General features: G+C 33.8%; 8 protein-coding genes across 10 annotated transcripts; 4 read left to right on the forward strand and 4 right to left on the reverse strand.

The window, feature by feature from the left end:
- Positions 1–6157: 6157 nt before the first annotated feature.
- Positions 6158–12661, forward strand: LOC132293234 (transcription factor E2FA-like). The gene is made up of 15 exons (XM_059790613.1): positions 6158–6644; positions 8931–9120; positions 9378–9431; positions 9556–9641; positions 9714–9802; positions 9928–9982; positions 10221–10273; positions 10360–10410; positions 10509–10557; positions 10703–10768; positions 10851–10927; positions 11046–11274; positions 11819–11888; positions 11981–12217; positions 12415–12661. The coding sequence occupies exons 1-14, from the start codon at positions 6432–6434 to the stop codon at positions 12118–12120; spliced, it is 1422 nt and encodes a 473-aa protein (XP_059646596.1). The 5' UTR covers positions 6158–6431; the 3' UTR covers positions 12121–12217; positions 12415–12661.
- Positions 12662–16439: 3778 nt separating this feature from the next.
- On the forward strand, positions 16440–16970 carry LOC132289551 (uncharacterized). Its single transcript, XM_059789991.1, has one exon. It carries the CDS (start codon positions 16440–16442, stop codon positions 16968–16970), a length of 531 nt encoding a protein of 176 aa, XP_059645974.1.
- Positions 16971–17166: 196 nt separating this feature from the next.
- On the reverse strand, positions 17167–17481 carry LOC132289567 (uncharacterized). Its single transcript, XM_059789992.1, has one exon. It carries the CDS (start codon positions 17479–17481, stop codon positions 17167–17169), a length of 315 nt encoding a protein of 104 aa, XP_059645975.1.
- Positions 17482–17928: 447 nt separating this feature from the next.
- On the reverse strand, positions 17929–25028 carry LOC132293235 (HVA22-like protein j). Its single transcript, XM_059790614.1, has 7 exons — positions 24844–25028; positions 24623–24728; positions 24391–24453; positions 24154–24252; positions 18780–18836; positions 18564–18627; positions 17929–18457 (listed from the first exon to the last, which is right to left on the reverse strand). Exons 3-7 carry the CDS (start codon positions 24420–24422, stop codon positions 18239–18241), a joined length of 471 nt encoding a protein of 156 aa, XP_059646597.1. The 5' UTR covers positions 24423–24453; positions 24623–24728; positions 24844–25028; the 3' UTR covers positions 17929–18238.
- A 6038-nt stretch (positions 25029–31066) lies between these two features.
- LOC132293236 (uncharacterized) lies at positions 31067–42769 on the forward strand. 2 transcript variants are annotated; one of them, XM_059790615.1, is made up of 15 exons: positions 31067–31214; positions 31544–31648; positions 31741–31814; positions 31908–31979; positions 32128–32159; positions 32233–32283; positions 32802–32852; positions 33623–33682; positions 33782–33864; positions 34234–34381; positions 35104–35154; positions 39229–39333; positions 41166–41313; positions 41997–42078; positions 42505–42769. In XM_059790615.1, the coding sequence occupies exons 1-13, from the start codon at positions 31132–31134 to the stop codon at positions 41310–41312; spliced, it is 1062 nt and encodes a 353-aa protein (XP_059646598.1). In that variant the 5' UTR covers positions 31067–31131; the 3' UTR covers position 41313; positions 41997–42078; positions 42505–42769. The 2 variants fall into 2 exon arrangements, with proteins under 2 accessions (XP_059646598.1, XP_059646599.1); XM_059790616.1 differs by having other exon boundaries at positions 31068–31214; positions 32131–32159.
- Positions 42770–44601: 1832 nt separating this feature from the next.
- LOC132285039 (transcription repressor OFP6-like) lies at positions 44602–45755 on the forward strand. Its single transcript, XM_059787204.1, has one exon. The coding sequence runs from the start codon at positions 44848–44850 to the stop codon at positions 45406–45408; it is 561 nt and encodes a 186-aa protein (XP_059643187.1). The 5' UTR covers positions 44602–44847; the 3' UTR covers positions 45409–45755.
- A 14785-nt stretch (positions 45756–60540) lies between these two features.
- On the reverse strand, positions 60541–68549 carry LOC132293238 (transcription repressor OFP15-like). 2 transcript variants are annotated; one of them, XM_059790618.1, is made up of 4 exons: positions 68454–68549; positions 68226–68362; positions 67440–67903; positions 60541–66251 (listed from the first exon to the last, which is right to left on the reverse strand). In XM_059790618.1, exon 4 carries the CDS (start codon positions 61306–61308, stop codon positions 60625–60627), a length of 684 nt encoding a protein of 227 aa, XP_059646601.1. In that variant the 5' UTR covers positions 61309–66251; positions 67440–67903; positions 68226–68362; positions 68454–68549; the 3' UTR covers positions 60541–60624. The 2 variants fall into 2 exon arrangements, with proteins under 2 accessions (XP_059646601.1, XP_059646600.1); XM_059790617.1 differs by having other exon boundaries at positions 60541–67903.
- A 1469-nt stretch (positions 68550–70018) lies between these two features.
- LOC132293239 (probable CCR4-associated factor 1 homolog 11) lies at positions 70019–71345 on the reverse strand. Its single transcript, XM_059790619.1, has one exon. The coding sequence runs from the start codon at positions 70941–70943 to the stop codon at positions 70086–70088; it is 858 nt and encodes a 285-aa protein (XP_059646602.1). The 5' UTR covers positions 70944–71345; the 3' UTR covers positions 70019–70085.
- Positions 71346–71730: the final 385 nt, after the last annotated feature.

A 71730-nucleotide genomic window follows, 5' to 3' on the forward strand; every position in this document is an offset into this window, starting at 1 on the left:
TGACTTCAATCGAAGGTGCTAAATCACAAGGGGCATTAAGTCAAGGAAACCAAGAAGAAAATCCTCAAAGTGATGGCGAGATAGTCCATACCCTTCAGCATAGGTTTGGATTGCCGTCTGATTCTTGCAAAGTTGAAGAATAATAAGAATTGAAGTGCTCCCAGATATGAGCCTAAACTGTCGATGATACTCCCGACATGAGTATAAACTGTCAACTTGAAAACAAAAAAAAAAAAAAAAAAAAAAAAAAAAAAAAAAAAAAAAAACCTCTCCTTGACACGAGTTAAAAACTGTCTACCTAAAAAAAAGAATCAAGAACTCCTTGATACGAGTTTAAACTGTCTCAAAAAAAAAAAAAACACTCCTTAACACGAGTATAAAATGTCTACCTGAAAAAAAAAAAAAAAAAATCAAGAACTCCTTGATATGAGTTTAAACTGTCTCAAAAATAAAAAAAAAAAAAAAAAAAACACTCCTTGACACGAGTTTAAAATGTCTACCTGAAAAAAAATCAAGAATTCCTTGATACGAGTTTAAACTGCCTAAAAAAAAAAAAAAAAATTTGACACTTATTGACACGAGTTTAAATTGTCTACCTGAAGCAAAAAAAAAAAAAAAAAACAACACTCAGTGGCACGAGTATAAATTGTCCGTCTAAAGAAAAAAAAAATTAAGAACTCTTTGATATGAGTGTAAACTGTTTGGAAAAAAAACTCTTTGATACGAGTATAAATTTTTTCGAAAAGTCTCTTCTCTATTGAACTGCGTGATGACTTGATTCCTTTTTTGAGGGTACGTAGGCAACTTAGGATTTTATTCTAAGTTCATATGACGCAAAAAAAAATCCTTAGAGTTGCAAAATGGCAAAGTGTGTTCGTCACGAGATATCAAAAGGGTTAGTCTCAATTTGACAACTTTACTTGCTATAAAGATATTATTGTCACTCATCATGCAATATCAAAAATGTTCGTTGCACCCTGTCAACTTGGCATATCACCGAATTGTAGTTGTAAAAAATAATTTTGGTTCGTAGCCAGAACTGCAGCTGCAAAGAAAAAAAATTTATGTTCGCCGTCGATGTATTGCTAAAAGAGAAATTTGGCTTTCCATTGAGGTGTCGTTAAAGAAAAAAAATAATTCTGCTCATCACCGAGGTATTGTTAAAAAAGATCTTTGACTTTCCCCTGAGGTACATTAAAGGAAAAAAAAAAAAAAAAAAATTAGGCCCATTGCCAAAGTGTAGCTGCAAAAAATAGAACCATGAAGAATATTAGTGGCTGGGCACCAACATTCAAGGAATGCTTTGAATACATCTCCATGGTGATCATATGAAGACAGCTCGCCGATAGAACCATGAAGAATATTAGTAGCTGGGTACCAACATTCGAGGAATGTTTTGAATACATCTCCATGGTGATCGCCAATAAAACCATGAAGAGTATTAATGGCTGGGCACCAACATTTGATGAATGCTTTGAATACATCTTCATGGCGATCATATGAAAATAGGGAGGCGAATAGAGCACCATATAGTTGTTGTTTTGATAAAAAGTCGTGGAAACGCGCCAAGACATCTTCTAACAATTCCCAATGTATTTCGGTGTGTGGCAATTCAGCAGAAAGTAAAGGATACTCCATGATACTTCTTTCGCCTGAACATTGAGACCCAAGAGTGCAAATTGGTTTTCTTCAACAACTCTCTCATGAAGTGAAGAATTTAGTATCAAGGTTTCTGAGACAATAGATCATTCATTAATCTGATCAAGACCAAAGTTGGTGAATTCAAATGTGGCCGTGCATGTCCAATGAGATGAACAATGTTCATTGTTAGGATCAGGCACTTGAATGGCATTGCGACCGAAAAGTGAGTTAAATAAACTTAACGTGGTTCCTTGGTCTCTTCAATCACTTTCGCTCTCTAAGATAGTTATCTTTTGTTTTGCGAAACACTTGAACACCACCATGATGGAACAATAAACAAATTTTGTAGCTTGATCGGTATTGTCTAAAAGAAGGATTTCAATTTTTACTACAGCTGACAAAATCAAGTTGCTATACCCAATCAAGTCCTTTTAAGAAAAAAAAAAAAAAGTGAAAAAAAAAAGAAAAAAATGAAAGAAAAAAAAAAGGAAAAAAAAAAAAAGAAAAGAAAAGGAGAGAAAAGAAGAAAAAGAAAAAGAAATAAAAGACATACTGATTATTTGCTCGAGGCAAGCGAAGTTCTTCATGAGCTGCAATCTAACAAGTATTCTGAGGCTTTGGAATTGATGTCTAACCCTATAGCATGGATAGGTATATATAGATAATAAAATATCTTTTATTTGTACTGTGATTTGTATAATTCAGTTCAAATGGCAAAATAAAATTCTAATCCAAAGTTGGATAGAAAAGTGCAAAAAAAAAGAAACTTTACAAATTCAAAGACCAGGTTGGATACTTCAAGTCCCGTTTGAAATTGGATAGAAAAGTGGAAAAAAAATGAAATTTTACAAATTCAAAAATCAGGTTGGATACTTCAAGTCCCGTTTAAAATTAGGGACAAGTCCGATCAAACTGGGAATCGAAGTGGGGGCAATTTGTAGACACTAAAATTTTAATGGACTTTTATTTTGACAAATTGACCTATCAAATATGGGTCTAATGTTTAATTAAGTTATTTAATTGGCCCAAGTTTGGTCCACTTAAATTATTTAATTAGTCCAGCCCAGATGATTAAATGGAAAGATAATTATTCATAATAAAATATATTTGAAATAATTATTTTCAAGGATAATTATCATAATATAATCGGCCCGACACAGGTATGATTTTTTTTTTTTTTTTTTCTTATCAGGAGAAGACACGTGTCATCATCCCATTAATCCAAGAAGTCTATAAATAGAGGCCTGGAGGAAGGAGGAAGGAGACACAAATTCATAATTCAGAAATCTAAAATTTCAAAGATAAATACAGAAACTCTGCCCCAATGTCCAAACCTAAAGGCGAAGAACACCAATCGTGCCGTTCTTCATCAAATTCCACTGTGATCAACAACAAGCACATCAAATCGTGCCGTTCTTCATCAAATCCACGGTGATCAACAACAAGCACATCAAATCGTGCCGTTTTTCATCCAAATTCTACGGTGATTCAAGATCAAACTTGTACAGCCCTTGGATCCAACCAACCAAAAAAGGAGATCGAATCAGAGGATCTTGTTATTTGACCTTATTATTTGTAAAAAATATTATAGAGGGTTGTACTCCAATTTTTTCAATTTAATAAAATATTATTTTTGCTCCATATTTTGTTTTTATTTGCAGACTATAAAATTTGTGTACAGAGTGGACTAATACTTTTTGTGTGTAGGCTAATACTACTAATATATATATATATATATATTGGGCTGGGTTAAGATTGCCTATAGTAAAAAAAAATTTATTATTTATTTGGGGTGGGCTAGAGTCCACCAAAACATAAACCTAAATCCTCCCTTGCTTGTACCTTATTCTTTTTAGATTTATTGTGTTCGCATTTTATCGATCTGCACCATGTATTCATATTCGTGTTTCTTAAGATGTGGTATTTCGAAGATTGTGACGAACACAATGGTTCACCTTCGTTGCACATGCATATATACGATTGTATTTCTTATTAATAAAAAATTATAACACATATAACTCATCCCAAACATCACGGTAAGAATACTTATGCATGTACGAGTGAAATGAAATACAGTATAACACTTTAATCGTAGGGAAAACATTAATCTTGATATAATGTATATGATAATTTACCTTAAAAAAAGCAAATTAACTACCATAAAATTAATTTTAGGATTGCCAGTCTCTCCTAGTTGGAAAATTTTCCAATGTCGATCTCGAAATATGTTAGGTAGGCAACAGGTTAGGTACTTGAGCTACCCACCTGCATTTGATTTAATTTGACCTTGTGTTATAGGACCCTCGACACAAGTCAAAAAAAAAAATACGATAGGGTGATATATAGTAAGTTTTTAGCGTGATATATAAAATAAAGAACCTCTCTAAGTTTAATGTTTGGAGAGGCGTCATAGTGATGCGAACATTGTTTTCACTCTTGATTGTGATTTTCTATTTGTTTTTTCAAAACAGCAGAATTAGAATTATTTATTTCTCTCCAAGCACAATCAACATTATAGAATTGCTTAATCATTTAATTGCTTTGATCTGTCTTGATTTTGAATTGATTAATTTAATTCATCCACGATGACAATAATAATTAAACATTTTTCTCACTAACATTATCAATCCTTAAACCTTCCTTACAAGTATGATCCAGTTGAATGCAACTATGCAATTGAGTTGAGGAAGAGTTGTAAAGAAGTGAAATCAAGGCCACAAAAATGACACAAATTTTCTTTAATATTATCCATTAAAACCTTTCATATATTGAATTTAAAGAAAATTGAATTTAAATTCTGAATCAAATTATCTCTAATTTTAAATTCAAGTACCGATTCAATACTCTTAAATATAAACATCACTCAATTTTAACTTCGTAAAAGATGTGTGTAAATTTTGTGATATTGAAATTTGAAAGTGAATCATTTGATGTGTAAATGTTATTGATTGCGTCCTTTACTCTTTTTTATTTTATTTTTTGGAGATATATGGAGAGCACATCCGATGGATATGAAGACCAAACATCCCACCTTAGATTAGTGACTTTTTGAAGAAGGGCAATTTGCTCAAATCGTGGGCTACCTTATTACATTGTGTAGGAGCCCTTTACTAATTGATTTTGTTGAAATTATGCGAATGCGGTGGCTAAGAACATAAATTGAGTGAGTGAAATCAATGAAAAATGAGAGATGAATCTGTATTGAGTGTAAGTGACATTGATAATAATATACGGAGACGTGATTTTTGAAATTAAATCAGTTTTAGAACACCTTTATTAAGACCTATCATGTGCGATGCATTGGCCCTACCGAAATAAATTAAAAGTCCAACGGTTGCCGGTCACGCGAAGAATAGTAAATGAACTATTTAGTCCCCGTGTAGTTGAGGTGCAATGCTTATGCCACGTGGCACGAGATCAAAGGAGGTAGCACCAGCCTCCGTGTGTCCTGGAAACCTTGCTAGGGTTTGATAAGACTTGAGACACAGAGGGGGGCAAAAGGAGGCGTCAGAAGTGAGTGCCAAACAATCCGAAGCCGCTCGAAGTCGAGACAAGGAGAAGGCGCGCATCGCCGTATCCATTTTACACTTTTTATTTTTTTACTTTTTTCTGCTTCTTTTTCCTCAAACTGCCCCCAAAACTTTTGTTTAATCTCATATCCATCTCATTAATGTTTCATATTCATATTATTCAGCTAGACAGTCTACATATTTGCATCGATGCCCCCATCCAAAATAAAAGCCTACAAAGTAGTCACCCTAGCAGGATCATGTTTATGTAGCAAACTTTTGGATGAGACTTCTTACAAATTAATCACATACTAACCCCAATTCTTATTTGCTTGCAATTATTAAAAATCATTTTTCAAGAAATTACTTGGTTCCAACATGCATCAAATGGCAATTTTAGATCACCCTTCTTATGTAGATGGCATGCGTTGCATAATTAAATAGTCATTTTTTTCCATCCATGCCTTGCTACAAAGCAGTCTGTCATTTTTTTTTGCAATACCTAACAAATTAGAAGCTGACAAAACTTTCTAATGCGGATTGATTCTATCACTCAAATTATTTATCAGTCCATGCTATCTAGTAAGTAAAAAGAAGGGAAAAAAAATTACCTGAATGTACATTTTACTAGTCTATTTGACTATTGGATTAAATCGTTGATAAAATTGTTTCAAAATGTCTTTCAACTATAATAAATTTACTCATAGAATATTATCCATATATGTTTTTGCTACGTCTTAAACAAACATACATACATATATATATATATATATATATATATATATATATATATATATATATTTCCGCCTCATGGACTTGTTTGTTATGTTTTATTTTTTTGGTATATATGTTTTTCGGATATTGTTTTTTTCAAACACTTTCGAGATGTTCAAAATGTGTAACAAGATACATGACATAAAGTCAGCATGCAATAAGTTGGAAATACTGGGGCAAAAGTGCAAAACAACCCATTTTATTCATTTTCTCCGTCTGTGGTTCCCTCCACATCTTTCTGAACTAAAATTCCCTCCTTCCCTCGTTTTTCTGCTCTCACCCAAACCCACTTTCCTCCAGACCCCTCCCCATCCCCCCTCCTCTTTCTCTCTCTAAAAATCTCAGATCCCCACTCTCTCTCTCTAAATCGCCTCTCCTTTCTCTCCCTCATCAAATCTTTACAATCTTTCCCGATCCTTCAATCATCGAAGACCAGTGAGGGTTTGTTTTCTGATCTCTTCAATCCCCAAGAAATTTCTGAAATTTCTGGATCTTTCTTTATTTTTCATGTCCAGCGCTAGAACTTCGAACGGTCAGGGGCCGCCGTACGCAGCAGCGTCGCCCGGAGGACGGAGTACACAACCGATGAAGCGCCATCTTCCGTTCTCCTCAATGAAGCCGCCTTTCGTTCCTCACGAGGATTACCACCGCTTCTCCTCTGCTGATACTCGCAGAGTCGCTGCCGATCATGAAGCTGAAGCTATAGTGGTCAAATCACCTGTGAGTTTTCTAATTCATTTCATTGTTTGCTTATCTGTATTATCCTGGTTTAATAATGGTTTAGTTAATTGCTGTTTTGTGTAGAATTATTGTGCTATTAATTGTGAAATGATTGTGGATTATTGTTTGTCTCGTTACATTCGAATTATAGCTGGAATGTTATATATTCAAGTTTACCAGATTGGATTACGTGTTGATTTGAGTTACTGTCACTTGCTCTATGCTTTCATCCATTTCCTCTGCGGACTTGCTTTTCAATTTTACAAATATATAAAAATTCTCGTCAGTTGTTAACTTTCAGCTGATTTTGGATTTAGGAGTCAATGGTATAGCTGATATTGGCTAAATGGCAGAAAATTAGGATATCTGTTAAGTTTTTTGTGGTAGCTTTTAAGTATGTATAGAATCATCTGGAATCAATTCGCAATTGATTGGTGTGTTAGCTTTATCAATTTTTTATTAGCCTTAGAATTATGGTGGGTTGTTTTCCAGGGCTTTGATTTTTGCTACTTGTTGCTTCATAATTCTGTGCAAGAATCATATTATTAAAGGCATTTACTAACAAGTAATATTGATTGACTTGTGTGTTTTTATTTGGCCTACCCCATTTGAATGGTGATGACACGGGAATGAGTTTTGCGTTGCATGGGCCTGAATGATTCTGACTTTGTAAGGCTTAAAATGAATGGTGTCCGTCCTTTGGGTTTTAATCATTTGTTTTATACAATTTGACATGTGAGATTGCTTTGAGTTAAAGATGGCTGATATGCTTGGATCTTGTAGTGCTGAGAAGGGGACTTCAGAAATTGGATTTGGACTGGAAAAAGGGTGAGTGGGAACTATGTAATTATGAAGCTAGATATGGCAAAGGCTTAGGAAAGATTGGAATAGCCCTTTCCAGCCTAGGTGCTAAACTATTGTGGACTGAAAAAGGATATTTCTAGTTAAGGCCTGTGTCAATAATGTTGGTTTTGTACACCTCCGGGTGGTCAGATTTTTGGGTGCTCAAATCTAGATATGGTCTTTTAGACAAGATCGTTCCTTTTCATCTACAATTTGAATTTTTTTTGTGTATGATGTTCCTTTTCTCAATACTTGAGAAACTTTTTAAGGGTTTAATGGATTTACAATACGCTTCTCATTGGCTGATCTACAAATAAAGTTGTTACCTTTGTATCTCTGAAAAGTCAATTTGAAACACATTTATGATGTTTACACACTGTCACTGAGTATGCCATTACCATGCGATCGCCAAATGTATTACATAAGAATGGGAAAATGTAACTGGATGACCAATATCTGGTGAATGTTGTGAATTATCTATATGGAAAATTGGAAATACAAGAAAGGAAAAATCATCAGCTTGCTTACAGAATAAATTGGCAGATCAAGGAGTGAGTTGGGTGTTCCCAAATTAATGTCTTGTGAAGGAGCATGCAAATGTCATTGCTTTCTTACTTCGTATGATAAATGATAGGCTCTAGTAACTGAGGCAGTTAAAAGAAGGATATGTTGGAAAAAGGGCCAAAATATTATTTGAAGCTAGAACTTAAATAAGGGTTAAGAAAATCAGTTTAAATTGAAGATAGTCATGTAGAATCTCTATAACTTTATATGGTTATCTTATCACTGGTATTGTCGCAGCTACAAAACCTTTGTGAGATCTTACATAGTTGAATGTGAAGGGTTTCTAGGGAGGTTTAGAAAATCCAAAATATATATTTATAGCTAAGATTTGGTCCAATCTGACTCATTGGTGAATGAAGGCAACATAAGATTGCAGGACAATATTGACATGTCCCCCTAAACATGTCCTTCTATTTTTTGAACATTCATAGTGGTAGTAAACTTGGTTTCAACTTTTCTTTTTTAGATGGTGTAAATGAGCTTGTACTATCTCTTAACATGGTTGTTGCAAGCTGTATCTTTTAGGTGTTAATTATTTGTTGTAAGTAATTTTATTATAACTATTTTGCTCTCTTTCCTGAAAGAACTGTTAACTTTACTATTTAAGTGTGATGAGATATTCTCCTGAAGCGAGTTGTGCTTGCAATACCTATGATACATTCAATACTAAACTATTAAAACTGGGAGGGAGATCTTACAGTTTCTTTGCTGTGTCGCATTTTCTAACCTGCTCCTTAAGTTTGGGTTGTAACTTGCAACCATCAGTAAACCTCACATCACAAATCCACAACTCTATTCTATTACAATATTATTTCATGAATGGAATCCTTTTCATTTGAAGACTTATTCCAACTCAGCAAATTTAATCTCGTCTCTCAGCAATTGAAGCGGAAAAGTGGAACTGTCTACAATGAAGTTGAGTCTAGTGAGTGGACTGCCAGCCCTGGATACACCAATACTGTCAACAGTCCCCTTGGAACACCTGAATCTGGAAAAGTAGGAAGGACATATGGCCGGTCAAAGGTCTCAAAGAGCAATACTGGGCCTCAGACCCCAATGTCAAATGCTGGTGAGATTAGCCATTCATATATTTATGCTGATAAACACTATTTTGTTGGTAATTCTTGTATATGAACCGCAATGAGAGCATGGTCCTTGGAAACAAACTCCACTATACAGTAGGAACCAATTTCTTATATTTGTGTACAGTGCACCCAATATTACTTGTATGTTGGATGATCTTTACCACCCAGCACCAGCAGGAATATAATATATATATATATACATATAAATATATTAGCAATAAAATTCCTGTGCAAAATGCAGGTTCTCCGTCTACTCTTACTCCTGCTGGCAACTGCCGTTATGACAGCTCCCTAGGTAATTTCTAACTGGTTGAAATTAAGATTAGTTCTTTAGGTATAATTATATATATATGGATTACAAACAATTTCACTCCTGCCCTAGTACCTAGGATTGATTTATACATTCCATGACTTTGTAGGTCTTTTAACAAAAAAGTTCATCAACCTGATCAAGCATGCAGAAGATGGTATTCTTGATCTAAATAAAGCTGCTGACACATTGGAGGTATTCTATTTGCTAGATAAGTATATAAACTATGCAGCCAGACAATGTTAATTGAATAGTCTAATGATACAGGTGCAGAAGAGGCGGATATATGACATAACAAATGTCCTCGAAGGAATTGGTCTTATTGAAAAGAAGCTCAAGAATAGAATCCGCTGGAAGTAAGCTTGTTTTATATGTTTGAAGGATATTATGCCTTTTGCTTTTTACTTTGATACTGGTTTTAGATTGTAGTAAGCATTTGATTTAGGGAATTTGTTTGAGGATTTATTAAATTACTAAATAGGGGACTAGATGCTTCAAGACCAGAGGAGGTTGATGACAATGCTAGTATTTTACAGGTTTGCAACATTTATTTTCTGTTATGTGAATATTTATGACTACTCATTTTTAATATTTAGTGATTATTCTATATTCTTTCATCTCAATTGGTCAATCCCCATTCTTTATTGCTAGGGGATACTTCTTGATATCTAATTATTGCCGAGTTGACCATGACATCTTTTATCCATCATAATATGCTATGTTGATGAAACTAGATGGACTTTATCTTATTTTTTGTTCCCTTTTATTTTGCAGGCGGAAGTAGCAAACCTTTCTATAGAAGAACAAAGATTAGATGACCGCATAAGGTCATATGGTTTATTTCCTTATTATAGCAGTCAATGTTGTTATCTTGAAACCACTGGATTGTGCTGATGCTTCCAGACTGTTGCAGAGAAATGCAGGAAAGATTAAGAGATTTGAGTGAAGATGAAAACAATCAGAAGTAAAATTTCTCCTTCGTACCCTTGATTCAGTTATTTAATTGAGCTGCACAATTTTACCTACTCAATGATACTTTTGTTCATCTTCCAACTGTTTCAGGTGGCTTTTTGTGACTGAAGAAGACATCAAGGGCCTACCCTGCTTTCAGGTCAGTTTGTATATTTATCTCTTATGTTACATGTGTAACACCCTTTATCAAGGGAAATTTGATCATATCCCTCCTTTGATTTCGTATTCTTTATTACTTTTTAACCTCATCTGTAAATGAGCTTCTGATGATTTAATTCTAGCAGAATGAGACACTGATTGCAATTAAAGCTCCACATGGGACCACTCTTGAAGTTCCAGATCCTGATGAGGTAAGTTTGGAGAGAAATGCTCAAGTGATGTTCCACATAAGAGTTTCTGATGCATGAAAGGAATTGCTTCTATGTATACCAGGCTGTTGATTATCCACAGAGGAGATACAGAATAATCCTTAGAAGCACAATGGGTCCAATTGATGTTTACCTTGTCAGGTATGGTCAGCTTCTTTTTGGACATATACTCGTGCACAATTAAATTAAGTGTTCTCTTGAAAGCTAAGTGATTCTCATTTTCTTTCTGTATTTTTTTTAACCTTCACCGTTGTTTTAGTCAATTTGAGGAGAAGTTTGAGGAGATGAATGGTGTTGACCCATCCATGAGCATCCCTCTTGCTTCAAGTTCTGGTTCTAATGAGAATACAACAGCAGAGGTGGCTCATGTGGGGAGCAGTGGGGTGGAGATCGAAGCACAGGCACAAGGTCATAGAATGGGCTCTGATCTTAATGTTTCACAGGACAATGCTGGGGGGATTCGGAAAATTGTTCCCTCAGATGTTGATGTAAGTTTGTTCATGAGTCAACCTTCAAAATAAATGTTTAGGTATATTTAGACTACCATAAACCCATGCGGTAATTAATTGTCTTAAATTCTCAAATCTGAAGAATAGATTCTTAAACATGATATCCAACTGGGACTTTTTTCTGTGATGCAAAGACCCACCATTGGATAGACCACATAAGAATTTTGTCATGGTCAATGAACTTGACCATATGATTTTGCGCCATTTGATTTAGCATTTGATGTTTCTTAAAAGAATATCTCACCATATGTAAGAAGATTTGAGCTAATTTGGGATTGTCTTTTACCCAAAAGGATGTATGACAGTTTTTAATTCTGTCATGGTCAAGTCTTTCTAATTTTCTCAGAAGGGTATTTTTGGTGGGTTGTAATAATTTTGTTGCAAGCTTTGCAACCAAAGAAATAGAGTAAAATTGGATTTCTAATAATTTTGCTAATGATTTAAAACGAATTCCTCATGATTTTCTTGCAAATTTTCCCTTACCTCTTTAAAACAGCAGTAAATTTTCTGGTATTCATTGCAGAATGATGCAGATTACTGGCTTCTATCAGATGCAGCAGATATTAGCATCACAGACATGTGGAAGACTGACTGTATCCTTTTTCAAAGCAGTTTTCTCTTATATTTGCATATTTTCAGCAAGCGTGATTGTTGCTAAATCCTTGACTCCAAGTTCCAACCACAGCTGGCATTGAATGGACTGCAGTGGATATGCTTCCTGAGGAGTTTGGAATTGCTGATGTTGGTAATCCACAGCCACAGACGCCACCATCTTGTGGTCACAACGAACCATCTACAGCTGTTACCCTACATAGAGGTGATTAGATTGTCCAATGAGCTATATATCAAGTTAACTCACAGGTTGCCTGATGAATTAGCACTGAGGAAGCTTTTGGAAGAAGCTGAGGCATCAAAGTCAGAGGTAACCGCTATATTGTAAACATATACTTGGCCTGTGGTTCAATGATGAATAAAAGTTGATTTGGTCTTTCCCTGTTCTCTGGTGGATCATGGGTGTGCTCATGCAAACACACACAACACACATGAATTGAAGTTCAACTTAAGTAGACTTATAATTTCATCATATCTGCATCCTTGTGATGTGTTCACTGCTGGCAGGTGTTCTATTACTTGAATCTGAAAGAAGTTCATGGTCTACATGTGCAACACCGTTCAGAGTGCATTAGGTTCACTGATAGCAGTACTGGGTGGCAAGAGTACTCAGGTCTGAACAAGCCTGATACGTAAAACATCTATTTGTTTATCTTTTTGTTGTTTTGTTGGGTTGAGATGGCTGTTCAGTACTGAGCTTATTAAAACTACAATTAATATGGTTATCATAAAATTGAGTTTTGAGTCTACTTCATGTGGCTTTCCATAACCATCAGTTTCTATTTCATGTCACTGATAAAATTGTCAAGTTGGCAAATTGGCACTGGAAGATGCCAACGCCTTCCAGCATTACGGAGGAGGTGATATATGAAAAGCTAGAGGTAAGATGCAATGCAGAATGTTTGTAATTCCGAAGTTGCCTTGTCACATTGATAGACATTGTAATTTTAGAGCTTTGTTATGATCTCATCTCTCATTTTTGACACGTGACTCAAAAACTGATAGAAAATGCACTTGTGTAGTGTTCCGGAGTTGATGTTTTGTGTGTAGACTAACCTTTAACTCAGAGACCACCAAGTGAGGCGTTAGTTACAGAGTTGAGCTTAACTTGCCCCACCCTTGTTTGTAACCTTTTGAGTTAGATAATTGGAGTTTAGTCCTACTGCATTCTTTTGAAGTTCCAAATTCAAGCTAATTGAATTGAGTTGGATTTTGATTTGGCATGAAAATTTTAGATCCGGCCATGGAGAAAAGGTCTGGAATTTTGTCATTATAATATATATTTTTATTTGTGTGGCTACTAGGGGTGTCAAATTATGACACGACACGACACGACAACCCGACAGGAATGCGACACGAGTTAAAAGGGTTTAGGTTTGGCATAAATGGGTTTGTGTCATAAAAGGGTCGACACGATTAATCCGTTTACTTAATCGTGTCGGGTTAGGGTTGAGGGGTTCAACTCATGTAACTCGTTTGTGATTTATTTAACTCAACATATTATAATCGTGAATATAATCTATGTAATATTTTTCTTGTTTAAATCTAATTATTATGGATAGTTAAGTTATTTTAACATAACCGTTGTTTATATCTTATGATTTTTTTTTTTATTTTGAATATTTGGGTTCATTATGACAATTTTTTTTATTTATTTTTTATTTAGTATTTGATTAAATATTAAATGTCTCGTTTTAATAACAGGTTATTAAACGGGTTAACACGATTACCTGTTTAATAAGCGGGTTGGGTTAGTGTTGAGATTTTTGATTTGATTATTAAATGGATTGGGTTTGGATTTACCTATTTAATATAATATCTTTATATCAACACAATCCACGAATACGAATTGTCACCTTTAGCGACTACGTAAAGTTTGGAATATTTGGTAAACTGGTTGAAAAAGTGATGAGATCTATATAAAATTGTGGATAGCATTGCTGGAATGAGTCGAATGACCCTTTGGGTTCGGCCCACAATCCACGAATACGAATTGTCACCTTTAGCGACTACGTAAAGCTTGGAATATTTGGTAAACTGGTTGAAAAAGTGATGAGATCTATATAAAATTGTGGATGGCATTGCTGGAATGAGTCGAATGACCCTTTGGGTTCGGCAAGAAGCTTCCGGATAGGATGCTAATATTTGGTGACCAGCTCAGCTCCACAGTTTCTAAAAGGTAAGGCCTATTTTCCACCTGCACTCAATGTTTTTCATTTCATTTTCATCATCATAATAATTCGTATTTTACTTTTTAGGGTTGTAATGTGATTCCCTTTTAGACCTCGTTCTAGCGCGTGAATAAATTTTAAATAAAATCAAAAATATTTTGTTGTTTAAAATAACAATATTTTTCTTGTTGCTTAAAATTCTTTTTATATTTAAAAAGTTTATTGTTATTGTCATTGATCAAATCGGCATTGATAATTCTTTATAAATGCATAATAGTTGAAATTAGGTTTTTAAACCATTAGATGAACACTAAAATGATTGTACTTAGTGTTCTAGCCGTTCACTTTAAAATGGCCAGTAAGTTGAGTGACTGACAATCACCAAGCATTATCTTTCCCTTTTCTATTTCTCAACACGCTTAGCAATTCAATTTCGAAGTAAGCCATATGATATTTGCAAAACACGCAAAAAGTATTTTGTTGCATTATTAAGTCACAGCAAATTATTTGTTTCAGTTGATAGCATTTTGACATGGTCAAACCATGTTTTTTTTTTTTTTTTCCTCTCTTTTTCCTACAATTAAATTCAAAATCATGAAAATAATAAAATTATTTTTTTTTAAAAAAATAAATATATTTCGATGGAATTTATTTATTTTTATTTTGAAATTAAATGTTTATTAGCCTCATCTTTATCTTTAATAAAGAGACAAAATACAGTTATTGAAGAGAGTTGCATTAGTAAAGTTGAAATGTAGCCATAATTGCAAGAAACGGACAGTTGTGAAGGAAAATCACACAACGTGAGCAGCCGAATGGGCACAAAAACATGGAAAAAGAAACTCACGACTCTTATAGCCAGCCGCTCAACATCAATATCCGCCAATCCTTTATAAACCAAATCATAGCTTAGAAAAAACAAGTGGTTGATAATTTGTTTTCTTTTCTAAATTGTTGCTTTCATTCAGATTACTCATAACGGTGGACCAAACACAGCATTATCTCTCTATCTACGTGTTTCCCTCTTATTCTCTGACTAGTTGCAGTAGGAATCTAGCATTTTCGATCAATATTATATATTAGTTGCCCTCCATTCTTATCTTTCTCTACGTGACTTACTCTTGTATTATATAGTCTTTGGTTGACCAACTTTGTCAATTATTTACTGAATATTATTCAAAACGAGCAAAATTGGGATTGCAACATTAATAATTTATGGTAATGGGTGTCCAACTTAAAATGCAATTCAGAATATACACTATACAATACATGGAGAATTGAAAGAAGTTGAAAAAACATCACGCCACAATGTGCAATTTTGAGAAGTGTCTGGCAAATTTTTTGTTTATTATTTTCTCAATATATAATATATAAAATTGTACTTTCTCATAGTTTTGCTAAATTAAAGGGGAAAATTGGGTAAATGGTATTAAATACGGAATAGTAAAATAAATAACAACCTATTTTAATTATTAAATCATAGATGGTAAGTGAATATATACCCATCATATTTAATTTGATAATTAAAGATCACATGCTAATTTATTATTGATCCACATCATTTTGTATAAACTCTATTTAACTACACTCTCTGTCAAAGAAAATTTACTAAAATAAGACAAATTAATGCTTTTCATGTTACTGATTTTAGATACTAACAGAAAAATATAGTCAAATAATACTAAAAATTGATTGCTGTGCTTGGAATCCCGGGATTTGATTGGAATTGAATGGAACAATGGGATTTAAAAAAGGAATTGGATTTGAAAACAAAGATTGTAATATAAGGAAATCCGGAGAAAAATGAAGGAATTTAAATATATGACAACCTATCACTCACACGTTTTTAAACCACTTATCCAAAATCACTTATCACTCACACGTTTTTTAATCACTTATCCAAAATGGTACAATTTTTTTTTCTTCTCAAGTTTCCTTTTTACAAATTCCAATTTATTCCAAACTGCAAATATAATCTTATTTTAATTACAATCGAATAATACCTTTTCTAATTATATTTCCAAATCTAAAAATTTTGGTTTCAAACAAAATAGGCAGTGGACATACACTGTCCTCCTCACAAAGCAATGCAATTCTAACAAAGAGTAGGTGTTAATTTGTTTTGTATTTGACTATTTGCTTTATATACTTGTATGGAGAGAGAACGTGGTTAAAGAAAGCAAGTGGGCCATTCGTAGCAATCTACTCCGTACCGTAGTAAAATAATAGTCAAATGGCGTAAAACTCGCATCAAATGTGAATATACGCCAATAATTGCGTTACTCCACCATTCCCAAAATTCCAAAAAACCGGCGTATATAGTCTACAGACAGAGGAGAGAAGAGAGGAGAGAGTCAATCAATGGAAGCGACGACACCAATCACACCCCTTCGGCGAAGAAACTCAATCGCAACATCGTTGGTCATTCCCTCAAAGCTCACCTTCCAAACACTTCCCCACCATGCCTCCAGCTTCCCCACCACCACCACCACCACCACTACCTCCTCTTCCTCAGCATCATCATCATCTTCATCACAGTCATTTCCCACCGTCGATTTCGAACTTATCTCCATCAAACCCCTCTCCTACACCTCCCTGAAGGACGTCCTCCCCTCAACCGCCGTCAACTCCCCCACCGTCCAATCCGGCTACGAGATCTCCATCCGCAACCGCCTCGTCAAGCAGGCCGCCTGGGCCTACCTCCGACCCATGTCCATCTCGCCGGACTCCTCCAGCCGCCACTTCCTCCACCGCCTGTGGGCTAGCATCTCCGGCAGACTCCGCCTCAAAGCCACCGCTTTCCTCAGCCTCATCAACTGCCACATTCTCCCGACCCTATCCCGAACCTTCGATCGCTTGCTCCGAGCCATTCGGATCCCCAGTTCCAGATAACCGGTAAAAAGAAACTCTTTTGTTTAATAAATTCAATAATTGACTAAATATTAGTTTTTATATTGGAATGCCAAAATTGCAAAATGCAAGTTTTAATAATGTGAAAACCAAAAAAGAAAATGGAGACGAATTTAGAAATAAATCTGAGTCTTTAGTTGATTTTTTTTTTTTTGGGTTTTTTTGTACAATAATTTCGTCAATTGAGTCCTTTAGAGCGCCTTAGCCTGAGTCGGGCAGCATGTAGCTCGGATCCGGGTTCTGAATCAGCAGTCGAACTGAGTCCGTTAACGGAATCGGCGTTGGTGTTGTCGGAATGTATGAATTCAGCTTGGCTGTGGAGGTGAACTTTTGCTGTAGTAGATTTTGGTTCGGGGGCAACGGAGCGGTTGGCTGTCGGCGTGGTTGGGGGCAATGGTGGCCGATTCTTGTCGGACTGTTGTTTTTGCTTGTTAGATGGTGGTGAAGTAGGATGGTGATTCTCAGCCTTCTGCAAAAGGTTGATTAACTCCATTCTTGTTAGTAAGATGTCAAAAATTTAGTATCTGGCTGGGTGCTACCTGTACATATATTTTTGTTTTTATTGTGCCTAAAAAGATGAATATTCATATGAATGAATACAAAATGCCAATCCATATATTGGTTGGTACCAAATTGTTTTGTTTGTATTTACTACTGTGCTTATAAACATATGCATAATTACAAATGCTAATTCATGTGGCCTACTTTTACTTTGCCTGCCAAATTGATTCTATCTCTCATCTCTAACTTGTGTTATAGACACATCTGTAACACAAGAATAAATTGGTTCTTTTTTTGAAATATGAATAAAATTGATTTTTTTAAAAAAATATGAATAAATTGATTCATGTGTTACAGACACGTATGACTAGAAAAAAAGAAACAAAAGAACAATTAGCATAACCAATGCCATACACAGAAATATTAATTCTTGGTCTAATATGGTGGGGTTTAACTGTGTAATCATGTCTAAATGTCATGGTTCTTTCTTAACGAGTAAATCTAGAGTGCCCCGATATATTAAGTTATTGACGTGTCCAATCAATCAAAATGTTCAATTCAAGTTTATAAGTTTTTGGGGGCACCTTGAATTCTACATTTTAATTGATTAGTTATACCAATAACATGGTATTGTCTGACACCATGTATAACTATTTTTGCAATATGGTAGTGGTGCAGATGAACCTCAGAAGGGTGTGAATGTGATAATATTATGGCAACCAAAGTAGGGGGAAAATAATAGAAGAAAACTATACCTCATTGGTGGCGTTTGAGACTTTTGAAGATTGAGAAAGCAAGAATTGAATAATTTGGGCAATTGTTGACTGCCCCATTTTTGTGCAGTTTCCCCAATAGTAAATGGCCAAATCCCAAGCCCTAGCTCTCATCTCCTGTAAGTTCCTATCAATGTCTGTCTCGTGCTTTGATACATAAGGCCGCAAGAAGGTATTATAAAAGTACGCAGTTCCCTACATTTTTAAGGTAACACGTTTTTGTTCATTAAAACATCATCATCATATATGCCCAAATTCCATGAAAATGAACTTCATCCTTCAAACCATCTGTGCACTTTACCTTTGTCTTTGGGTACCATAAGTAGATGAAGAGTACTAGTTTCGCCTCACCATAGAATGGCAACCTTCACAAAAGTTCATACAAGTTATTTACCCCCCCCAAAAAAAAAAAAAAAAAAAAAAGAAAAAAGAAGAAGAAGAAGAAGAAGAAGAAAAGAACAGAAAAAAGGATACCACCAAATTTCTACAAATGTTGAAAGACATTTGTGTGACATACCATGAAACGAATATATCCCCAATTCTCTCGAAAACTGTCAACAACGCGACAATGATCCTTCAAAAAATTCACAAATAATCAACATTTTGTTCATAAGCTAAAACTGTAATGGGCTATATGTCAATAATAATAATAAGAGTACACATTTAGAATAATATTGGGATGGTTTTTATTTTTTATTTTTTTTCTTCTTTCTTCTTTCTCGGAAAATAAGATGTATGGATAAGTATAAATGTACATCCTTATTCAATGACGCGGCCGCTCAATACCTATGCTAGGAGCAAATATTAAATACCCTGACCATATGGTACCTCAGGGTCATCCCACCCCTTAGATGTGGTGGGGCTCACTACCACATACATGATCCAATGGCTCCCACTGCCCCGGGTACCATACCTACGGGTCATCCCACCCCTTGAATGTGGTGGGGTTCACCACTAAATCCATGATCCAGTGACTGCCTCTACCTCGTGTACCATACCCCCGGGTATTTATGTAATACCCTAATTTTTAAAGAATTTTACTTGAATTTATTATTTATTTTATTTGCATTCTAAATTGATTATGTGGCTATGTGATTATGTGCTTATTTGATTTAAATATTTTATTTGAATTATGTGAATTAATTGTGTGCATTTAAAATAATTAATTGTGTAAAATTGTTTACCTGATGTGTAATTATTTGTTAGGTTAATTTTTTTTTACTTTATTTTTATTTTAAATTAAAGGAGATGGATTTGGATATTAGTAATGGACTAACCAAGTGGGTCACACGGACTACTTAGATAGGAAACCTAGATGTGTAAGGATATGACCCATGGGTATTAGTGTTATATATATATATATATATATATATAAAGATATTACAATTATTATTATCGGTATTATTAATATAATAATAATAATTATTAATAATATATGGATAGTCTAGTCAGTTATATATATATTAATGTTATACGTATAAACATTAATATATATATATTTCTCCTTGTTCCTATATATATATATTGTGTGTCTGTTAAAGAGTTAGAAAACCTTATTCACGCAAACAGAGAGAGAGAGACGAGATACAGAGAGGATATGAAAGAGAAAAAGAGGAAGGAAGGAAGGCTGTCTCGTGGGCTAGACCAGGAGCAGCAGAGGTTTCGACGGCAACCCAAGAGTCGTTGGAAAACAGAGGAAGAACACAGAAGAAGGAGTTTGAGATTTTTAACCCAAAAACCTTAAGGCAAGTTCTTCTTATACTTTTTTCCTTTGACTACGTATTCAATTAGGGATGGCAATTCGGTTACTCGGCTCGCCCTGCTCCGTTTTTAACGGTTTTGGGAGACCATTTTTCTTATATAGATGGGGATGATTTCATATAATAAAAATCCGCGCGGATTTGGTACAGAGGCAGGGGGAGGTCGCTCCGCATCACCCTGCTCCATTTAGATAGACAAATTACTTAAGTACCTTTATTTCAATAGTATATATATTTACCACTATATATTAAGTATCCTATATAACAATATTAAAGTTACAAATGAATTTGATTATAAGGAAAGTTGCAATGGTGAAGAATTGAAGATGGGAAAAAAAAAGAGCAAATTTATTTCAACAATAAATAAATTATGGTCTTAAACGGGGAGGGGCGGGTACCTGCGGGGGTAAAAATGTTAAACGGTTACAGGGATGGGGAGAAAATTCCCCCGTTTTTGCGATTTTGGGCCGAGACGGGGCTACACCCGCCCAAACCCTCCCCCGTTGCCATCCATATGTTCAATACATGCCTAGGTCAATTCTAGGATAATTAAACAGTAAAAACGACCATGTTTGCATGTTTAAACGGATTAAAAATAATACGTATGTTTAGGTTTATGGGTTTGCTTGATTTTGAATCTAGATGCATGATTTCTTATTTTAATTCTGTTTAATAATGCATAAAGGCTTAAAATAAATGTTGGAGATTGTTTAGGACTTAGTACAAACCACTAGGACCCTCAACGGATAAGGACGGAGCAAGCAAAGGTCGCCAGAGCAGGAGAAAACGAAGAGACGCAGGAACCAGTCGACCGGTTTGTGTAAACCAGTTGACGTTTGTAGGAGACACGTCAGTGCAGGGTTTTTCATGGGTTTTCATGCCTAGGATTGGTTCAGGTCTATTCTAATGATCTTATAGGGCTGTGCTTGACTCAATAAATGACTGAAATGCATAATATATATTAAAATGCTACAAATTAAATAATATGGGATTTTAAATAACTCAAAAGTTGGGTAGTAAATTATTTAATTGTTTTAAACTGTTTTAACAATTAAATGGATATTGAAATGATTTTAAGCGTGTTATGAAGGTTTATGCAATTTAATTGAGATGTATGTTAATTATTTGTAATGTAAGTTAACTGCATGCTACTTAGAATTGTTTATATGGCTTAATTAAATGCAATGGATATCTATATGATTAATATCATGTTTGTTTTGGATTTATCTAATGCACATATATGCTTGCATTTTTTATTTGGATTGGAAACCATTATTAGGATATAGATATGGATTAATGTGCCATTGTCAGGATATGTAAGCATATTATGGATGGATTGGCTAATAAGTTTAGTCTCATCTCTTCGTGTCAGGTCACGGAATCATGTGGATGATATGCCATTGAAAGAATATGACGAATAGTTTATTTTATTGTTCTAGATAGGATATAAATTTATATATATACGGATATGTGCCACGATATAAGCTTGAGGTCTCAGAATCAGTAGTTAGGGAGCGTATAGTGCCTTAGGGATGCATAGCTAGATATAGTGGATTGTTGTGTGCTCTGGTAGATGATGGTACTCATGCCACCATGTGTGCGTTTTGCATATTGCCTACTATCCGGTTGAGTCCGCCCTATAGTCCAGTGAGAGTCATTTAGTGTGTATCTATGTATATACGGACTACATAGTTATTGTATGGATTGATTAAGGTGTATTCATGTATCGGGTTTCTATTTAAGATGTAGTAAAAAAGGACTTGTTCGTGGGCCTGACCTACTATTATTTTTCATGTGTTCACCATGCGTAGAGATTGTTCGTGCATATATAGCAGATACCAATCTTCATCACTCTTCTGATTATCTACGTAGGATTCTACTTTATGTTTTTAGTCTTTGGATTTAGATATTTATTTCAGTTGTTATTCTAGTTGGGATTTTTATTTGGGATCCACATCTTGGATTCTCGAGTTGTATTGGTATCAGAGTATTTGGATTTAATTGAAGATTCTTATTATTGGGATTTTATTATTAGAAGATTTATTTAATTATTATTTATTGGATTTTAATCTTGGAGGATTTAATAAATTATTATTATTTCGTTTTTTTTTTAGCTTTGATCATTTATTCTTTATTATCCTTTGTATTATGTAATTGTCTATTATTAATTATTATATATCCCTCGGTTTTGGACACAGACCTGATCAACCCGTGCCTTTAGAATCGAGGGGTATCACAATTTAATACTTTCTCCCATGCTAGAAATCAACATGAGTCCTTTTTTTTTTTCGTAGCAACAAAACAAGCACAACAAGACCATCAACCAGAAAGACCACAGTCAATTGTCACTGACTGGACAATCTCAGGTGCCAGATGGTCAAGAACAACATCATCCTTCTTACAACCATGAAAGAGGGAAGCAATAGTGTGAGCAACTTGGTTTCCTTGATGACAAATATGAGAGATTCTGACCTTGGAGAAGCAATTCAATTATGTTCAAATGTAAAAATTTAATCAAAGCTGCAATATCCACAGGACAATTCAAGGCAGGGAGGATATGTCAACTATCAACTTCGCATCACTTTCAAACCAGATAGTTTGAAAAGACCATGTCCGCGCTCACATAACAACCTTTCTAAGGCAATAAGCTTTAACCACCAATTGGGATTGAGATAAAAATGGCTTAAACACCAATACCTTCACAATAGCCCCCTTCCAATCACGAAAAATAGCACCCCTTCCACCCATACAATTACCTCGGGAGAACCATGCATCAACAATATTACATTTAATTATACCCTCCAGTCATGCACTCCATCATACAAGGATTCTATAATTCCCCTTCAAAAACCATTCGATTTCTAACTTTCAAAATAAACCATCCACAAACTGACGCAATGCTACAAATATGTTAATACTACTCCTTGGAATGCGAAAGTTTGATTAGTCCTTTCCACCACTCTAAAAAAGAATAGATATTTGAATTAACAAGGTCAAGCCGAAGAGGTGAAAGTTTCCATACTCGAACTGATTGAGGGCATTTAAAAAAAATGTGGGTAACATCAGGGACGGAGCCAGAATTTTTTTTCAGGGAGAGCACATTGTAGTATTGTATACCAGAACATATATTTACAATATAATATAGATGCATATAAGTCAATGTTTATAAGTATACATATTGGAAGAGATGGTGATATTTTTGAAAATATATAGTTTTTGGGAAAAAATAAGAAATATATATATAGAATTTTATGAATAATGAGAAAATTCAGGAAGGTAATTTTCATATTTTTATAAAATATATATATATAAGAGGGAGAAAATCCAAGACCCCCTGCCCGCGCAGCCCAGTTCCTTAACTCCCTCTGTCCCTGTGTAACATCTTCCCCTTCCAATCCACGTATGTGACACACCGGGTCAGTCACCACACCGGGTCAATCACCACACCTCGATTGACTACATTTCCAAAGAAAGTATCTAATATTTGGAAATGTATTACATCTCCAAACAGTGGAGTGGACCAACCCTACAGTCTGATTCATAGTGCCCCCAACAATAATAATAATTATCCTGAAAGCTATTATTCATGACTTATTTTCATCCGTTCCTATTGACAAATTCCTCTCCTATCCTTCTTCTTCAGGATATTTGCAGAAGTATCTATGCAGGACAAATAGCAGCACCAAGTTTAAATACAACTCCATCTGGCTAATACTATATTGGGCCTCTAAGATAAGGTCACGGATATGTCATTTCAGTACAGAAAGTTGTTGTGAATGATGGTGCTAATTCTGGGCGGGCTTACTATGTTTTGGCTTTTACCTTAGACTATAAAAACAACACATTGTTGCCAAATATATATATATATATATATATATATGTTGCATACATGGTTCCTGATGTGTATGGGCTGATATATGACTCTTTTTTAAGTATAGGTGATTCGTATCGATCAGTTTACACTAACTTTGTTCGAGTCCAACATTTGTTATTAATAAAAAGAATAATTATTTAATTGAAATTGATTGCCCAAAACTCATGATACAAATAATTAACATTGAACCAATTTTACACAAACTTTATTAAATATCCAAATCAAAACGCCTGAAATTGCTGAAAAAAACTTCTCACCAGTATTGACACCAGAATCGAAGCTCTTCAATCTCCACTCTGTTCTTCTCCACCGTTTTGAAACACTCAAACGCAGGATATGCGTATCCGAGGAATAAACTGCCATCCCAAAAAATTAAAAAATTAAAAGTCAAGAATTATTCAAAAGAAGTCGAGAAAATAAATAGCAATAACAAAAATAGAAATCAATGGAAGCAATCAAACAGTGAGAAGGAAATGGATTTATTGATGACATACATAAGACCTCTGGTGATGAAATTTCCCAACATCTTTATTATTTACCGAAGCCCGCCAATATTCCTTCATATATATATAAAAATAATAATAATAAAAAAAACCCAAAATAAACTCATTAATTCAACGGCCATTAAAGACTTGAATACCAAATTTCTGCATTTATTTTTATACAAAATTCAAAACGAAAAGGTAATCGCAAATTTAAAAGGAACCAGAAACTGTTGAATCAAACCTCTTAGGAAGAACAGAGATCACAAAACTCAAATAACAATCAATCAATGAACTCGTGATCCGTCAAATGGTTAAAGAAAAGAAAACCAATTTGACGGATTCAGAGACTGCATTGAAATGAAAATAATCAGAAAAACTTCCAAAAGAGAACAAGAATCTAGAGAAAAAAATAAAAATATAGTGCTGTTTAAGATTCTGTTTGGAAGAAATGAAATTGTTTACCTTGGTTTGAAGGGAGAGTTTCGGATTCTGGGTGTTCGAGAAATGGAGACAAATTCGGAGAAACTTGAGATGAGAGGAAGGGGAAGTTCGTTATGCAGATTTTATGATATATATAATATATAAATATATATATGCAGTTCTGTATCTATATATATATATAACGGCGATTGCATTGGGAGGTTTGAAGGATTTCTTGCCACGGACGCCTCCTCATTATTTTACACGTAATTCTGTGAGGGGATTTCTTGGGATTCTTTCAACGGGTTTACCGTTTGGCAGTTTATACGTTCAGGTAAAGGGTATTCTCGTAATTCAAGCATTCATTTATATTAATAAAACCAGGAGGCTACCACACCCAAACCGATTTTTTCCGACTTTGTTAACAGTGTCTAATAAGAACTCTTGCACTGCGATAAATAAGATAAAGTTCATCTCCTTTTAAAGTGCATAATTCCTAATCAAATTATAAAATTCAAACTATATTTTTATTAGTATTTCTTTAAAAAATTTTTTTATTGAAGTGTTGGAAACTTTGATACCACTACTTGTAAGAAGGTATCTTCTATGTCTCTATATATAAAACAGGGAGAAAATACCGTAGGAAAGAATTTCAATTGGATAATAAAATTGGCAGGACTGATTGAATAATTGAATTTATTAAATTTATTTATCTACTTTGTCTCATATTTCACTTGTCTATAGAGTCGGACAAAGGACATATTCAATAACAATTCTTCATGAAATACTCATATTTTGATAATTTCTAAGTATTTATGCCAAAATTTGGCACAAATGGTAAACTTTATTTGCTTGGGCAAACCAGTTGGATAGAAATTACATTCCATGGGTAATTTTGTCCTTCCACGAGAGAGAGAGTATTATCTAAGACTTGTCAACTCATTAGGGCCCTAATAAATTTTCTTCCGAGAAAATCTCACTTAAATTAATAATCAAAGAGACTGCCACTTACTACTACTGCATGGAAGGAGGTTTTATTTGGATAAGGGTATAATTGACATTGAATACCAAGTTGACCAATCCTTTAGCCAGGCCCCTTGATGGTGACATTATAAAAAGGATAAAAGATACCGCATGTGATAGTGCTTTCATGGGGTCCCCCAGCAAAAGATGAAATGCACAATAGAGCATGGAAGGTGCTTTTTGCTTCATTCAACTTTGTTGCAATTTAAGCTTACCCTTTTAACAAAAAAAAAAAAAAAAAAAAAACCTTTGTTGCAATTTTATTTTTCTGCTCTTGGACTGTGGTAGTTACAGTAAAAGATTTCGGTAGACTCCACTTACCCTCCGAGAATTGTCGAGATTATTTTAATTATCGTGTGTTATTTTACCATCTAGTTTAAGAAATTTTTACTGTCATCTCAAACGTTGGAATGGTAAAATTGACTATTTGATTGCTGACAAGAAAGATAAGTGTGATTACAGGAGAGGTAAGTGAGAGAGAGATCTCAGGGGGGTAAGTAAAATTTTACCTAAAATTTTTTATTTACTTTTACATACCGAATAAAGATTTACTTTAAAGCTTAAAATGTTAAATAAGGTGTTTTAATTTTGATTATTAGTATGATAATTGGCTCTGCCTCTCCGATATCCTATTAACAACGTTCACTTTTAGAAAAAATTTAAACAGTTAGAAAATATACATCTTAAATATATAAATTCTTAAAGTTGTGTACATGTATGCTTATTGGTATAAAAAAATAAAAATAAATAGAAGAGTTGTTATGGTTAGTTGAAGCTTAAACCAAATTATGGCATCAAATGATTACAATATACAAATTGTTTTTGAATAAAGCTTACTTCAGTCAATGCTCTTTTTCCAGGAAAAAACAATAATAAATATAAAAACAAGTGTATGAGATTAGGTCATGTGGTCGACTAGGTCAGAATATATATATATATATATATATGCAAAGGTTTTATAATATTTAAAATTCTATAATGTTTAGCTTGATTGCTTGCTACATATTATATTGATTACATTGCATCATTCATGGCGTGAGACGAAATTGGAGATCATGCTATATATCATGTAGAGTGTGTCAAGACTTGGCATTATGAAATTCTTAGTTATTCAACGGTTTTCTTTTTTATTATGCTTTACTAACTCATTACTATATATATATATAGGAAGCAGGTGAAGAGAAACTTCACGGTTTAGTTTCACATGAAATTGCTGATTGGGTTGTTTTGGTCAATCAAAATTATATATATATATATATATATATATATATATATTTGTTAGAATATAGTTTTTAAAATCAAAATATGATATATTAATGATTACATTCTGAACTAGCAGACCCTAAAATGGAGTTATTGTTTGTAACGTAGATTGCATGCAACACGTGGCAGTTTTAAATGTTAAACCGGGACTTGCCAATGTTAATTCACTACTACCATAAGGATAGATAGAGTTTATCATACAGGTAGATGATTGGATAAGTTATGATTATCTAATTTCAAAATTTAAACACCAACATTTTACTATTTCTAGTATTTTTAGACTTTCATGCATTTGCACTGATTAAAACTCTTTAATAAATTGTAAAAAAAAAGTACTTGATCAAAGGTTAATCAAAGAGTGAAGTCAAGTAAAATTGTAAATTTGAAGAAATCACATTTGAAATCAATATTACTAATGATCCAATCTTCAAATTCATTAAAAAAATATATTTATAACACACTTCAAAAAAACAAACAAACATCCCAATTAATTTTAAACAGTTCACTCTTTGGTGTCAAAATTGAAAATTAAAGTAAAAAAATATAGAATTATAATTTATGATTAATAATTACAGTATATTTTAAAATTATTGACATGTTTACGTTTATCTAATTAAACTGTCACGACTCACTTCATATTTAGTGGCTGTAGTCTGTTTTAATTGGAGACCCAAGTTTTTATCAACAGTTCTATAACTTCTATCTTTAATAACACAGGTATATATATTTTTTTTCTTTCGCAAAAGGAATCTTTAATAACGCAGGTGAACTCTTAAATAACTACATATAATTATATTCTTTTAAATTCTATTGGCATATTTTTTTATTTGTTCTTTTATAAACTTATTATTATTATTATTTATTTCCAATTAAATTAAGACCGTTCATATTACAAACATTTCCAACTCTTTGGTATCTAAAATCACCAATTAAAAATGTACCAACTTCTTTGGATTAATTACAAATTCAATAAGCATAGTTGCATCACTCGTCTTAGTTCATCAACTTCTTTGGATTAATTACTTGAGCAATAAAGAAAAATAAATAAATTTTAAAAATGTACTTAATACGATGCAACAATTGGCTAAGGAGATAAATTTAATTTTGATGGGTATTTAATGATAGAATTATTATTAGTGTAGAGTTTCTTGAGGGTGCTTTCTCATATTCAATGTAAAAGGAGAGCGTTTCCAAAGACACCGAATTCAATTTACATTGACATTATATTGACGTGCTCTCTTCATCTTCCGATCTTACCACCAGTTAAGCGAAAAGGAAAATAAAAATCAAAGGAAGAAAGTTTTCAGGAAAATTAGAGGAAGAAAAATATGTTAAACTTTATAAAAAAAGTGAGAGCATTCAAACTTCATCATCTTCCTGCCTACTTGATTTTTGTTTTCCTCTTCATGATATCGTGTCCTTCTTGATGTTTGTTATTGGTTAATTGTGACATGTGTTGGCGAAAAGAAAAAAAATTGATAACAATCTACTTATTATGATAACTTTTTGTATTTATTCTAAGAATAATTATGCTCTCTACCGTGCCAAAGTTACGATCAAAACTCAAGGGAGGAGGTTGATCAGTGAGGTCCAATTATAATTTTTTTATTTTTATTTTTTTGTGAAAATGAGTCAAATGACCATTAATGACTGATTGTTTGAATTTTCTTTAAGGTTAAAATATGACTTATATATTTTGATAGACTTAATTTTTTTTTTTTTTTCATTATAATACCAGATCTAATGACTCAATAGGATCACAGTCCTTTTTTTCAATTGGTGATTGTTGCTATATCAGAATTAATTACTCTTATTCTACCCATTGCTAAATACATACATCTGTATCTGTTGAGTATCACACTTTTTTGCAATTGGTTCACTTTGGATTGTTGTTTTATCAGAATTTAGTACTCCTATTCAACAATTCCAACTCAAGGTTGTTATATATATAAAATTGCACATATATTTGATATCACGCAAAAATCTTAAAATTAGTCTTGTACTTGCACTCCTCCATTAACTAAGAAAAAGATGGTCATTTCCAGTGAATGGTATATTAGAAATGGATATCACTTCTTCTAATTGTTGAAGTAATTATAAGATTATAAATATACTACTTAACTCATTAATTTTTTTTTTTATTATTTTCAAATTTCTCCAAATCATTCCAACTAAAGAAAGCCTCAAAATTTAATGGAGCAAATGAAGCTTCAACTTTTTATAAGTTATTCACTCCCTTAATCAATGGTTATATCATGTGCTATTTCAATTCTCTCTGTTTGCTTTTTATATACATACTCTCCATTCTTTTCTGAATCCACGGTGGTGTGTAATTGTGTTAATCTTTTTTTTTTTTGGATACTTTGCCTGAGGGAGTGATGGAGCAAGGCGTCCTTGATCAGTTCAGGAGTTTGACGTTGTCTTCGGCCGAGTAGGAACCCATTCATTTATCCGAGGACGCCACTGCTCAAGGGATTCTGTTGTGGCTGAAGGCCAAGTTTCAGCACCTCATTCCACAACGGCTTCAAGTCTTTAAAGTGGCGGCGAACTTATTCCAATTAATTGTTCCAGATGCTTGTGTTCGTCACCAAGTTCTTCATGGTTGTCCTTGGTTTATTGATGGTCACTTGGTGGTTTTAAAGGCGTGGGAGGAGGGGCTGTCTTTGGTTGTTTGATGCTCTAGAAACTGTTTAAGCTTAGGTTATCATGACCAGTGTCATGTCTTTGCTTAGTGTTAGGTTTCTATGGAGTGGTTTTGCTTTAGATGTTATGTGGTTCTACGGGATTCATGTGATTCTACGGGATTCATGATGTTTAATGGAACATTGGCTGTTTGTTTGCTAGGTTAAAAATAAATAAATAAATAAATAAATCAACAGTTAAAACCCATTAAAATGGACCCACATAAATACTTTTCCAAATAATCTAGATATTTTATTTTCACTCTATAATCTTCCACATTTCTTTTCAAACTATTCAGAAAATTGCTCGAGAAAACTCCCAAATGTACCACTGTTTGCACAATTTTTGGCTCTTGAGAAGTGTGGGCGTGCCAGAATCCTTAACCCGAACTCAGGGTATGAGCCGAACCATATTCCCAAAGTTGGATTGGTCCCAAAAATTGGTTAAGTGACTGTGAGAAGGCGGGGAAAACACCTCCTATTGGGTTAGCATTGCCTTGGTAACAAGGACTTAAATTTTCCTCAAATGATTGATGAAGATAATGCCGAGAGTAAAATAAAGGAGAAAATAATTGATACATTTAGTTGCTAGAAAATAGCGGCATTGCATTAATAGGAAATGAACATACAACTTACAAGGATCTAATCAAAGAAACTAGAACATGGATAATAAAAGATGAAGCACTGATAATTAAGTAATACTAGGCATGAAACAACGATGAGTAACAAAGCTGCACTTCGAACTACTACCAGGACAAGATAAATAGGGCAAGTGGCCTAAAGGAGATAAGAAAGAGAAGCATAATGCTAGTTTCGGGGTCCCTTTGCTTATAGCCTTGGTTGGGTATTTATAGTAAATTTCTCTCCAAAGCACCAACCACGTTGCCTTTGCTTGATATGTTCCACGTCACCACCTTGTTAATTTTTCACTCTTAGATGAAGGGACTGTGAAAGAATGTTGTCCAAGATTTTAAACTTTTCTTATATTGCGTAAGAACATTGGTCAAATTAAAAGCTTATTTTTCAACTTTATCCAATTCTTGTAATATTATCATTTGATAGTTATGGAATGAGTGTTTCAAAATGATAGAGTTTCACCAAAATAGAATTGAAAGGTCACTCTTTCACTGTTTTTAATCTAAAAATGCAAAAAATAATATGTATATGAATGTGGGTTAAATTTGGGTGTTAACAACCACAAAGATGCCACGGTGACATTGCCTAAAATAATTTCATTGTCTTTATTCTAAACAAAATTGGGTATTATCACTACACTACTGCTACACACACCATTTTATTTTATTTTATTTTTTTACATCGAACGCAGCCTTAGTACCTAACGAACTATTGCCACCGCATCCACATGAATGCAGAATATGGGAGTTGGATGAGTAGAATACTTTCTCGCAGATCCATCTCTCCCTTGTCACTCAGCTTCTGTTCAAGGTATATACAAACACCAATTATTTCAAAAGAAATTCCATCTCCTCTCTCTCCCTATAGAATCTATTCGGGGAAATGTATGCGTTAAACAGTTCTCTGTGTGTGTGTGTTTTTTTTTTTTTTTCCCACTCCTTTTCTTCCATCTATATACACATAGATAGATACGCACATGTCGATTATTTCAGAAGCAATTCCCCCCTTTCTCTATACATAGGTATATTCATATGTATGCATAATCGTTGCACAATTACTGTTCTCAAACATAATCACTTTTTACAATAGAAAACCCAGTTCTAGATTCTTTATTTTTTTCGCTTGGTATGATGTTTCAGTAGAAGTTATATATCGAAGCGTACGTGTAGAGTGATGGGTGATGACAATTTACGTTTAGTTGGCAAAAGAAGGCATGCTAATGCTCGATTGTGCGATGTGTCTGGGTATCATTCTAATTCTTTTAGTTTTATATAGTGATTGTTGAGCTCTTATTGTGCCATTAATTTTAACGGTCAATTTATTTTCTTGAGGCTAGATATAAGACGGATTTATTAGAGATTTGTTCCGACAATCCAAGATTACATGTTCTGTTCATCCCTGGAAATCCAGGTTGTATGATTTGTGCTTTCTCGAATGTTTGTGCTTTTTGTGTTATTTAAATATATTTTTGGTTCAATTAAGAATTGGGTTTGGTTATTACAGGTGTCATTTCTTTCTACACGGATTTTTTGGAGTCACTATATGAGATGCTTGGAGGAACTGCATCTGTAACAGGCAAGACATGGGTTGTTTTTGTTCATGTTATTCTATTGTTTTAGGTCCGATGATTTCAATTGCAATATTATAAGTATGATATCATTGTGTTTATTGGATATAGGAGCTATGAATTATCTTTTAATTGGTAGTCTTTTGTATTGATTAGCAGCTGTTGGTCACATTTCGCACACAGAAAAGGTATATTTGTTTGGTGGTCAATATTAGGTTAATTAGTGGTCAATGATTATATTAACTTAATTTTCCTTGTTAGAATTGGGAGCGTGGAAGGTTGTTCTCATTACAAGAACAAATTGACCATAAGGTAATCTGTTGTGTGGCATAGATTTTGAGAAAATCTTTAGTATGGTTAAAGAAAAATTATTAGTTCAAGTTTGCTGGTTCTTATGTTCCACTAGGAGCCTAACATCTTCCGGAAGTGAGGAAAATCAGGATTATTTTAGTGTGATTTATCCATTATAAAGTGTGGAATTCGGCATCTATTGCATTGTTTCACATGAGTTGGACAATCTGCTTGAAGAAAACAAACTTATGTTCTCAAATCTTGTTTTAATGAGATTTTGCCTGGAAAATTCATTCAAGCCAGTGGGCCCTAGATGCTAGCAAGCTCTGTTTCTTACAGAAAGCAAATTCCAACTCATCCTCGACCTATATGGCCTTTAGTCTTAAGTAATCCTCACTGTCTTTTCCTCTCATCTTTCTCTCTCTCCTAACTTCAAATCCTTTTCACAATGGTAACTTTTTTCCCCAGTTTTGTTTATTATTCTTTTACAAGTATGCTAAATTGATTAATAATGACAGTTTGATCTCATTTTCTTGCAGATGGACTTCATCCAATGTGAACTACAAAATATTGAAGTCCCTATATTACTGGTAGGAATTTTTCTAATTGATGCCAACCTCTAGTAGGAAACCTGGGCCAAAGTTTTTATCAGTTCACATTAGGATCCTTTAATCTGAGTGTACTTTTTCATTTGTATAAGTTACATGGTAAAGGTTATTGACCCGGAATATCTTCTTCTTTATATGCTTTTTTAACTGTCCAAAATTTATTGGCGAAATGAAAGTTTTTGAAACTTCTGGGCGTGGATTTCTGATGGACCAAGCATGATTTAAGAAATAAAATAATCCAAATGTTTTTAATACTGTATAAGTATTGTAAGTAGTTTTAAGGAACATATATCATATTTTGAGAAATATTAAAGTGAGTATTTTGCTTCGAATTTTTATCCATAGAAAATCTCTCCAATCACAAGAATATTAGCATCAAGCTGCTACCCCCCTTCATTTGATTGGATTATGTGTGGAAAATAACTGAAAACCCACAAGAACAGCCCATAACAGTATTGTCTGTCGGCTTTGTCGAATAATTTGGTAACTTGAACTGAATCAATAATATTCCATTGTGAACTAGGATTTCTTACTTATATTGTTTCTTTTCTTCTTTTAATTGTTAGGAGTTAAAGATACCGATATCTGATCTACTTATAACTTTAGTTTTTAGCTTATTTAGTTTACACGATCAAATTCATAAACTATTCGGCTAATTTGTATATCTTACCTATGTTTGTAAATATTGTGGGAATGTTAATTGTTACTTTCTTCAAAAGTTTTGGTGGCTGATTTGTAATTTCTCTCTGAAGGTTGGGCACTCTATTGGTTCATATATATCAATTGAAATGTATAGAAGATGTCCTGAAAAGGTGATCACCACATATTTTGATATTTTCAGTGTATATCATGGCAACCTACATGCTCTTCTTGAAGAACCCATCCCATGACGCTTCATTATTGTTTTATAGGTGATGTATTGCATCGCGCTATATCCCTTTTTAGCAGTGAACACAGAATCTTCACATCAGTCTACTATAAGGAGGATTACCGCGTAAAACTCTTTCTTTCTATAAGTACAACCAATTTTGCCTCTTTGTTATATCTATGTCTGAATGGGGCATGTTTTGTCCTTAATTTACTTGCAGCATTTCTCTTATTCTAACACATAGTTTTTGTTTTCTTAGTTTTATTGTCTAACTTTGTTCAGACTTTTACTTTTCTTTTTCTTTTTCTTTTTCTTTTTTTCTTTTTTTTTTTTTTTGGTGGGAGGTGATCTTTAATATCTATTGTTCTTGATATTCAAATCTCCTATAGTTCCTTGTCTCGCACTGAAGGTGGGTAGATCCAAAAGTATATCTGTACTATCACTGAAATATAACCTTCAAAAGATGGATTAATGTTGCATGTTTTTGAATTACAGGTCCCCAATTCTATGCAATGCACTTAGTTTCATTGTGGCGTCTTTGGGTTTATTACCAACCCAGACTTCCAGGTTTCTTGCGAAAATTTTTATTGGAAGAACTTGTTCTGCTACAGCAGTTGAGGCTCTCTGCACTCATGTGCTCCAGGTGAAGTATTGTTTTTTCACTGCTAGATATTAGTTTCTTAAGTGTGAATTCTGCTTTCCACAAAGTTGTATATTGTTAAAATCACTTTATTTGATCTGTTTAGCGCTACTATAAATGTGCCATCATATAAAAAGTAAAAGGCAACGGCAAAGATTGTGGCCTATTGGTTTTTGCTGTGAAAACAAATTGGAGTTGTGAAAGTTAATGGAAATATGGAGTGAACAGGGTTGGCTCAAGTGGGTAAGTCACTTGGTCCCTAGTGCCTCATGAAGAATCAGGTCTAAGGTTCGACTCCTCTTGGGTGCAAACAATTCCCTGTGGGGGGGTGGGGGGGAGGGGTACTCAAGTAGACAAATTTTGTTTTTTGGAATGGTTTATGCAACCATGATTTGTTTTTACCGCAAAAGCAATCATGGACCAACATGTTAGATGGAAACATTAGAAGCATGATTTGCAGTGAATGATTGTCATGTTTAATGGACTCCCTACAAAATTAGCACTCAAGTGAAGTGCTCACAAAATTTCATGACATGATGTACATTCCTCACTAAACTTATTGCCTTATGAGTGATTAAAACAAGGATAAGCTTACATTTTATGAATTTCCTACGATTATTCTTACAGAACATGATTATTTTATCACTAAAATTTAAATAATAGGTATGTCGCACGTGTGTAGTTTTCTCTGTTAACTTCTACTTCACTTTTATTCTATTTTTCAGTACCATACGATGCGCAATGTGCTCTTTATGGCAATGACAGAGTTCAAAAAGGTAATAATCCTGCTGCTTGTTGAGAATTATTTAAATGTGAAAAAAAAACTGACCATATATTTGATAGTGACTCTTGAATTGGATTAGAATATTGCATCAGATTGTCATCATGGAATGCCAGTCATTGTATATGTATTATTGTATAAAATAAAGCCACCTGCCTACTTTTGAGAAATGGAGTCACGTCAGGTTGTTATTGAGTAATGTCTATAGTCAATACATCTATATTATCATATAAAATGAAGCCACCTGCCTACTCTCAAGGAGTTGGGGTTGCTTTACCATCCTTTTCCAAAAACCACCTAATGAGTCCACTTGATAATCAGGTGTAGAAAAGTACTTTCGGAAGTTAGTAGTTACTTTCTCCCTTGTTCCAAAAGATTTGATAACTGACTGTAGAATTATGATGTAGCTTTGGGAGTTAAGCAAACATTTGACTAATAGGCTTCTAGTTATTAGTAGCCTCTGCTTCTTCTTCATTTTTTTTTTTTTTTTTTTTTTTTCAGTGTTTTATTTCGTATATGTTCGCTTGCTAAGCACTTTTGATTATTATAGTTAGAGAAATATATGTTTGATGAAAGAAGTTCATAGCAGACTTTTAATGACATTGTAATATTTTGAACCACCCAATAAGATTTGGAAGTTAGTTAATAATAATACTTTCCTCTTAGACTTTTTGTATGCTATGATCTAAATGACTATCACTGTTAATGAGTTAGAATTAGATGAAGGTTTTGTTAACAACCATCTACTCTAAAAGCTTAAGCCGTTAGAGATGATGTAACTTTTTTTTTTTGATAAGTAGAGACGGTGTAACTTTAATATTTAAATCCTTCAACAAGACCCCTCATGTGTGTCTTTCTTTTGGTCCAACATGTGTTTCAATTTTAGTTATAACATAGGACCTAACAATCATCTACTCTAAAAACTTAAAGCTGTTAGAGAAGGTGTAATTTTAATATCTAAACCCTTCAACAGGTTTGATTTAAATTTGATTATGATATTGACCTAGATTTGTTGGTTGAATTCAAATCCAACCTAATAAATCTGACAATAAATGGATTAAATTCAAATCGTGTAGACTCTATCCAATTAATAGTTAGATTAAATATATTAGTATATGTGTTTGTCTATTCCCGCCCGCCCTGTGCAGATACAGTCCGCTTTGCATACTCTCCTCTCGGTGCACACGGTTTTCAAAATACGTCTGCACAGTTAGGAGGCATCCAAACATATAAGTGCCAACAACTTCTCTCCCCAAGCGATGTGGGTGTCACAATAACACCCTCTTGAGACCCAATGGCCTGACCCTCATGGGCTTGTGCACACACTCCCAATTTCCAGCTAGGGATTGGCTTTGATACCATTTATCACGACCCACCCAACCTGTGTAGATGATGTCCACTTTGCACATTCTCCTCTCGGTGCTCACGGTTTTCAAAACACGTCTATACAGTTAGGAGGTATATAAGTATCAACAACCTTTCCCCCTAAGCAATGTGGGGCGTCACAATATATATATATATATATATATATAAGCAAAGTTTTGTAATATTATTTCTTTGTTATAAAACTCCTGAGATATCATGTAAATTATGTATATATTAGAACCTTGGTTTTTTTTTATTGTTCTCAGAGTTGAATTGTGTTTAGATTTTCAATTACTCTATTGTGTTCAAGTTCGGTTATACTTTTGTTGGATCTGGATTCAAAACCAAATTTGGATCTTGACATGTATATTTGGATTTGGATTTTAATAGATACATACTGTGTATAATCTATTTGGATTTCATAAATGTACAATTTTCATTTGCATTCCAAGCTCAAGTTATTGATTGTATATTTAACTTCTTGCCTCGGAATCTTTTGTATAATTTTTCCTGTAGAAGAAATGCACGAATTTACAAAGATCTGCAATGGTAAAGTTGGTTCATTTTTGTACTCACAACCTTTTGTTGCCTTACATATACTTACAACAATAATGGACTATATTTCAAAAGTTTTTTTTTTATTTTTTTATTTCTGTGCATTATATATTGTGCATTTTTATTGTACTCGGAAATCTAAAAAAATAAGGTATGGAGTAAAACAAATTCTTAAAACATAAATTAAGAGACTGCCAATCGTCCAACAATTTGTTGATTATTTGTCCCAAAGGTTGCCTGATAGGTACTTTATTTCCAAAACCTCCGAGATGTTCTGAATATGCCAGCTGGGGTGTAAATGATGCTTTGATTGCATTGATTGGCGTTACCATAAAGACGATCTAAAAGTAATAACCTGCATGAGGACAATTATTAGAGTGAGATTTTTTTTAAATAGGTGTTTTACAATATCTTTTCCCAATTAATAGGGTTGATTGTTTGGTGCGATGGTAAAAGTTTGTATTGACAAGTGTGAAAACGTAGGTCAAAGTCTAAGAGTATCCACTTTGTGCAGGGTAGTTCCAAATAATTAGGTTTGTCTTTAGTTTTTTCTTCTTAGGACGATTCATAAGCAGGATCAGAGATAGGTAATGGTTTTTTTATCTTGTCAAAATTCACAGTTGAAGAGTTTATTATATGTATTTTCTATGTTTTGGCTATATAGTTTTGAATTCACATTTGAATTGGAGTTGAGTGAAAAATATTTAATCATGAACTTAACTATAGTTAAAAAGAAACTTAAATATTCAAGAAAGTCGCAAGTGCTGGTAATGTAATTTTTATATTAACATTGGTAAAGTTGAGTGAAAAATATTTAATCATGAACTTAACTATAGTTAAAAAGAAAGTTAAATATTCAAGAAAGTTGCAAGTGCTGATAATGTAATTTTTATATTAACATTGGTAAATCTAGAATAAAAAATAATAAAAAATTGGCAAGTTCTCAGAAAATTGAAGCAAAACGTGTATTCAAAATTTTGTGGTTTTGCAACTTTGATATAAAGCTGGCAATTATAAGAAGTCTGAATGTGAACATGAAAAAGAAAAAACATTGGGTCTATGACTTTGTAGTCTTTGTGAATGGAAGGTTAGTTAAGACTAAATCTTTCATAGTGTTTGAACCGGGTTAATTCTGTATGTACACACATGCGGCCTATGTAAAGTTTGGCCCTGAAAACGTCTGAAGTTTTCTTGTTACAATTTTTTTTTTTTTTTTTTCCTGGGCACAGAAGTCGTATTGACTGACCGACCAATCTCTCCCCTTCTTAGAATGCGGGGGAGGGAAAAGGCAATACATTTGATTCTTGAAGGGCAAGAATGCTCTAATTTACTATTTTTTTTAGATACCTAAAACTTTGTTGGAACTTTCTATTGTTTTATATCTATTTTCTGTGTATTAGTAGCTTCTATGGTGTCTTGTTCTCTTGGATGGAAGTTGTTACTTCTTTGATTTTAATGTTTACACCAAGGACTTGTGAAGTTTGTAGTATGGGCCTGAACAGAACAGATAGAAAATTGAACTAGATTGGTTTGTGTTATCATGCAAGTGATTATTGATGCTATGTGGTATCTTCTCAATGACCATGATTGTTTTGGTTAGTTGACTCATTTGTTTGTGTCTAAGTTGTTTCTTGTTTTGAGAGTAAGAGGTGGTGCCGTGGTTTTGGGACAAATAGGCATTGTTGGAATGGAGCAAAGATTGAGAATCATTAGTGGAAGCTAGAACTACATTAGTTTGTTTTGTCATATAATTGATGATGATGTTTCCTCCTCCCAGGTCACTAAGCCACAGTAGTTATTTGATAATATATATATATATATATATATATATATGTTTAATTTTCAGAACTTACAAGTGAAAAATGGAGATGAAAAGATTTAAGGTTGAACAACTATGTGCTTCGTATTTGTTTATATTTCTTAATATTTTTCTCTATTGTGTGGTTTTTCAATATTTATGGTTCCTGAATTTGCAAAGATGATATTATGTGGCATTTTAGTATCTTGTACTTGCGTGTTAATTTATGTTTCCATGACAATGGTTGACCATATCTGTTATGCTGCATTAACATTCAAGCTTCATATCCAGCAAAAAAGGCCTGTTAAAATGCATTTCTAACCATGTACCACAATGGTCTTTTTATGTTAGCTTTCAGAAACACCAGATTGGGCTTTTATGAGAGGAAAGCAAAGTCAGCTTGCATTTTTATTCGGAGTTGATGATCACTGGGGTCCATTGCAAATGTTTGAAGAGGCAAGTCATTTATTTACTTATTATTGTGTGTTCAGAGCCTATAATTGGTGAAGTAAAATTGTATGCTTGGGGAATGCACATGTTTATTTTTGTTATTTGATCCTGTCATTCAACATCTATTTTGCTTGTAAAACAGTATCTTTTAAATTTTTTTGGATGATAATATTTTGAGCATTTTTTTTCATAGTACGCTTCCATCAGACCCATCCAACACTAGAAGCTAGAGAGTAGAGAGTGCTTTGTATATCTGTTTGAGATTTAAAATGAAGGTGGACTGTTAAGGAAATTCTCAAAGCAACGACCACCTATATCTCTTGGTTATTCCAAATACACCGGGCAATTACTGGAAAAATTCCGTGTGTTGGCCTCAAAAGGATTCAAACTCTCGATCTCCAAGATGTGAGGTGAAAGCCTCACCATTAGGCTATCCCCCTGGAGTTCCGGAATATGCAATGTTGACTGGTTGAATGGTCAATAGAAATTTCTCCCAGATTCTCCACCATTCCTGTTATTGTTAGTAATTTTGTGATCAGTAAACGGAAAAGAAAGGTAATTATCTCTTTCAAATTAGATATTTCTTCTTATAGCAATGTTCCATGCCTACTCTCTTAAAGGCGTCTGCTGTCAACCAGCATGGAATACATGATGGTAGTTTTGATCATGAATCATTTTAAATTTTAAATGCAGTTTATTGTGGAAACCATTTTCCCATTTTCTTTCTACATGGTTGGTATAATCAATTGCATTAGTTGAAATGGTTAGCTTCTTTTTGTCAGGTCCACAAAGATGGAAGTGACATCTTTGAAATTCCTGCAGCTCTGAAAAATGGCTACTGTCCACGGATTGAGATGAGTTTGAAATCATGTCACTTATTCATGGAATGTGGATCAAATTAGTGAAATGCTATCAAGATTGGGGTACTGAAACAGGATTTGGGTCTCATATGGTGTTGATGGTTCTAAACCATTAGTGTTATAGGGTCAGATTTAGAATCGTGATGGTTGGCGTTACCAATTTACTAGAGATTGATGAGAAGGCATGCTATTTAACTGAGGTTGTTAATCATGCAGACTGTCACTTCAATGAGAACCCTTGATGGGGTGCAATGGCTAAACATGATAATGTTAATGACTCCAGACACCTTAGAGATACTTTAATAGGGATATGACAAATTTACCCGTGGAAAGGAGTCTGAAACCCGACTCAGGTTTGGATAGTGGTTTGGGGTCAAGGTCCCACCCCAGCCAGCCCCAAATGTAGTTAAATTACATAAATTCCCCACTGTTATAATATGTTATAATAGATACCATGATATATATACAAATATATTGTAATATATATTTATATTGTGATATATTTCATCGAATACCCCTATATATACATATATATTGTAAAATATATCTTGTCTTATGGTAACGGAGTGGGGTAGCGGCAAAGGAGAGTTTCCTTAGGCAGGCAAGGGGTGACGGGTGGAGGGAGAAGGGGCTCCTTTTCAATATATATATATATATATATATATATATATATATATATATATATATTTTTGTCCCATCCCTACTAATTAAGGACTGAACAACAGTCCTTATCGTAGCAATTTAAAAAGGTCAATATCTAGTGTGGTTCTTGTTAATTGAAACAGTTGCCAAGCATGAGAATGTGGGGTCAATTCTGAAAGAAATCATTCTGTGGAAATAATGTTTGCTTAATGATGTTGATCTTGTCAAGCTATGTTTTCTTTTTCTTTTCTTTTTTTTTCTGTTCTCCAAATTTCTTCTGGCATTCTTCAATTTGAGCATCTGATATTATACATTGACAAACTTCTGTTCTCACAGATTTCCAAGCATGTCCCAGATGCTACTATAGCTATTGAAAGGGAGGGCCACACTCATGCTTTCTGTTGCACTGAGGCTGGTTCATTATGGGTTGCTGAGCATGTAGCAGGCTTGATCAAGAACCAAATATCAAGTTCAAGCCAGTGAGGTCAAACTTCAGACCACTACTTTTGAAGTTTTTTTTTTTTTTTTTGGTAATTACCTAGTGTTTTTGAGGAGGGAGGTGTGGAGGGGGTGAGTGGGGGAAAGTATTTAATCACAGTGACAGACTCCGAGATGAATTTGAGTGTTATTCATAAATTCTCAGGAATAATTTGGATAAGGTCCAAGATGGAAGTTTCAAGTAAGAAAAAGTTTGCACGTTGAGAAAATAAGAAAGATGTGTGTGAAAAATTATCGAAAATAATTCATCAATTTTCAAAATTGTTTAGGAATTTGCATTGTTGAGAATATTTAGGAATGGTTTGAGAATTGAGATATGTCACTGGAGGTTGGGCAGAAGAGGGAATCGAACTACTCCATTCTGATTTTATGACATTTGAGATGAACTTATATTGCTTCTATGGCATTTGAATGAGTTATTATTATTATTATTATTATCATCGTCGTCGTTGTCGTCATCTTCTCAACTCTCTTTATAAGGTGATCCTGTGGTACAGTTTATTTATTATCATTTTGGTGGTATGATTGTGAGTAAATATTTGTGGACAAATTTGTAGATTACCGCGTCATCAAACATTTTTTCATTCCAAATATGACATTTAACAATCATTGGCTATACTTTTTTTGTATCAATTATACATCTATATTTGTTTTACTCATGATGTACAGACTACACTTAGGGCACAAAGATCATGCTCAGAGATCACAAGGGTCATGGATCAGATTTGTCAAAGTCGTCGAATTTTAAATGGTAAGTATGATGAGTTTATAGTCATTTGCACCATGGTCATCCTGGGTGAAACTGTACAAAACATAATTTGATGATGAGAAGGGAAATATAGTTTGTGGAAATCTCTGGAAATAGGAATTACTGAGTTATGTTTTCGATGGCAATTTTGAGTAGAATCCAATTTCCACTGGAATATCACTTTAGAAGATGATGCCCATGTCTAGTCAGTAGTCAAGATTGTGAAATTTGGGAACACTTTCATGATCATCGTATTCTGGACATCCTTCCCGGGTTGGATTTGTTGTGCTTTTAGATGTTACGGGTAAATAGAATGACATAGTGTTCCATAGGATTTTAAAAAACATGGCTTCATATTAATCTGTCTAAATCAATTTCTTGTTTTTCTTTATTTTCTTTAATATATTTCTTATGTTTTCAATTATGTAGTGGTTGATCTTCTTGAAGCATGGATAGAGTTTGAGACAGACCCAAGCTTCGCCAAAGCTTAGCTAGGTGTGTTCATGTATATACTTGGTGAATCTTAAGCCAAGGCTATTCGCATTAGATTGTCTTGTTCATTAGCCTAATTTAACAGTTGGGTTAAAGTCTGTTGTTACACAATAAAGATGAGCAAGCCTATTTTTCAAAATAGTATTGTAATTATTTTAATTATATTGGCGGTTCTTAATGGTAATACTTAGGTCCTTCTCAAGTCTATCCTTACCATAAATTATGTAGGTACGAAAAGAGGAAAATATCAATTTTTTTTTTTTTAATTGCGTTATTATTATTTTTTGTACAAAGGGGAACTCTAACACGGGTACACTAGGCTCTACCAACTAGACCCTGGGTATTCCCAAAAATATCTGGAGGACCTGCTTTATGTTAGTGCTTAACGGGGTGAAATGGGCAATAATAAAATTATTGATTAACAAATATAGTTAGTATAGTATAAGGTCCAAACAGGAAAAACCAAAACTACTAGCAGAATCACATAATCCTTGACAGAGGATTGGTTCGTGTTGGCCTGTATTGAGCGTGATTTCTGGCCTAAGTTTTCAATGTACCCCGGGTCAAATTCTGTCACAACATATTATATATCGAGTTGGGATCAAGTGTATTGCATCCGACGGTATCATTCGCTCACATGTGATCGAGTACACGTGTGTGCGTGTGATGTGGACATGTGTGTGATATAGGCCATCAAATGCATTACAACACTTTTCTGGACGTGTGTGTGTGATATAGACCATCAAATACATTACAACACTTTTCTGTGAGGAGGATCTGATTAAAAGGAATGAAGAGGTACGTGGACACGTTAAAATAATACATTGAGTCAGATTTTGGTGCAAGTTCCTGATTTGAGTATAGTCCATTGAATCAATTGTAGTAATATATTCATGTTCCTGGTTTAGGTATAGTCATTGAATCAATTGTGATATATTCATATGATTTAATTTGATGAGATTTTTAAAGTTATTTTCAAATTGTTAAGTTATACTACGTATATAACTTTCTCATCAAATATGTACAACTCTTATTCACTATTCTAGTATTATATACTTTTTTTTTTTTTTTTTTCTTTTTTGATAACCCAGAACTTCCCAAGACAAGACCCTTACGGAGCCCCCTGGGGCACCAAACTGGAAATACTGCCTCTAGCCCCACATACCATAATACTATAGTATTATATACTTCTTAAATGCTTTATAATTTTTTTACAACAGAATTAATTCTTCGTCTTATCATTTTCAATTAATTATTGTGAATTTATTTTAAAATATTATTTACATTATTATTCCTATTTTATCTTAATTAATTGCAAATAATCTCATTATTTGTGAAACTTTGGATGTTTCTTGGATTGGGATGATTTATAAATTTGACCAATTATAGTAAAAATAGTAGAAAACAAAAGGCATACCAATTATTATCATATGATTTAACAGTCGTTTCATCCAAAGTAGATTTAATATAATACTCGTCAATATTATAATCCTAGTATTTATCATCATAATCTTAGGATCTGAGCTGCTGGTGACAAATCAAGTGGCTGAGTATATTTTATGATCCCTAGTTCATCATACCTACTGTTATGTCAGTTTCCTAATTTTTATATTTTTCATTTATATTTTTTATTCTTCCTTTTAGGTAACACTATCTAATCATCTTATTTTTATATCTTTGATTATTGCCATTTGCGAAATGCACAAAAATTGAAGTAGTTAGTAGCATCACTCGCGGAGCAGCTTCCCTCATCTTTAATAACAAATGCCAAACAGTACCTACTCAATAACAAAAGTTAGCGTTATCATAATTATTTGATGATTATACCATAGTTTAAACTTTAAACAACTTATTTATTTATTTTTTTTTTCAATTTTAGAGTATCAATTCTATGTAACCCAATATAGTATGAATTTAATTCATTTTAATTACAAGTGAGGTCCAATTCAAAATTCAAATACATAAGACCTATTCTCAAACTTAATTAGCATAACAATAAGAGTGATTATAATTATATTCCTTTTATGAGTGATATTTTTCTCATTTTAAAACTGGTGTATATTTGGAGTTTAATTTCAGATAAGTCCAGTAGTACTTACTTGAACTCCAGATAAGGCTGTGATGTGTTAATGTTTCAAAGAGCTGTAACATTAGCATTCAACAAGGGACCCTCATGCTCACATGCATAATTTATAGAGAGACTCCACACCCCATCACAAGTCAAATGAATCACTTTGAAGAAACCCCCCTCTCTCTCTCCTCTCCCTCTCTCTCTCTAAAATGTCCAGCGGCAACAGGAAGAAGCTCTATCTCAACACAGTGAGTGTAAGCCTAGGTTGTGGTTGTAGAAGGCCAAGACTGTTCGACATATTCCACCCAAAACCAAAACACAAACCACCCACTTACAGAAAAAACACTCTCTATCACTCTTCTTCAACCTCATGGGACAAAATTGGTGTCCACTGTGCCGACGAAGATGAAGACGAAACCACCACCACCACTGCTACAGTCTCTTTCAACACAGATAGCTCCTTGTGCGTCGACTACGTGGACGATGAGTCCGATATAAAGAGCTTGAGAGCTGTTCAAGGCTTCGGCAGGATTGGCGGCGAGAGCTTGGCCGTGGAGAAAGACTCCGATGACCCTTATGTTGATTTCCGGCGTTCGATGCTTCAGATGATTTTGGAGAAGGAGATTTATTCCAAGGATGATCTACGCGAGCTTCTCAACTGTTTCTTGCAGCTCAATTCCCCTTGCCACCATGGAATCATCCTTCGAGCTTTCACTGAGATTTGGAATGGAGTTTTTTCAGTTAAGAGTCATTTAGATCCTTTCATTTGATCTTAGAAGTCAAGCATTTATCAGATATATGACAGACATGATGCATGTTCTTGTGTGTCGAGACATGTTTTGTGTTGTCTAAAAGAAATTGCTTTCTTTATTTTGGTTTGAAAAATCATTTGGAGTTAGAGTTTGAGAGTCGGACAACTCAAAGTAATGGTTGACGTCTTATGATGTTGTCACAATGCATCAAATCAGTCAGAATTGTCCAACTGAAACTTCCAGTAACGAGCCTTTTGGCATTTGGTCATTCCTCTTTAGTGGTTTCAGTTTTTGAAAAATGTATATGTTGGGGGCATATGATATGTAAGGGGCTTTTAGTAGTGGGCTAAATATGTATTATAAAAGTGTGATGTTGATGGGAATGAAAAAAAAGATATTATGGGATGACTATCCATGATGATTTTAAATAGTGTGGCCTTGACAGTGGGAGAATGTATTGAATGCGTCTAGCGCACTGTGTATCGAACTTATCATAATAATACGTGTATAATACATGTTCATACATACATAATATTCACTGTTCGAATAAATTTGGTACACGATGCACTAGGCATACAGCACACTCAATATTTATTCGCAAAATAGAGAAGCTTAGATTGAAAAAGTGCGCATGAATGAACCAGTCCCTAGGACTTAAGAGTCTGGTCAAAATCTTAATTGGCCTTTGGGATGTAAATGTAAAGTGGTTCTCTTGGTGGGAAAAGATATAAGTTTGAAAATTGTGTGTGTATGTAATAAAAAAAGTTTGAGACAGTTGGTTGAATGGGCTTTAATGGTGAGTACTGTTATAGTTTTTTGCAATCGATTACTACATCGAAACTTTGGCTTCTCTTTCAATGCCACTATTTAAGTCGCCTCTCTCTACCTCTCAATTAAATGGGATTGCCAGTAAATTGATCCTTCTTCACCATTCGAGTTGATGTGTGTTATAATACTGTAGTTACGATCTTGCAAACAAACTTGAAGGAGGGTTGGTGACAGATACAATTATATTTATTTATTTTTTTCATTAAACACGGTACCCTTCTCTGTCAATGCATTTTATGTTTGCACCTGCAACATAAAAAAATAAAAAAAATAAATAACTGTTCAGTAAGTGGGAAGATAAGAAAATTTAACATCTTTGTTTTTTTATGCTTTTATTTATTTATTTTTTAGTTACTGGATAGAAAAAGTAAAATTTAATAGAGTAATTTTGTGAAAAAAATTCTAGAGTTCACTTTGGAGTGAAATTGTTTGAGTGTTAAACACGAAGGGTAATTTTTTTTTTTTAATTTTTAATTTTTTCTTTCTAAAGTGGTAGAGTGAGACAGCACTGGACTACAACCCTTGATGAAGTATATGATTGATCGAATTTTGTAATTTTTCTTTGAATACGTTTTTCAAATGTTTTAAGGGTTGGCGGAACAATTTAAGAAAATTTTACATGTCCCTCGTAGGACTCGAACTCTCAATTTCACCCTTTGAAGGGAAAAAATTACACCATTGATCTAGAGGACCTTTGATTTCTTCCTTCTCTAGGCATCATTCAGTGTCTTAGTTGTTAGAGTGCCCAACTCTTCAAACGAATATGACGGTGTTCAAGTCCCCCTTCCCCGTACGTGTCCCTCGTAGGACTCAAACTCTCAATTTCACCATTTGGAAGGAAAAGATCATACTACTGGATTAGGGGACCTTTGATTTTTTCCTTCTCTAGGCATCATCATTCAATGTCTTAGTTGTTAGGGCTTCCAGTCCCCCCTCCCTCTCCTTTGCTGATAAAATCTAAAATAGAAATAATGCATGGATTGAACTGGACACAAAAGTGCTATGTCACATAGTAATGCTATGATGTTCGAATATTGAATTGATATTTTGGAGATTGACTTCTTCTCCTCTTTTAATGTTTCAATTAACCCGAGAAATATTTTCTTGTATTTTTAATACATTGTTTATTTATGTCATTAATTAATTGTATCCCATCACATAAGTGTGTTTTATTTTTAATAGTTTTATCACTACGTATCAATATTTAATAAATTGGTGATATTATGTTATTACTACAACCTGTGTGTAATTAAGTGTTTTTTCCAATCAAACATCCCACCATATTTTAAAATTCGAACCATAATTTTATCATTTTTGACACTTTAATTAGTGATTTTTTTAGGACGTCAAAATAAATGTTATGAAATTACCCAACAACAACCACAATGTTGATTCTCCCACGTCACCTTATCTCTCTCTCCTTGGCCCAAAAAGTCACCTTCTCTTAATTAACTCTCATAAATGAATACTCAAATCATGCAATTTGTGACTTAAATGACAGAGATCTAGTAGTAGTTAATGTGTAGTCCTGGTCAAATCCAAAGATCGAGCCAGCCAGCTGCACGGAATCTTTCTGCTAGTGGGAGCTCGATGAAGGTGCGCCTTTATTGAATGTAATCACTCATATAACCTCCTGCTACTGCTTTCATTTGTCAATTAATGCTTTTGTTTTGGATCCAGTTTACTTCTTTCTACTCGCAAATTCGTGACTGCTATGCGTGCGTGCGTGTGTGTGTGTGACTACAATCTATATCGAGTGCGTAACGCTGTACTTAACCAGCTATTTTTTTTTGGCGGGTCTCTAATCACCAATCACTGTATTTAACAAGCTCCTTTGGTCGATAATGAATAAAGATACAGTTTCTTTTATCTAAAAAGTATTTAAATTAATTTTAAACATTCAGTCGGCAGTGATAGTAACCGTTAATACAGATTTGTATCTTTTAGTATCATTTTTCATATCAAAATATATAGTTAGATTTGGGCAGCTAAAAAGACTATATGAGAAAGAGACTGACTCATCGTGATTAATTATGCTTTATTATATATATACACTGGTTATGTATAGTAGTAGATAAAGACGTGACAAAAATAAGTAGACACAAAAACCATTTCCATCTAAAATGTTATTAGATTTCTGTGATAGTGGGGGACATTCTTTAATTTTGTTGTCATACACCAAAGAAAACATCATCTTCTTCTTGTCTCAACTGACACACAGAAATTTGGCATAAGGTCTAAATACTAACAGTCCCGTCCAATGATAAGTAAAAAATCAGTTGGTTGATCATATATTATTTCTCAAATTAAAACATATTGTTTTCATTTGAAGGGAATAGGTCACTAAAGAAAATAGCATAATCACTGGGTTGAAAATAAAAGCTAAAAAATCAAAACAAAATTCTAAATTAGTATGAAGAAAATTATTATGCAAAAAAAGTGGTGTGAAATACATTGCAATAATACTGTCATGAAATAGAACAGCTCTATAGAAAATAAATTGACTTATTGTTTTTTAATTATCTTTTGAAGTTACTCAAAGTATATAAACTTGTAGGCTGCTTCTTTTTCCTTTTTTTGGCCTGGCAAAGCAGATATTCTTCTAGCTTTATATTTTTCTGTACTCTCATCTTATCTCATAATATGAATCTATGGGGTATATATGCACTGTTTAGGCGGCCCATTATCATGTTCCTATTATAACATATAATTGGATGAATAATCGTACATCCGACTTTTCCAGACTCCTTTATTTATTTATTATTATAATTATGCAGACAACTTAATTTCTACATATGCCCTATTAACTAGGATAAGATGATTGAAAGTGTGGGTACCCTACTAGTGTTGAGGCTATAGTTAGAATTTGATGAGTTAAGACTAGAGGAAGGGAACACAAGAAACATATATGCATTTGGTACCTAGCTTTGATGGAGATGATAGTTGTTGTCAACCCATTTCTACAAAATAAGTAAGGATAATCATGTTTGTTAAAGATGAGACAATTACTAATGGGAAGTCTTTTTTTTAAAACATCAAACATAAAGTAGTACTTTAATTTAGTGAATGGAGATGCCAAGATGTGAGGACCTTAGGCATCTTCTAGGCCAATGAAATGAAATGTTTTGATTTTGAGGATCAAGAAGTGGGATTTTAAAAGATAAAGTAGTTGGTGTGGGTGCTTGTTTGGCAACCCATGAGTCCATGACATATGGAGGAAGCCAGATAGACATAAAATCAAACAATAACTCTTTTTCCTCCACAATGAAGACAAAGGAACCCCATTCTTTCAATCTTGTTTCTCAAAGGGTTTACTTCCTCGGTTAAGTTGTGTTAAAAGGATATATAGGTTTTATTCCAAATGTTTGCCTTTACTAACATTTTTATGTTCCAAGTTACTTTATATGTGATGAATTCCAATTCTTAGATATCCCTGCAGCCTAAGGACCCAACAGGGTTCTTAATCAACCACATGACTGATAGGTCATACATTGTCGCTCAAGCAATGAATGATGATTCTAGACGGGAACTAAATGTTTTTTAAATGAAAGTTCTGGATTAGCTTCTTCCTTTTTTTAATCCCCAAAAAGAAAAAATATTTGTTCTAATATATAAAATAATTATTACATGATCATAGGATCCATGCTCCTCACACTCTTCCTGAAACTTCCCCTCCCCCTTTTTTTTTAATCTCTCCCCACTCTCTCTTCTCTCTTGTTCACAAGAAGAATCTTAAATTTCATTCTCTAATTCACCGTCAATACTCATGAATATTCTTTCCATCGAAGAACAATTCACTCTCTCTTTGCCATTCAATCTTGACCTCCATTTCTCTTGTAATCTGATAAATAAACATTTGTCATGATCCACTTCAATTCGTGCGGATATTGTATATTTTCCACACTTCAGTATTCATGATTTTACACAGTTAATGAGTATCCACTTATATAAATGTTAGGAATTTCTCCCTCGGAGGATGTAGGATGTCATAATCACTCCGTCTTATAAATTAGCGTCTTACATGGCATGACCCACGTGGACTTTTGCATATTCCTTTTTTCGACTAAAAATTAACTCTGATTTCATTTATTACAACCTGCTCAATCTATATAAATATTATTTTCTTTCCACTACAATTTTGTCCAAAACATGTTGGGCTGCCATTTGACCAAATCAATGTAATGCTTTAAAGTGATTTACGATGATTTCGTCTCTTTACATTCTTTGGATCCAAGTAGGGGAAATATGGGATAGATGTTTTAGAAGAGGATCCAAATTAGAAAAAAAAGAAAAGAAAAAGAAAAACAAAACAAAAAAGGGGCAAGTGTTTGATTTCGAAACTTCAATGGGTATGGACTCAATATGGTACGCCTATTAGCCTATGTGATTTGCTTTTGTTGCAGCCCTGTTTCATAGAACTATAGGAGAGGCCAATTTAGACTTTTTAGTACCGATAAAAATATAGGAACTCCATCGATCACCCCATTTATGAAAAATGAGATTGGATCAAGTCCGTGGCTGAATCCAACTGTGACAAAGTGTGGGCTCAACATCTATAAACGACATGATGACCCATGGGCTGAATTTTGGTGCAGGTTACAAACATCATTTAATGAAAAAATAGTACAAAAAAACCTGACAAAATTAAACTCTAGCACTCTGAGGAGACTCTGACAGATTTCATGATAATTAGTAGTAGTTTTTAAGTGAATAAAAATGTCATTCAAGTCACTATCTCACCAGTTCCAAGGCCATGACCATTTTGGGCTTCGTTTGTTGGGAAAGCAACAAGAAAGCCCAACCCCAATCCAGCCAAGTTTCTAACCCGTGAACCCACTTGTCAACAACCCTAATGCCCTCGTTGATCTGAAATTATGAATGTGACTTGAATAAACTTGTCTCTTCCATGAAAAACAGTTGAGTCTTGTGACTCTGGTATGTGGACAAGGCTAGGGCCTTGCTATTAGCTTGCCGCAGCACTCACAAATGGATTGTAACCCATCATCACTCATGGTGAGTTCCATAAAGGGCTGTGCGTATTATCTGTAACAACAAATATAACTTAGCCCATTAGCACATTCAACAATTTGTTATTTGTTAATTATATATCTTGATTAGTACCCTTTTAGGTTAATAGGAAGAGGAAAGGTTAAAAATAAAAAGGTTAAATACTTTGATATCCTTTCAGGTTTGTTTTTATTGCTTGTAAATTAAACTAGTGCCAAAAAAAATCCTAAATCTTTCTTCAGGTTTGGTTAATTTTTTTGCCCTTAGCAACCGACTTTGTCTGTTTATTGATAGTCAACCATATAAAAATTAACTAAATTTAAATTTTAAACTACCAAAATTACCCTTTTTGTTGCCAGTAAAACTTTAGTCTTAATTAGTTGGACCCTTATACCCTTAAACGTGAACCCATTTCAGTCTTAATTAGATATGTTTATTCCCAAAGACTGAAGATTTTTTTTTTTTTTCAATAAATGCCAGTATTTGTAGTACCATTGATCAATTTCAATCCCTTCTCTCTCTTCTCTGCCACCACCACCCTTGTTGCACCAATTCATCTCCATGGAACTTTTATAAAAAAAAAAACATAAAAAAATCACCCCATGGCCCACTCCACCATCGAAATCCTTTATTCCAACCTCAATCGATTTTTTTGAAAAATGATACAAGAGGGAATGAAAATATTTAGGAAAACAATTGATGCAATGATGGCCGCCACCACCAGGCACCACTACCTTTTTCTTCATGGGGTCTGATTTTGACGCTAGAATGCAATTAGAAAATCTATTTAATGTATTCCTAAATAGCATTGGAGTGATTGAGCAGGATTAAATTACTGGACTCTTGAACAGGGACATGAAACGGCATGTTGAACCAAACGAAACGATGTTGCATGTATCGTCTGTGATGGTGAGTCTGTAAATGGGGAGGCGGAGCCTGGCAAAATCAGAGATTGAAGCGTTGTGATCGGTGGACCAGGCGATGGTGTTGGACGGGGCGTGAAGAACACACAAGTAAAATGCTATGGGTTCGAGGTTTGTGTTGGTGATGGTTGCACTGAAGTGAGTGGTGATGTTGTTAGGGTTTTTTTGTTTGGGTTTCTGAAACTAATTAAGGGAGACAACATGGACATGGTTTCTGAGACTAATTAAAGGAGACGAACATGGAGATTCACAGATGGAGTGTTTCGCCTTCTATTTTCTATTTTCTATTTTCCTTCTTTGTTTCAAACATTGGGTTTGGTGAGAAGCGAGTCAGGTAAATCAAATCAAGGGCAAATTTGATATTGTGTATTTTAAGTGTTCTAGACTAAACAATAATGTATAGGATATAATGGTAAAAGTACCATTTTTTTTTAGGTTAAAAAATGAACGACAATTTGTTTTCACTGGTGTCGGAGCAATTTTTATTCAACTTTAATCTTTTGAGCAATATAGATAAATGTAAGAGCATTTAACTCAAAATAAAAATAAAAATAAAGAAAAATTAGTATTGGGTTCGTTTGGTTACATAGGAGAGAAAAGAAAGGGAAGGATTACGAGAGAAAATAAAAAAAAGGATATGATAGATATAATAATATTCATGTTTGGATGGGTAAGAAAGAAAAGAAAGAAACGAGTAATATTATTGTTTGGATAAATAGAAAAGAAAAGAAGAGATGAATAATTTACTATCTTACCATTTTTTTCCTTTCCCTTTGTAACCCTAGTTTCATCGTACCTGAATTGGGCAAATCATTTTAGCCTCCCCACTAGCCTCCATCTCTATTATCATTCTCAGCCTCTCTTTCTCTCTGCAATTGCAAACTACAAAATGGAAGTTCAATCTTCTAAATGTGTTTTTCTATTATTATTATAAGAAATATATATATATATATATATATATATATATATATATATATATATATATGCTTGTTTAAACCACTTCTTAAAAAAAAAAAAAATACACTTTTTGGCTTTTAGGAATAGATGAAATCAGAGGAAGGTGGTCTGAGAGGTAGGTTATATAGGAAGACAACTTTCCCCAGTTTGTTCTGATCCCAAACGGCCAAATAGCATTCTTCTTTATTGAATCAAATAGTCATCTTCGGCCAGTAATAGCCATCTGACATAAGACACTAAGCAATAAAAAAAATAGTGAAGCTACTCGGAAGAAGAAGCCGCGATGTGCCATATGTATTCCCCCCACCCCCCCCCCCCCCCCTCTCTCAGTCTCTGCAACTGCAAACTACAAAATCTACAAGAATCAGAAGTTCAAAACCCATATTTCAAATCATTTCAGCCTCCCCAATCGCCTCCATCGCTATTCTCATTCTCATATCAGCATATCATTTCAGATTGTTCAAAAAATCAAAACCCATATCTATCAGTTTCCATCACCGTTGTTCCAGTTCGGTCGCCATTCTCAAAGCTTCAGTCGGCCCCCTTTCTCTCAACTCTCAAGCTTGCCCCTTCTCTCAAGGCTATTTTTGTCATTAGTTCCATTTCTCTCCAAATCCCTCAAAATCTTGTTAATTTTGGAGGAATTCCAAATAAGGGATTTGATCCTTCCAAATTCTTTCTTTTCTCTCATATTCTTTCCATCCAAACATACTAATCACTATCTTTCCCTTTCTTTTCTCTCCAAATTCCTTTAAATCCCTCAATCCAAACGAAGCCTAATAAGGTCAGTTTGGTGCAATGGAAAAGGGAGGAAAATGAAGGGAAGGTGATGGAGGAGGATTAAAAATTTGTGTTTGGCAAAAATTGTTGGAAGAAAGGGAATGGTTTGGAAGGATATCAGTAGGCTTAAACAGTAACTTTCTTAAACTCTCAAAAATGGGAAGAATTGGAAGGAAAGGGAAGGAGAGACTTTCTAATGCCAAATTTACTCTTACTCAAAATCAAAGCAAGAATTACAGACCATGATTAGTTGATTTAGAAAAAAAAAATTAAACAAAACCCATACATACCCATTAGCAATTGCAGAGAGAGAGAGAGGGGGGCAAGCTTGAGAGTTGATAGAGCCAGTGGCTGAAGCTTGCAAACGGCAAACCCGAATTGGATGGGTTTTGATTTTTTGAACAATTTGAAATGATATGCCGATATGGGTGAAGTATACGGATTTCTCTTTTCTGATTCGTATAGATTTTGTAGTTTGCAGTTGCAGAGAGAGAGTGATAGATAGAGGGTTGAGAACGAAAATAGAGATAGAGGCTAAATTGGAGGATTTAAATGATTTCCCCTAATTTTTTTTTTTTACTTTTCTGGTGGCCCATCATCCATGGGCCTTATAACTTATGCCCATTTTTGCCAATTTTTTTTTTTCTTTTTTGGTGGCCTTATTAAATGTATAAATTTATCTTTTAAAATATAAAAGGGCAAAATAGTAAATTTATTAAAATAATTCTCTTTTCTTTCTTTTTCCAAATATGATTATTATCCTTCCCTTTCTTTTCCTTCATTAATCAACCAAACGCGATAGGAGGTTAAAATTATCCTTCCCTTCCCTTTTCTTTCCCTCATAACTAATGTAATGAATTCCGATTCTTGGATATCCCTGAGAAGGCTCTTAAACAAACAGAAGACTGATTGATAGGTCACATATTGTCGCTCAAGCAATGAATGATTCTAGACGGAAACTAAATGTCTTTTAAATTAATGTTCTAGATTAGCTGCTTTTTTTTATACCCCCAAAAGAAAAAAGATTAAAAACCCCTCGCCAATATAAGGAGTAATTATTATATGGTCCTAGGATCCTTGCTCCCAGACCAATCATGGATTAATATATAAATAAATATTAATTTCATCTTATTTTTACTTATATGTCACTACGTGATTGATGGAGATCAATGGTTCTGGGATCATGTAATAATTTTCTATATGTATGCCCTAAAGCTAAATCTAAGAAATATAAAAGGTTACATCATCTAGTAAATCACTTTTTATGCCACATTATTTTGGCGAAAAGGTAACCCAAATTCTAATGATGGAATCGTGCTCTCTTCCTGAAATTTCCCCTGTTTCATTCTCTCATCCACCATCAATGCTCCCGAATATTCTCTCTGCATCAAAGAACAATTAACTCTCTCTTTGCCATTCAATCTCAACCTCCATTTCTCTTGTAATCTTATAAATAACCATTTGTCACTATCCGTTCCAACTCGTGTAGATATTGTCTACTTTACAAACATCAATGTTCACGATTTCACACGGTTGAGTGGTGTCCACATATATAAATGTCAAGAATTTCTTATTCGGAAGATGTGGAATGTCATAATCACTCCATCTTAGGAACCAGCGTCTTCGTTGGCGTGACCCACATGGGCTTTTGCACATTTTATTTTTCGACTAGGAATTGACTCTGATATCATTTGTCACACCCTGCTCAATCAATTTATGTAAATATTATTTGTTTTACACACGCCTCACGGTAGTTACAGTTTTGTTCTAAACCAAAACAATGTAATGTTAGAAAGTGATTTACTAGATGATATTGCCTTTTTATATTTTTTGGATCTAGCTCGGGGATACATGAGCAAGATGCTGGAGGAGAGGATCCAAATTCAAAAAGAAAAAGGGGCAAGTATTGGATTTCGAAACTTCAATGGGTATGGGCTCAATAAAGCGTAATGCATACTAATCTGGTATGCCAATTAGGCAATGTGATTTGCATTTGTTGCAGCCCTAATCTGTTTCATAGAACTAACTATAGGAGAGGCCAATTTAGACTTTTTTGTACCGATAAATATAATAGTAACTCCTCCATCGATCACCCCATTTATGAAAAATGAGATTGGATCAAATCCGTGACTGAATCAAACTCTGACAAAGTGTGGGCTCAACATCTATAAACGCCGTGATGGCCCATGGGCTGAATGTTGGTGCGGGTTACAAACATCATTTAATGAAAAAATAGTACAAAAAGCCTGACAAAATTAAACTCTAGCACTCTGAGGAGAATCTGTTTGATAGATTTCATGATAATTATTAGTTTGTAAGTAAATCAGAATATGATTCAAGTCACTGTCTCACCAGTTCCAAGACCATGACCATTTTGGGCTTCGTTTATTGGTAAAGCAACAAGAAAGCCCAACCCTAATCCACCTAAGTTTCTAACCCATGAACCCACTAGTCAACAACCCAAATGCCCTTGTTTATATGATATGATCAAATATCAATATAATGCCATGAATGTCACTTAAATAACTTGTCTCCTCCATGAAAAACAGTTGTAAGTCTTGTGACCCATCATCACTCATAGTGAGCTTCACAAGAGAATGCGAATGTAACATGTTGTGACAAATATAATTTTCACTCAAAGTGCTTCATGTATGAGCTATGAAGTGTGATAGATTACGGAATCATTTATGAGATTGTCTCAGTGCTCTATTAGACGTTGAATTGAAATAAATCTCACTTCAATGATGGAAAAACGTGCTCACAGTGTAAATGGCCTAATGATTCTTTTTTTTTTTTTGTTATTTTTGAAACTAAAGGAAAACCCACACAAACATTATCAAAATGGGCAAGGCACCAACTTCTAAACAGCTTAGTCACGTTTGTTTTCAGGGAAATTAATTTTCTGGGAAAATGAAGAATTCATAAATGGGTGATTATCTCAATAATGATCCAACCAAGACCAACTGCATAAGAAACTGTAATTTGTTTCCTACGAAGTTTTAACAAACTAAAGCCTGCAGAGTAAAGGGCTATAGGTTGGTTGGTTTGTGAGACAAATGAAAATTTTCAACTATTAATGATATAATAGCAAATCCAAAATTAAGTAAGAGTGCGTTTGGATGGGATGATTTGAAGGGATAGGGAAAGAAAAAAGAAGAAGAAAATATATGGCTGTGTCTGGGTGTTTTAAAATGAGAGAAAAGAAAGAATACCCTCCTTATCCGTCATTTCCTATCTCTCCAAAAATGAGAACATATGGAAAGAAATAATAGTATTTAAGTAGTATTTTCATAATTTCGAAACTATCTCAATAACAATTAAAAAGAGAAAATTATTATTCCACTCATATCTTTATTTAAAAGGATATGATAGTAATTTATTTGTTATCCTTTCTTTCCTTTTTTCAATTTATTGTATACAAATAAAAATACTATCATTTCTTTTCTATTTTCTTTTATCTATCTAAATATAAATAGAGATTATTGTTGTTTCTTCTTCTTCTTCTTCTTCTTCTTCTTCTTTCATAACTAAAACTGTTCTTTCTTTTTCTCTCCATCCCAACAAGGCCTAAGTTGACTATCCCATCAAAGCCTAATAACCTATTAGTGCATCCAAAAATTTGTGATTTGTTAATTATACATCTTGATTAGTGCCGCTAATGGTGTATCACATTTCACAATAAATTTGATCGTACATTCTGATTAATCAACCATTGTTGATTCACTGTGAACAAATGAAGTTTCTACAGGTGATCATTTCCAATACATAACAATTAAGCTTAAATATAAATTAAACTTTATTCTTGAGATTTGTACCTTCCAAAAGACTTTTAAGATGGCTTTTTTTCTATTGGGAGTAAAAGAGAGCAAGAAATTCCGGTCCCCGCAATTAATCTTATTTTCAGGGCTATAGAATTTCCTCGTTTACCCTAAACAACCCTACAAAGGCTACAATCAAATAATATTTTACATTCAAATATTTTTTTATTTTATAGTGTTTAGTCATCTTAAAATATTTATGAATTAAAAAAAAAATTAATATCTAATAAAAATAACTAATTCATAAATTTTCGACAAGTTATTTATTACGTCCTACCTCAAGAACTCGACCTTAATATCGACTTAAACCTTTCTCAAGTACCAAAAAATAAAAATATATATTTGACTTGAAAAAAGAAGATATTTTCCAAGAAAAATATTTTACAATATATTTTGTAATCATTTGTACGTATCTAGCTGGCATAACCATGTCAAATGAGTGACATCATTTGTAGTATGAACATTATTGCAACGGAAACTAGCTATTCTGTGATCAAAATTAACTTACTTATTATAAAACCCTAATGCAACTGGTATTAAATTATGATTATCTCTATGTTGTTAGTGGTGAAATGGGCGTGGCACAAGGTTTAGAAGGTTCGCGGCTCAGACAAGAATCTTAGCTCAAAGATTTAGGCCATGCTAATCAAAAAAATTAATGTTTTTGAAGACGAAACTAACATTGACATTTGCTCAGTAGGTTTAATTTGTTTAGTAATATATATATATATAGATATATATATATATATATATCTCGTTTTTAGCGAGAGACAGCATATATGGTGGAGCCTATCATGCTAGCATGTCTCCATGATTGAATTTGATTGAATTTGCTGCTTTTGGATCCATAGTGTTGGTAATTTTTGTTAATATATGGATTTGGAAATCCAGTTGTACAAATAACTGACAACCCTGCTAACTTCGGTGATTGAGCATCTGTTTGGGTTTAGCTTTTTGAGAACCTCCTTGATCTGTTTTCGAATAATTGAAAATGAAAAAATTGCACAAAAATCTATTTGGTTGATAATTTATGAAAAGTTTTTTTATCAAAATTCAAAACAAATATATTTTTAACTAATTATCTTTTATAATTATTTAAAAACATAATTATATTTTATGAGATATTTTAAAATTATTTTTTTGAGTGACAAAGAAAGCAAACAAGTAGGCCTCTCTTGTAAGAAATTATTAAATAGTTTACGACCATGAGTTACTTAGTGAATCAATTCAATATTCTAGACTTTGATAGGTCAACTTTTCTAAGTATGGTTTGATCCTGTGCCAAATTTGACAATCACATGAGCTTAGTTAGATAATTCAAATTCCACTTTCAATAATTGATGTATATAATTCAAGCCCAGTATTTATGAGCAGGTTAAAATATGCATCAATTAGAGTTATACGCTATGGTATGAATGAAATTGTCTATTCAAATAATATGTTTTACTGTCATTTACTCTAAAAAGAATTCTTTGTAAAAAAATATTTGGATTTGTTCTACTTTTTTATAGCAAATTATTTTGTATTTATATATAACGGGTATATAAAGTAAACATCAGTAGGTGATAAATAGAATTCACTATAAATAAATAGCAGAGCATTTGAAATTATTAGCAATCATCAACTTTTAGTAAAGGTATTCTTGTATTTTAATCTACCAGTTTTGGTACGACCAAAATATCAGATTTGAATGTTGCTAATACATTTGTGGCAGCAGAGACATTCTTCCCCACCAGACAGCCCATTTCATTTTCTTGTTTTATATCGATCCTTACAACTTTAATTTTCCTGAGAAAGAGAGAGAAAAAAAGTGATTCAAATTTTAGAAAAAACAGCAAATTCTTTTAAAAAGTAGTTTAGGCAGTGAGGACTGAGTTGACAAGGTACCTTAACAAAAACCCAATAAAACTTTTAGAAAATTGTCTTCATATGCATGCTTTTGTAGCCCACTGGACAGATGAATGGCAGGTCACTTGTTTTCTTTCTAAACTCGTACCTATTTGACTCTCGTAATTATATACATATTTCTTAAATTACCCATTAACATATATATATATATATATATATATATATATATATTCTCAATTTCTGGGCTACTTGCCATAATGTCTGCAGGTGCATGGATGTGAACCTAGAACCACGCCAAATTTCTGCACCAGAATTGTACCTATCAACTGATAATGACAATCACAATTTGAATTATACGGCCGTGATCAACCCCATCATGCTCATATTTGGCCCACCGGGTTCTTCTTCATCGGATGGTCCATATTGATCTATCACATCGCATAATATCTTCTAATTCAGTTACCAACTCCAACACTAGGACGTTGGAATTCATTGTGTCATTAATAACAGAATTGCCGTTGAAGCAAACTTTTTCCAACTTCATCACCCAAACCATGAACCATATTGTAATAATCTTCATGTTTCCAAATCTGTTTTTTACTAGGATGATGACAACATTCCAAGGCAAATAATATCTCTGTATACTTTTTTTTTAGGTAAAAATCTCTTTATACTTCTCTTTGTAAGCTTGCACTATTGTTTTCTAAAAATATGAAATGACAAAATCATCTTTCAAATTAGACACTCGCACTCTCTAATTATCTCTCAAACTACTCTCTCACTCCACTTTCGAGGATAGTAATGTCATTTTCTACTAGTAAGTAATACGCCAATTACCACAACCCTTTTCCCAATGGGTAAAACAAGTAAACTAACTCCCACATGTCCTTAATTACATATTTAATTTCTTCAAACACATGAACAAACACCTGCAATTTTTTCCACACTTAATGCTCAAACAACACACACACACACAAACACACAGAGGCTAATTAATGTGGAAGTTTCACTATATAATTTTTTTTTTTCAAACTACAAACTGATATACATAATTCTATTAGTAATGAATCAAATCAAACATCTGAAGAAGATGATGATGATGATGATGATGAAGCATTGTCAACTGTTTTTTCAATCTCATCCTCTGCTTCTACTAATGAAGATAAACAAGGACTAGTAGAAGAAGAAAAAGAGAAAGGAGAAGTAGTACAAGTAGAAGTAGAACGATCATCATAAGTAAGAGTAGCCTCAGAAGCAGAAGCAGCAGCAAAAGCAAGACCGAGCAACAAATCAACGAACGCAACCACAATATAGTCATGATTGCTCTTCCCATTCACCCTCAAATACCAGCTCAAAAGCTCTTCAAGACACTCCCAATCCTTCAACCCGTGAGCCTCCACCATCTCCTCCATTGACCTCTTGAAGTCCACATAAGGGTCATCGGAATCCATGGCCATTATCTCAGTAGTCTCCTTGTATGGAAACTCATCCGTACTCTTCACCACTTCTAGTATTGAACTCGTCTCCACCGGCTCGAAGAACAGCCTCTCTGACCACAACCCGCGAATCACCGTCTCTATCGACTCCCCTCCTCCGCTGTCTTCTACTACTACTGTTTCCGCTGCTGCCACTTCGTTTACAGTCATCAACTCGTCGTTGCCCCCTCGAAATGAGAGGGTTTTGGGGCTTCCACAGGATGGCCATGGCCATGAGGAGGTAATTGTTTCTGTGTTCTTGAAGGGAAAAGGGAGCTTCATTCTTCTTGATTTCTAGAGGGCTTGAAAGAGAAAAGAGTTTGATGTTACTAGGCAGTAGTATTTTTTGTTTTTTGTGTTTTGATAGCGAGAGTGAGTTCTTATTTTGGCATTAATGGAGAGTCGGAGAGGTTGAAGAGTAGTAGCTTTTGAAAGGAATGGTGAGGGATGGAAGTAGGATCAAGAATAAGGGGACTGGTGAGATATCTTTCTCATATGTCAATTTATTTCAAGCTATAGAAATAAATGCTGTTCAGTAGAGTAGAGGCCATTCAATATATATATATAGTAGTAGTATTTATTGTTAAAGAAGAGTTTTATTTATTTTTTAATTCAGTTCCTTCTTTTAAGTTCTCAGGTTGCAGTAATAAACAATTCAACCTAATGTGATTTCAACAAAATTTGAATATTTAGCATTTTTTGCGTTTTCCCCCCCACATTTCTACTATTTGTAATTGTTCCCAAAATTCTATAGATTCTTTTAAAAAGTCATTCCTCCTCACAATTGATATTTACAACTACTTGGGCACATTTGGGCCTGAATATTAGTATTTTCTTATACAAAATGGATAGATATCAGTAGACCTATCCGTTTACTATTCAAATTCAATAATTCATTAGTTAAATAATTAGATCAAAATTTAATAATCAGTTAATTAAATAAATTGAATATAAATTATAATCCGATTAAGGGTGGTTGGTTGAGCACGAATTTATTGTTCTCTGTACTTCTATGGTCTGACTGGAGGGGGTGTTTGAGAAGTCTGAGAGATGGGGTTTGCCTTTCAGGATCCAACATAATATATTATATAATACGTTAAACATTTATAATCTAATGTTATGACATATAATATTTATATATTATCAAAATATTCTTATCATCGTTCTCTCTTCTTCCCACTAACTATTTTTACTTACTCCGAAAAATGTTTATTCTTTAACAAAGAGTAAAAGATTTAATTTTCTTTTTCTTTTTCTTTTTCTTCCATTTTTTATTTATCTTTGGCTTTCTATCATTTTTATTCTAATCATTGTTTACCATTCTCTTTTGACACTAGCTTCTGTTAAACACATACACCAATAAATAAATAAAAAACACTATTATTGAATAGATCCGTTTAATAACAAATCAAATATAAATTCATTAACAAAATATCCATTTAGTTATCGAAATGGATCAAGGAATGGCCTTATTGGTGATCCGATCCAAATCGGATCCTTTTACAGGTGCACAACAGTGAGGCTTTTAAATGCATCCCTTACCCTTTGCTATTGTATAGGTTGGTTTTATGAAAAGAAATGACAAGAGTTTTACTTGTTTGAATAACTAAAGAGAACAAAGAAAAGAAAAGATGGTGCTAGTCCTTCAAAATAAAAAATTACTACCTAATAATCTATTTTTCACCCCATTACATCTGGGTAAATGTAAATATATTTAAAATATATGTAATAGTGTTAACAACTCTATGACAACAAAAATTACATAAGAGGATAAAGAGAACAAAGGAATTTCACCTTTTTTAAGAAATAAAGGTAACAAAAATCTGTAAGGGTAACCACAAAAATTTTTATCTTGTCCTCCTAAGTTCTTTCCCACGAGGAATGATGACAAATCCATTATTCAGAGTCAAGTTATACCTTCTCATTTTTTTAAAACAAACAAAACGTAAGTTAAGAGGCACAAATATGAAAAACGGGTATAACAACAAAAGAAAAAACAATAAAACAAATCTTATAAAAAATTAAAACACAACTACAATATGGATGTGTCAAAAATAAATAATTTTTTTTTATCATTTTATTTACATTATCATGAATAAAATCACTAATTTAGAACTTAGACTTAGATGAGTGTCGTTTTTATTTTCTGGAACTTTATATTATTATTCTAATTAACGCATAGGAATCTCATTTTTTCAAGAAAACTAATAATTAAAAAATAACTATTTTGTGTCCTACAGGTTTACTTACGGGATCCAACCACGAAAAAATATATTCAAATTTCAGAACATTTCTAAATATGCGGGCACATGTCATTCATGTCTCACGTGACATCATCACAGCATTTCAGAAGATGCTCATGCTCCTTAGAACATAATTTATTTATTCTTATCATCCATTCTCTCCGATTTTCTCAAGCCAAACGTCCGTAGGCATTGAGCAGTCCCACATTGCAAGTGGGAAATTGTCCTAACCCTGATAATAACTTCTCATTACCAATGTAATAGTGACTTCTATGGACCCCAATGAACAATGACAAAAAACCTACCAACAGTGTTTCAACAATCCAGTAAACTAAAGCTATAATCAGAATCAACAATAACAGAGCATGTAAAACATATATATAATCATGCATAAAGCACGTGCTTACTCTTAGAGTTTTTATGTAAACTAGAATCATCATACAAACTATTAAACATAGTTTCCATAACTACTTCATAAATTATTAATATTCTATCATAATGGCTTCTTCATGATACTTCAATTTTTGTTATGCTTCAAGGTTTTAGATATCGTATACAGATGCAACTCATGTTTTCTCTGGAAGCACCGAAAACGACATCATGAAATTAAAATTAAAGGAAATTTAGTTCAAACTTGATGAATCTATAGTCTTTTTAGTATATATGTTGCCCAAAACAATATCATAACACAATATTAAAGGAAAACGTCATGTGACATCGTAGTACAAACTAAGATTATAAAATCAATTTGTATATTATCAAATAACCAAGCATGAATAACTGAGGAACGACAAATATAAGAGTAAATAAGAAATTAGTTATGATATGCTGGGGAAATAAGCATCAAGAAAAATGGGCGGGGAAGTAAATGCTATTCAGAATATCAGTTGAGCCCATTGAATGTTTACTGACTAGACTGTTACATTTTTCAAAAGTATTGAGTTTCCTTTTAAAGTGTTTCCAACGTTCACAGGCTGATACAGTGATACATCCTCATGGAACAAATTTGAACTCAATTTACCTTTGAATTTTGGCTCCATGTATGTTCATTTATAATTTCTATGCATTGCCTAAAAATATAGTAAAATAAAATAAAACTTGGGTTCCTTCCCTTTTTTTTTATTTTTTATTTTTTATTTTTTTGGTTTTAGGGTTTAAAGATTTTAGGGTGAAATGAGAATGCTACGTTGGATGATAGGACTAACTAGACAAGAAGAGATTTATAATAAATGTGTGAGGGAAACATTAGGTATAGCACCTATGAATAAAACTAGAGAAAGTAGACTTAGGTGGTACGATCATGTTCATTGCAGGCACGATAATACACCGGTTAGAAGAAGAAGTGTAGTATGCCTAGAAGGTAAATGACAGAGAGGCTGGCCAAAATTTACAATGGAGGAAGTAATTAAAAATGATTTTAAAAATTAAATCTAAGATACATGATATGTAATAGAAAAGAATGGAAAAAGAGAATTCATAAGACCGACTCCATCCATGTAAGATAAAGGCAATGATGATAATGATGTATGCGTGTGTGTGACAACTTCCCTATGGGAAATTCCTACAAAGCAGTACATAGTATTAATATTTTGCAAAAAGTCTTGTACAAATTATTATTTCTTTATCAGCAGTCACTGTCTATTAATCAAACTACAGTAATTTGAATTATAACTAGCTAGACAGGTCTCTAGGTCGCCTGAAAGAGTAATTGCTCCTGACAATGGATTGGTTTACATTAACTAGATCGACTAACTAAAGGGAAGGGGAAGATGGCAAATGAAAAAAACAAAAAGAAAACGAAAACAAAAAAGAAAGCAAATGAAATTGACAATCATGTGACAGCATTAAAGATGGAACTTTCTGCTCACGTGCATACATATGCATTCCAAGTAAAAGATAAAGACTGTGTGTGTGTAGAGATAGAAAGAGATCATAGACTCGTATTTAATATTTATTGTGCTTCAGTCTCATGGATTGGTCTGATTTCAAATACCTGACTAGGCAAGAAAAAGAACTCAGGAAGTCAAATAGTGAGTATGCCAAATTGCCAATGCGGCAATGCCTCACTTTGTATTCTTATATTTAATGGGATGTTTGGTATGTTCTATAACTCCAATATCACATCTCTGGGTACAAATTTATCTTCAAATAACCAGACATGGCTTCATATTTAAGTCAATCCTAGGGTTACAATTCATGGATCAGGCTGACCATGGTGTCACCATCCTACTGTGGACCCACAATGCCGGTAGATGAACATGATCCTAGGCACACAGCATGTGGTTTTTGGACCAATACCACTCTAGTCTACATTATACTTAAATGAAGGGACCATGTAACAGTTGACAATTATGGGTCCGCTGGTGCTCTGTGTGTGTGTGTTTGTACCGATTTTCAATTTTTGAAGTTCATTTCTTAGAGTTGCTGAAATGAAATTCTAGGCAATTGAAAAACCAAGGATGGCACACCGAGATTTGGGGTTATGTTCAACTAACCAATACAGGGGGACACCATATCCTATTCACAGAATATATATATATATACATAGGGTAAAAAGAAGAAAAGTGGTGATTTTAGTGCTATGCCAGTAAATTAGACTCCATGACATCCTAGTTTATTTATTTATTATTATATCAATAAAATTGTCATTGTTTATTATTATTCTCAAAACTGTCACTGCAAATAAATAAGGTGATAGTAATATTGAGAAAGCAAAAAAGAAAATCTTACACCATGTTACATACAGAGAGACATGTGGCACTTACTCTTCGATCTTTTTCAATAAATTGATATCGTTGCTGCTACTTTATGCAACGGATGCCACCATATCACAGTTATCACTTGCAACTTACAGGAAGCAGCCTCAAGCTCTCATTGACCTGACAATTCATACAACTCCAGAAAAGCAGTAAATAATAATAGATGTAATTTATTCCCAGCTGACTTGCTTGATCGGCCAAATCAAACGCCCGGTTAGGAGTGCTGAGCATAAAATGGACAAATGAAAAAATAATATCATATATGTCAGCAACCATTTTTTTTTTGGTAAGTAAGATTGATTTCATTGAAACTAAAACTTTTCAAAGTTACAACAAAACATGAGATAGTATCCCCCGAAGAATAACAACACAAGCAACCCCACCACTACAACTAAACAGAGACTCCTCCAAACAAAAATAAATAAAGAGGAAACAAACAGCCCTAGCTTAAAAAAGGACAGAAAAACCTCTGAAGGAGGAAAAAAAGGGTAAACTGGAATAAAAAGCAAAGTCTCAATAACCCCAGGCAGACACACCGATCAACATAGAAGTGAGAATATATCCAGCCATCACAAACAGTAAAGGTTAATCAAATTATGTTTTAACAAATTTACATGCTACCATACAAAGACTAGTAGTTGTGAGAGAAACGCGATATAATTTTTCCAGATGATCACATGGTGCATGTGTATGTGTAGACTGCATGTGCGAGGTGCTGGACTATGGCATACTGTAAGAGCCTTCTACCATACCATCCACGGGACCACGACCCAAAAAAAAAAAAGATATAATAGAATATTTTCACACAAAAAGATAGTGGGGGTAAATCCATATTCAACTAAAAGTGTAAACAAATAGAAATTGCTTTTCTACAAGAGTAAAGACTCTTACATTGCACCTGAAAAATAAGCTAAAGAAAAAGAAGATGATATAACCATCATTCCATAGAATGATGAGAAAGATGGGCAGGATGGAAACTAGTCTATACATTGTCTAAAGAAAAATAATATAGAATCCGACTCGACTTTATAACATTGTTCTTATCCAAAATAAGATATTACCTTTACAATAGAATCATTTTCTCATGTTTGACAGGCTAAATGCTTACCATCAGACCAAAGCAAAAATAGTACCATTATTAAACAACAATTCCACTATTGTAGAACCAATTTGAGTTTTTCCAGTTCAACTTCAATTTTAGTTTATCTAGTAAATATTACTGGATTAGACTTCTGTAGGTAGATTGGTTCTCGTTAAACTCCAAATCTAACTAAACACCTACTTAATAATATTTTTCTATATTCTGATGTATTCCAAATTAAAAAAAATTAAATTAGTTTCTATTCTAGCTATTAACACATCAAATATTTTGGTCAAAAAAATCTATGCAGCTCTAGGTTCTGTAATGTACCTCAGCATACTAGCTTCCTCTGCTTCCACAATGTACATCTTTCAAACTCTGTGAGCAACACCTAGAATGTCATGATTTAAACTGCTTCTCCACATAATCCCGTCTATTGGCGCTGCCTTTGTTATAGTCCCTTTTTGGTTTCACTTGACTCCCCAAGTTCAGCCCATTCAATATAGTTGCTTTTTAAGGCACACCTCCCTCCTCAGCATGACCCACTGCAGGACTGGTTCTGCAAAACCCACCTTCCCTTTTTTCTTTATAGTCCTTATCCACTCCACTCCAATCACTGTTTTGACCAATCAGTCCAAGCATCCCTTCAGGGATTGGACCCAGCTTTACCCCCTGGCCTCCAAAGTCCCTTTCCCTCACAGGCCCTCCTGACCAAACCCTATTGTAGTTAGCCCCAGCCAAGCACAGTTGGTGAACTGGCGTTATGGATTAAACCCATCTTCCGAAGTAAACATCTGTCATTAGTTTAGCAGAGCTTCAGCAAAATTTGATCAATTATTTATTGCCCACCATACAATTTACATAAAGGAAATGTGATCCATGAACAATGAGGTTGGCTACAACCTACCATATGTTTTATAATGCGAGAGAACAATGGGGTTTGGCACTTGGCAACATCCCCCAAGAGGTAGAACAATTGGACAAAGAGATACACTTTTTGAAAGCAGACATTTTATATTTGACTCCCCTCCCATTGGGACAAGTCTCATGGGGTTTCCCTGACCTACCGTTGCATGGCTCAAGGCTTGACATATGTGTGCAGGGAATTAGTCATACCTGAAAGGGCACATAGCCATAGTATGGAGAACGCATGGTCACTTCACGTTTCACCCATAAGCAAAGTGTTCACCCTGCAAGTATCCCCTTCTCCCTCGGAGTGAATTCTATCTTGTTAACAAACTATTCTTGTTGATCTGCTCCATAAAAACAAAAGTACAATAATATTAGGGAGGAAAAATAATAATAATAATAAAGATACTGATATAATAAAGTTAAGTGCCAAACCTGTTCCAAGACCAAACTTGTATTGTGGATGCAAAATTTAACCATCCATCTAATGAAGCAATCCACCTGCTGCTAACCTGAAAAGGCAATTTAACTGTAGGAACTATGTTTTAATTTCTAAAATTCCAGAATATATATATTCATTTTCTTCCTGATATAATATCGTTTCATATAAAAGCCCAGAAACAATCCTATTTTGCCTTGTTCACAAGAAGAAGAAGAAGAAGAAGAAGAAAATACCTCTACTTTAGTGAACTCCCACAAACATTCGAACCCTTCGAAGAAGAATATTGAACACAAACAAAGAATAAGCACATTCAATAAAAGAAGAAAAAAACATAGGTCTTAAATTTTCCATTAATTCTAAGAAGAAAAGGAAAATATTTTGTATTTTATATATATATATATATATATATATATATTATTTACACAATGCCAAAACATAGGCAAAGTAATTAAAATAATCCAATATCTCATACATCACAAGACCATTGATTTGTTTTCTTTCATCTGAAACCATTGATTTACTTTCTTTCATCCAACTTTTGGAAATTTATGAATTTTCAAGGATTTGAAATGTCAAGCACCAGATTTTGATTGATAACAATGCTGACTTATTAAATAGCAAAGCCAGGCTTCAGAGATTCTGTATTAATATGTTATGAAAACACTTTTGTTTTGGCTAACATATAGATGAATAAAAGGATCTAACCATTCCAAAAAGTGCACAGTATATATATATATATATGACAGGTCTAATACGTTCAGGTAACACACTTTGTAAGGAAGTGCCATAACACACTTTGTAAGGAAGTGCTAATCTTGCTCATAATATTTTTAGCATGAAGAACAATTATTATTTTATCCTTATGTATTATTAGATATATCTCGTCGTATCCTCTCCATATCCACATCATGTTCCTAAGAATTTGTCATAACTAAAACAGCAGATCACTATACTGTGTTCATATAATGAAATATATGTATCCTATATCCGTGTCCATATTCATAGATTCACTAAAGCGCAAAGTAGTAACTAAAACAACTGAGTCCAAACAACGACTAATTTAGTCGATTTTGTGCGCAAAGAGTTTGTTCGACCTTGAGAAAAAATCATTAAAGAAGAAAACTGAATATAAAGATTTATGAACATGATCACAAGCACATAATGAGTCAATCCATTGATTTTTCTCACTCTCCATTGTTAAAAGGCACTACCTTGGCTCATTTGCTTAATAAATGAACTCGAACCAATCTCTTTATTCATTTGTAGTCCTCTATGAATGTTGTTTTTAGCCACTCCTCTATCTTAACATCTCCATCTCATAACTACATAATTTTTTTTAACAGAAATTATAGTTGGCATTGTGTAACATAAAATTTTCCTACAGTATCATCCCTATTCTCTAACACACCCAATAGTTGGCATTACTTGGTATTTTAAGGCAACCTTCAAAAATCAAATACCAAGTAATGAACCCAAGGCCAGTTTTGCAATCACAAATATGATTTGAGCAGCAATAATTGGGTCTTAATTCAGAAGAGAGCATAACTAAGAAATTCAATTAAATAGAATATGAACTAATATTGATATTAAGTTAAAAGATTGTACAATTTTACTGGAATAAAAAACTACATGTCATGGAAATTCAAAAGAACCTCTAAACCATACAAGACGCCGGCGTACTTCTCAGGGACATCTTTGTAGAAGTAAACCTCTATTATTTTCTTAAACGCAAGCCATGTCAATAAGCTATCTGAACCGGCCTGATGGCACTTCCCAACCGCCCGGTCTACATCAAGAGTCCTAGCAATCTTGTCCAGCCCACCAAAGAGGCTCTCACAATACCTCATTAGATGTTTCACATCATAAAACCTTGACCCAAAGAACACATTGAGCAGGCTCAGAAACTCCGGTAACTCATCCGGCAAAGACCTCCCAGTCAGTGCCTTCACGAGATACCCGAAATCGTACGCACTGTGAAACGTCACCCAAGTCACCGATTCATTGCACACGAGCCCCGACGACATCATCAATTCGGCAAATTTCACTGCATCGATCCCTAACTCTCGGTTCTTGTCGAAATCGATCCCCTGTTGCCTCAGTAACTCGATCGAGTCGGAATCGTGAAAGTCACTAGAGACATCGAAGTCTCTGAAGTTGAATTCCCAAATATAACGATTGTCAGTCCCGAGATCGGGGAGATTACCATCTGCGTCGGTCAGAGTGAGACCGACCTGAATTAGATTCAACAGATCAACGTTCGCTTTGAGTATGAAGTAATGGGCGGTAGGGTTCCGGTGCCGGAAGTATTCGATTCTGGAGGAGGGACGGACGACGACACCGGGGAACTCGGTGTCCATGGAGACGAAGGGGTACCGATCGATCATCTTTCGGATCAATCCAAACTCGAAATCGAGATTGTTCGACCAAACTGAGCGTACTTCGATCGACCTCGCGATCGATGGTGTTGAGTCCTCTGTAAACATGAAACCAGATCTGGAGAGAGAGATAGAAGATGGAGAGATGTGAGAGATCGCCTTTGCCGAATGAAAAAGAATAAAAGAATTAGGGTTTCGTTAAATATATATATATATATCTTAGAGAGGAAGACATGGGGAAAGTATTGCAGGCGGTCGGGTTTTAACTTATAAGCGGCGGCAATCCTGCAAGAGGTGGAGACTGGGCTGGGAGATTTGAGTTGCCCACGGTTTCTGGTTTAAGGACGGAAATACCCCTGTATTTAACTTAATGCTTTGGTGTCTCAGTCTTAATTTTAATTAATTTTTTATTTTATTTTATTTTTTTGGCAATATATATATATATATATGAGATAAGTTTTTTGCGATATATATATAATTTATGAAAGGGTTTTTTTTTTTAGCAAGTTTTTGTACTTATTTTGGCTTGTGAGTCATTTTCATAATTTATATAGTAAAGGTTTTGTTTTGAAGAATTTCTAATCCTTAAATGGATTGGATAAGACAAAATTGATCTTATCTACTTTAAGTATTAAAATTTCTTAGATGAATTGGATAAGACAAAATTAATCTAATTTTTTGAGTTAGGATTATGGGTCACCGTATTTCATTCTTCTTTTTCTGACCCCCTAACACAAATTAGCGCACACTCATTTTTGTAGCAGCACATTGACTGGCATCCAACGTGGAAACCGTGTGCTAAGCTATAAGCTATAAGCTAAAAGCTTATATAATTTGAATTGATGAATGAATGGGCTGCATTTTAAGTTTTTGGTGGGTAGTGGCGAAGACGTGA

This window comes from Cornus florida, unplaced genomic scaffold, assembly GCF_030987335.1.
Source record: "Cornus florida cultivar Cherokee Brave unplaced genomic scaffold, ASM3098733v1 CherokeeBrave_3.0.0_Hap2_Chr02, whole genome shotgun sequence".
NCBI lineage: Eukaryota > Viridiplantae > Streptophyta > Magnoliopsida > Cornales > Cornaceae > Cornus > Cornus florida.

Coding starts and splice junctions, on each gene's coding strand:
- LOC132293238 (XM_059790618.1), bottom strand. CDS start 61,308: ATGAAGCTCCCTTTTCCCTTCAAGAACACAGAAACAATTACCTCCTCA.
- LOC132293235 (XM_059790614.1), bottom strand. CDS start 24,422: ATGTTGGGAAATTTCATCACCAGAGGTCTTAT. Junction 18,628..18,779: donor GGGGATATATTCGTTTCATG/GTATGTCACACA, acceptor ACTTTTGTGAAG/GTTGCCATTCTATGGTGAGG. Junction 18,458..18,563: donor TATGGTACCCAAAGACAAAG/GTAAAGTGCACA, acceptor TTAAAAATGTAG/GGAACTGCGTACTTTTATAA.
- LOC132285039 (XM_059787204.1), top strand. CDS start 44,848: ATGTCCAGCGGCAACAGGAAGAAGCTCTATCTCAACACAGTGAGTGTA.
- LOC132289551 (XM_059789991.1), top strand. CDS start 16,440: ATGGAAGCGACGACACCAATCACACCCCTTCGGCGAAGAAACTCAATC.
- LOC132293236 (XM_059790615.1), top strand. CDS start 31,132: ATGAATGCAGAATATGGGAGTTGGATGAGTAGAATACTTTCTCGCAGA. Junction 31,649..31,740: donor CGATTGTGCGATGTGTCTGG/GTATCATTCTAA, acceptor TCTTGAGGCTAG/ATATAAGACGGATTTATTAG. Junction 32,284..32,801: donor AAGAACAAATTGACCATAAG/GTAATCTGTTGT, acceptor ATTTTCTTGCAG/ATGGACTTCATCCAATGTGA.
- LOC132293234 (XM_059790613.1), top strand. CDS start 6,432: ATGTCCAGCGCTAGAACTTCGAACGGTCAGGGGCCGCCGTACGCAGCA. Junction 10,274..10,359: donor AGATTAGATGACCGCATAAG/GTCATATGGTTT, acceptor AGACTGTTGCAG/AGAAATGCAGGAAAGATTAA. Junction 10,769..10,850: donor AAGTTCCAGATCCTGATGAG/GTAAGTTTGGAG, acceptor TATGTATACCAG/GCTGTTGATTATCCACAGAG.
- LOC132293239 (XM_059790619.1), bottom strand. CDS start 70,943: ATGTTTACAGAGGACTCAACACCATCGATCGCGAGGTCGATCGAAGTA.
- LOC132289567 (XM_059789992.1), bottom strand. CDS start 17,481: ATGGAGTTAATCAACCTTTTGCAGAAGGCTGAGAATCACCATCCTACT.